Genomic DNA, 72,089 nt, shown 5'->3' with positions numbered 1-72,089 from the left:
GACTAAAATACCCCTGGCCCCTATTGGGCCAGCCCATTTAACTTGGCCCATTGAGACAGCCCACTAAGGCTTGTCCCATAACGGGTCGGTGGCGCCACTGCGGCCCACCTCACTCACTCACTCGTCTCTCTCACTCGACCTAACCCTAACCCTTCTGGCGACGCGCTGTAGCACCCTACCTTTTAGTAAAGGCAAGATACCTGTGTATAGTGCTATTCCCGGGATCACTGATAGCACACACATTACAAAATATAGTAATCATTGCAATAGTATCAATTTACTACATCGTTGATCCAGAGGGTACAATAAAACCTTACAAATTGCATAGTCACATGGACTAGCTCGGAATAAACACGGCGGAAAGTAAATCAGCAATGAGCCTTCATCATCTTCATGTGCCACGAGCAGATCATGTTGGAATGTAGACTCGAGATCCTACCACGTACTTCTCCTCAGAAAATCCTGCACGTTTGAATATGCAGCCCCACGAATGGAGGTCAGTACAACGATCTACTGGCAAATGACACTTATATGGTGGATGTTTTTAGGCATGACTATCTACATGATATTTGGCAAGTGGAGTTTAGGCAAATTTGCATAAAGCCAATTTTATCCTATATTTTATTTAAAACAAAACATTTTATAACTCTTGAAAAGATTTTTACAAAAAGGCACAAAGTCAAGATAACTCCCAGGTCACCACCACATACCATGGTTTTCACTTCCAGGTACGTAGCCCTAGGGCCACTCAACTAGGATAAACCTCAGGTCACCACCACATACCATGGTTTTCACTGCCAGGTATGTAGCCCTGGGAAAATCCCGTCCTATGTTTCTACACAAACTTTTAATCATTCAAAAAAGGTGATGAGATTATTCCGTACTTCGTTGTCTAGAGACTCAAATTGTCCATAACCGGGGACACGGCTAAGATCTTAGTTTTTAACTCTGCAGAGGTTGTGCACTTTCACCTTACGACCCATTCTACCCGGAGAGAAGAATGAGACGAGACCTTTCAGAAGAAGAGATCAACCATACCAGCAAGACCCGTTCCCACCTATAATTCTGCTACCAGCCAATGTCTTGCAACAAGTTGAACCCTCACATCTTACTAAATCAAGACAGAGCCCATAATATCATAAGGCTGCACTGGAAGTACACTAAACACGGAAGACATAACAATCTCTTTATTTCTGGGTGGCAAACCACAAGTGCACTCACCCCCCAGGTCACCACCACATACCATGGTTTTCACTGCCAGGTATGTAGCCCCAGGTAGCCACTCAACATAATCCAAAGCCACACCAATTCCACCCAGGTGTTTCATTAAGGTTGTTAACTTTCTATTTTTTTCAAACAACACTTCAACCAACAAGTGAAACAAAGATTTTCATCATTTTTAAATCACTTCCGATAATCCTAGCAAGTTGGGTTTAAGAGGTGGCTACACGCTACTAGGATCTAAGCATAGCATAATACTTTTCTTTTGAAAACAAAATCCTACCATGCATACTAGTTTCAAAACACTAATGCATAGTTAAAATAAGTAGGATTTGAATGTCACTTGCCTTTTTGGTAGTCGAAGCGCGTTCACTTCTCTTAATCAAAATACGTGCCTCTCCGTACAACTATAACATAGAATATAGCACAACATAAACACACCATTCAACAACAACATCATAATCAAACAAGACAACAAAAATAAACAAACATTCGATATGAACAATCATAGACATGTGTGCATGCAACAATTTAACTTCACAAGAGGGGTGGTGTGAAAGTGTTGCATTATGTGTTCTCTGATATGTGCAATGTTAATAAGGTATTTTGGGCATTTAATTTGATTTAGAAAAACCATTAATCGAGTATCTACTTTACATATACAACCTTATTAATTAGCTACAGCAAGCATTATGTGTTGTAAAAATATGAATTTGACCTCCCTGAATAGGCTACAGTAACACAAGAATAGGGCAATTGGAACTATTCGAAAACGATTTATAGAATTTGAATTATCCTCGAATTACAGATTTGAATAGATTTTACTAAAGCAAGTTTGTGCACGTATCAAAGTTGTACAATTTTTATTCCATGTTGTAGTACATATTCTGAGGATTCCAGAAAGTACAAAATCATAAGATTTGGGCCAGTAGATTATTTTATACAAATTTTATAGTATAAAAGACTTAATTTAACTATTTGAATTATGACGCAAAATCTAACACAAAACCTATACAGTATTATTGCACAATTGTGTACTATAGATTGTAAGCTTTCCGAAAATATAAAATTTGTAAAATTTGGCCCAGTGGTTGATTTTATATTGAATTTACAAGTTGTGCAACAAATCTGGCATTTAAATTCAAATTTAAAACGAGTTTGACCGAGTTTGACTGAGACGCTGACTGTACTGCTGACTGTACCGCTGACTGTATTTTGATTTTGACCAGCCCGAGTTGACTATGCTGATGTCATGATGACGTCATAAAGGTTGACAGAAAAATTTACTCCGATGGAAAAACTTTGTACATCAAAGTTGTATAAAATTAATAGATCTATCTAACGCACAATTTACTTTTTACAATGAAATAATGAGTTTGACAAGATCTAGGTTATACCTTATAAGATCTGAATCTTGTATTACGTTTTTCTCCTTGCTCGGTAAACGAAACAAGATGAGACTTGCGGCAATTGAAAGATCTTGACGAGAGGAACAACTTCCGTATTGAAGTCATGACGATTCGAGATCGTTTTGAAACTCGATTTGGCTCCGGTTGACTCGAAATAGATCTATAGATGAGCGACAAATTGGTACTTCAAATCGAAAAACTTCCAACATGAAAGTTGTAGAGGATGATCAGATCTACATACTCACCAAAGGAATTTGGATTTCGTGGAACGAGCACAAACTACTAATTGAGAATTCCCTTTGTCAGACCTGACGCCTTGCGATGCGAAATTATCCGTGTATGGTGGACTTAGATGAGATTGGTCGGGATTGAAAGATCTTGACGAGATCTAAAACTTTCGTGTAGAGCCCGAAGCGATTTGAAGTGATTTTGGTGGTCAAAACAACGAGTTAAGATTTCGTTGATGTAGGGTTTCGAGAGGAGGAAAGGGAAAACGAAACTGCGAGGTGGTGGTGGCTTTATATAGTGCATAGGTCGGTGGAAAAGGTGGGCCTCGAAGTTAGGAAAGCGTAGAAACAAACGGATCTGAATTCGGAGTGTGTAGCTCAAGAAAAACATGTTTAAGTGGAGATAGATTTCCTAAATACGGGATTTCCTTCCTTGACCGAACCGATCGAACCGATCGAGGGTGGCTGGTCGGTCGGCCGGCTGGGCTTGGCCTGGCCGCCTGCTGGGCCGGTCGGTCTGGCTGGCCGGCCCGTTTGCTTTTTTTTTTTTCTGTTTCCTTTTCCTTTTATCTGTTACTTGTTTCTTTGATAAAATGAGTTTCGTAACTATGATTTAAGTGAATCAAATTTCTATAAATTTGTAAAATTATTTTGCTAACTATAGGATAACACAAACACTTAAATTTTATAAATTATTATTTTTTATTACAATTATGCCACTATGGTATGGGTGAATGGTTTTAAAATATGCATACCAAACAAGTTCATAAAAATTTATAAAAACTAAAATAGTGTTTTAGGAAAACAAGAAACCTGTTTAAAATCCATTTGTGAAAATAAAATAATAATTATATACACTTGGCCTATATGGCTATTTGGGTAATATTTTGTAAGAAAAGTTTTCCAGGGTTTTATTTTCTTAAAAAGAATTCCATTAAGGATTTGAAAACTTTGAAAGCAAGGATATGTTTTATTTTGAAAATACTTTAAAATCAAAAGTCTTTAAACATACTATTTTGGAATTAACTTGTAAATAATTTTTAAAAAGTTTTAATTCTTTGTGAATTTTCAATCAAGTTCAAACAATCAACATTAAACTTATTTTTATTTGACATTCCAAAATTTAAAAAAATTTCGGGATGTGACACGCGCGTGGCGATGGCGTCGCCGCCATGGCCGCCGCCGTGCTCCGGCCGCCTCCGTGCTCCCCTGACCTCGCCACCTACCTGATCTGAAACGCCACGCGACGATCTATCGATCTGTCCGCGTGGTTCCTTCGATTGCTTCCTCCTCTGGCGGATCGCCTCCTCTCTGGATCTCGTGGTGAATCGCCTCTGGCGATTGACTAGCTCCGGCGAGCTCGCGTCCTCGCCGTCGACGTGTGCGCGTCTCCGAGGACCGACTCGGCGCGGGTGCTGCGCTCGCAGCGCCTGTGCCGTCGTCTCCGGTGCCGTGCTGCTGGTCGTGTTCGGCGGCGTAACGCCGGCGTCTTCCCTGGCTTTGCAGCTGCTATGGCCGCGCGAGCACTGCCTCGCCATGCCATAGCCTCTGCCACCAGGCGCGGGTAAGGTCCTCTGCTCCTCCTCCTTCTCATCTCCATGCCTGTGCGCCTCCCATGCTTTTGTGCTTCTTCTACCTCTTGATCTACGGCCTCCTGATGATCTTATGATCATGCAGAGCCTTGCTGCTGCTGCCTATGCTTTCTATGCTTCTCTTCTCTGCAAGCTCTGGCCAATTCACCAAGTCTTGGTTACTGGCCAGTGTGTTTTGCTTGCTGTGCATGCCATGTGTTGCTTGCTTACTGCTCCTATCATGCTATGATCTTGCTATGCCATGCTGTTCATGCTTATGAGCCTGCTCGTGCTTACTGGCATCTTATGCTTGCTTTGTCTAGGTGTACTGCTATGCATCTGTGACACTTGTGAATGCCAGTGAAGCCTGTGAGGTGCTTCTGTGCCTCCTGTGTAATCCAATGATCCATTGGATCAATTATTTCTGTTGGTTAGCCTATCTGTGTGGCTTGACTTGATTCAATTGATCCATTTGATCAATTACATGTCAGTGGCTGGGTTGCTGATGAATTCTGTGGCTAAGTGAATTATTTGCTTACTAATGCTGCTGCTCAAGCATGCTATTGCTTCTGTGTATGTATGCTGTTGCACTCCCTAGCTTTCTGGACTTGATCCAGGAGCTAGGATGTAGTGACATGTGCTTGTGTTGCCTCACAGTGTGCTACTGTCAATAAATAGCATGAATTTGTTATGTATTCATGCTTGGATGAATTAATTAATGATGAACTGCTTATGCAGTGATGATTAATTGCCTTGCTGTGTATGAATTTGCTTTTCATGATTATTTGACAAGCAAATGAAGTCTGAATCCCTTTCTGGATAATGATGCTTTGTTATTTGGTTTGCTTTGGATGGTTCTATGTGTGATGTGATCTCAGTAGCCTTGCTACTGGCTGGTTGCTCACATGGTTGGCTTGATCTTGTTGGCTACTCATCTTTGCTTGCATATTTGGGGATCATAATCAATATGAATGCCAATATGCTTGCCTGTGAAGAATTCTAGGGTTTCCTGATGGTTGCATGCTTAGGATTTTCTGTGTAGTCTTTGTTAGCTGCTAATCCTTGCAATACATCTACTGGTGCTGTCTGTGCATGAGATCTTGCTAGTGTGTGCATCTGTGCATGATCTCAAGCTTCTGTGCACATGATTTGTATCTAGATGGTTTCTGTTTTAGTGGCTTCTAAACTTACAGTAATCCTTGGTGAAAACCAAATGATGATTTACCCATTGAGCATCTGCTCAATCCCATGACATATGTCATGCATGATTTATGGATTAGATCCATTGGATCTTCTCCAGGAACTAGGTATACCTTGTTCCAGCTCCTAGAGTGAAATATCGTGTTGATGCGGACTTGTGGTTTGTGTGTCACAGCCCTTCACCTCCAGGTCTTGGTTGATCTTCTCAGGTCACCATGATTTCTGGTGGTTGATTGGTTGTGTGTTGGTTGGTGCTGTTCTTGAGCAAGAACTGGATGAACTATGCCTGCTCTATTGATGGCGTGCAAGACACACGTCCGTTGGGAACCCCAAGAGGAAGGTGTGATGCGTACAGCAGCAAGTTTTCCCTCAGTAAGAAACCAAGGTTATCGAACCAGTAGGAGTCAAGGAACACGTGAAGGTTGATGGTTGATACGTCTCCGACGTATCGATAATTTCTTATGTTCTATGCCATATTATTGATGATACCTACATGTTTTATGCACACTTTATGTCATATTCGTGCATTTTCTGGAACTAACCTATTAACAAGATGCCGAAGTGCCGGTTCATGTTTTCTCGCTGTTTTTGGTTTCGAAATCCTAGTAACGAAATATTCTCGGAATTGGACGAAACGAAGACCCGGGGGCCTATTTTTCCACGGAGCTTCCGGAAGACCGAAGAGCATACGAATTGGGGCCACGAGGTGGCGACACCACAAGGCGGCGCGGCCAAGGAGGGGCCCGCGCCGCCTATGGTGTGGGCCCCTCGTCGGCCCCCGACTCTGCCCTTCCGCCTACTTAAAGCCTCCGTCGCGAAACCCCCGAGGCAAAAAACCACGATACGGAAAACCTTGCGAGGCGCCGCCGCCGCCGATCCCATCTCGGGGGATTCGGAGATCTCCTCCGGCACCCTGCCGGAGAGGGGATTCATCTCCCGGAGGACTCTACACCGCCATGGTCGCCTCCGGAGTGATGAGTGAGTAGTTCACCCCTGGACTATGGGTCCATAGCAGTAGCTAGATGGTTGTCTTCTCCTCATTGTGCTTCATTGTTGGATCTTGTGAGCTGCCTAACATGATCAAGATCATCTATCTGTAATTCTATATGTTGTGTTTGTCGGGATCCGATGGATAGAGAATATCATGTTATGTTAATTATCAAGTTATTACATATGTGTTGTTTATGATCTTGCATGCTCTCCGTTACTAGTAGAGGCTCTGGCCAAGTTTTTGCTTTTAACTCCAAGAGGGAGTATTTATGCTCGATAGTGGGTTCATGCTGCATTGACACACGGGACGGTGACGAGAAAGTTCTAAGGTTGTGTTGTGCTTTGTTGCCACTAGGGATAAAACATTGGCGCTATGTCCGAGGATGTAGTTGTTGATTACATTACGCACCATACTTAATGCAATTGTACGTTGCTTTGCAACTTAATACTTGAAGGGGTTCGGACGATAACCTGAAGGTGGACTTTTTAGGCATAGATGCGAGTTGGATGGCGGTCTATGTACTTTGTCGTAATGCCCAATTAAATCTCACTATACTTATCATGTCATGTATGTGCATTGTTATGCCCTCTCTATTTGTCAATTGCCCGACTGTAATTTGTTCACCCAACATGCTTTTATCTTATGGGAGAGACACCTCTAGTGAACTGTGGACCCCGGTCCATTCTTTAATACTTGAAATACAAATCTGCTTGCAATACTTGTTTTTACTGTTTTCTCTGCAAACAATCATCTTCCACACAATACGGTTAATCCTTTGTTACTGGCAAGCCGGTGAGATTGACAACCTCACTTGTTTCGTTGGGGCAAAGTACTTTGGTTGTGTTGTGCGGGTTCCACGTTGGCGCGGAATCCCTGGTGTTGCGCCGCACTACATCCCGCCGCCATCAACCTTCAACGTGCTTCTTGGCTCCTCCTGGTTCGATAAACCTTGGTTTCTTTCTGAGGGAAAACTTGCTGCTGTGCGCATCATACCTTCCTCTTTGGGTTGCCCAACGAACGTGTGAAATACACGCCATCAAGCTCTTTTCACGGCGCCGTTGCCGGTGGAGATCAAGACACGTCTGCAAGGGGAGTCTCCACTTCTCAATCTCTTTACTTTGTTTTTGTCTTGCTTTATTTTATTTACTACTTTGTTTGCTGCATTATATCAAAACACAAAAAAATTAGTTGCTAGTTTTACTTTATTTACTATCTTGTTTGCTATATCGAAAACACAAAAAAATTAGTTTACTTGCATTTACTTTATTTAGTTTGCTTTATTTATTGTCTTGCACTCTATATTAAAAATACAAAAAAAAATATATATTACTTTTGTTACCATGTCTAGCTCTGAACATGTTACTTCTTCGCCTGAAGAATTAGTCTTCACTTTTAAACAAGGGGATGAGGAGAGTTTTAAGGATGCTTGGTCTAGAATTTTTACTTCTTATCGTAAAACTGAACCTCAAATGACTCTAAGTTTGCTCCTTAGTAATTTTTATTTTGGTGTTATGGTTCGCTATAGATATGCTTTGGATACTTTAGTGGGAGGAGATTTCCTTCATTGCAATGGGGATCAAGCTTTTAATGCCATAAAGAAGTTGGTTGCATCACATGATTCAGCTAATAACTTTGATTCAGCCCTCACTAGCATATATAGTAGATTAAACAATCTCGAGATAAGTACATCTCGCTTGGATGATAACTATTGCCACGTTCGTAATCGTCTTGAACAAGTTTTAGTGAACTCTAAACTTTCATTGTGGGATCCTACTTGTTAAAATTGTTATCGGTGATCGAACTCTTCATGCCTACTTGTGATATTATGTATGAATTTTGCCTTATGCACGAAAGCATTTATAAATCTTTGAAACTTTGGGGAGTCGATGAAGGAGGAGAAGAAATAACTCTCATTGATAACTCTATTATAATTCCTAAGGGAATAGCCGCAGGTGTGCATACAACCATTCTTGGAAGAACAATATCCATTGATTATCTTGTTATTGAAACAGGAAAAATCATACTCGGGAGATCCCTGTTGAAACTATTGGGAGCGGTCATTGATGTGGGAGAAGGCACTCTGAAATTCACCTCTATACCAGGGGGAAATCATATATTTCCTAAACCAAAGGGAAAGAAAAACAATAAGAAAGGTAAGGGTAAAGCCCAAGGTAAGGTTGACACACCGTCTCTTGATGTTACTTGAGATATACTTTCTGCGCCTAGCTGAAAGGCGTTAAAGAAAAGCGCTTATGGGAGACAACCCATGTTTTTACTCCAGTATTTTTGTTTTATATTTGTGTCTTGGAAGTTGTTTACTACTGTAGCAACCTCTCCTTATCTTAGTTTTATGTTTTGTTGTGCCAAGTAAAGTCTTTGATAGAAAAGTAAGTACTAGATTTGGATTACTGCGCAGTTCCAGATTTCTTTGCTGTCACGAATCTGGGTCTACCTCCCTGTAGGTAGCTCAGAAAATTAAGCCAATTTACGAGCATGATCCTCAGATATGTACGCAACTTTCATTCAATTTGAGCATTTTCGTTTGAGCAAGTCTGGTGGCCTAATAAAATCCATCTTTACGGACTGTTCTGTTTTGACAGATTCTGCCTTTTATTTTGCATTGCCTCTTTTGCTATGTTGGATGAATTTCTTTGATCCATTAATGTCCAGTAGCTTTATGCAATGTCCAGAAGTGTTAAGAATGATTGTGTCACCTCTGAACATGTGAATTTTTATTATGCACTAACCCTCTAATGAGTTGTTTCGAGTTTGGTGTGGAGGAAGTTTTCAAGGATCAAGAGAGGAGTATGATGCAATATGATCAAGGAGAGTGAAAGCTCTAAGCTTGGGGATGCCCCGGTGGTTCACCCCTGCATATTCTAAGAAGACTCAAGCGTCTAAGCTTGGGGATGCCCAAGGCATCCCCTTCTTCATCGACAACATTATCGAGGTTCCTCCCCTGAAACTATATTTTTATTCCGTCACATCTTATGCACTTTGCTTGGAGCGTCGGTTTGTTTTTGTTTTTTGTTTTGTTTGAATAAAATGGATCCTAGCATTCACTTTATGGGAGAGAGACACGCTCCGCTGTAGCATATGGACAAATATGTCCTTAGGCTCTACTCATAGTATTCATGGCAAAGTTTCTTCGTTAAATTGTTATATGGTTGGAATTGGAAAATGCTACATGTAGTAACTCTAAAATGTCTTGGATAATTTGATACTTGGCAATTGTTGTGCTCATGTTTAAGCTCTTGCATCATATACTTTGCACCCATTAATGAAGAAATACTTAGAGCTTGCTAATTTGGTTTGCATATTTGGTTTCTCTAGAGTCTAGATAACATCTAGTATTGAGTTTTGAACAACAAGGAAGACGGTATGGAGTCTTATAATGTTTACCATATGTCTTTTATGTGAGTTTTGCTGTACCGTTCATCCTTGTGTTTGTTTCAAATAACCTTGCTAGCCTAAACCTTGTATCGAGAGGGAATACTTCTCATGCATCCCAAATACTTGAGCCAACCACTATGCCATTTGTGTCCACCATACCTACCTACTACATGGTATTTATCCGCCATTCCAAAGTAAATTGCTTGAGTGCTACCTTTAAAATTCCATCATTCACCTTTGCAATATATAGCTCATGGGACAAATAGCTTAAAAACTATTGTGGTATTGAATATGTACTTATGCACTTTATCTCTTATTAAGTTGCTTGTTGTGCGATAACCATGCTTCGGGGACGCCATCAACTATACTTTGTTGAATATCATGTGAGTTGCTATGCATGTCCGTCTTGTCCGAAGTAAGAGAGATCTACCACCTTCATGGTTGGAGCATGCATATTGTTAGAGAAGAACATTGGGCCGCTAACTAAAGCCATGATTCATGGTGGAAGTTTCGGTTTGGACACATATCCTCAATCTCATATGAGAATAATAATTGTTGCCACATGCTTATGCATTAAAGAGGAGTCCATTATCATGTTGTCTATGTTGTCCCGGTATGGATGTCTAAGTTGAGAATAATCAAAAGCGAGAAATCCAAAATGCGAGCTTTCTCCTTAGACCTTTGTACGAGGCGGCATGGAGGTACCCCATTGTGACACTTGGTTAAAACATGTGCATTGCAAAGATCTGGTAGTCCAAGCTAATTAGGACAAGGTGCGGGCACTATTAGTATACTATGCATGAGACTTGCAACTTGTAAGATATAATGTACATAACTCATATGCTTTATTACTACCGTTGACAAAATTGTTTCATGTTTTCAAAATAAAAGCTCTAGCACAAATATAGCAATCGATGCTTTCCTCTTTGAAGGACCATTCTTTTACTTTTATGTTGAGTCAGTTCACCTATCTCTCTCCACCTCAAGAAGCAAACACTTGTGTGAAGCTGTGCATTGATTCCTACATACTTGCATATTGAACTTGTTATATTACTCTATGTTGACAATTATCCATGAGATATACATGTTACAAGTTGAAAGCAACCGCTGAAACTTAATCTTCCTTTGTGTTGCTTCAATACCTTTACTTTGATTTGTTGCTTTATGAGTTAACTCTTATGCAAGACTTATTAATAATTGTCTTGAAGTACTATTCATGAAAAGTCTTTGCTTTATGATTCACTTGTTTACTCATATCATTACCATTGTTTTTGATCGCTGCATCCACTACATATGTTTACAAATAGTATGATCAAGGTTATGATGGCATATCACTTCAGAAATTATCTTTGTTATCGTTTTACCTGCTCGGGACGAGCAGAACTAAGCTTGGGGATGCTTGATACGTCTCCGACGTATCGATAATTTCTTATGTTCTATGCCATATTATTGATGATACCTGCATGTTTTATGCACACTTTATGTCATATTCGTGCATTTTACGGAACTAACCTATTAACAAGATGCCGAAGTGCCGGTTCTCGTTTTCCGCTGTTTTTGGTTTCAGAAATCCTAGTAACGAAATATTCTCGGAATTGTACGAAACGAAGACCCAGGGGCCTATTTTTCCACGGAGCTTCCAGAAGACCGAAGAGCATACGAATTGGGGCCACGAGGTGGCGACACCACAAGGCGGCGCGGCCAAGGAGGGGCCCGCGCCGCCCTATGGTGTGGGCCCCTCGTCGGCCCCCGACTCTGCCCTTCCGCCTACTTAAAGCCTCCGTCGCGAAACCCCGAGGCAAAAAACCACGATACGGAAAACCTTGCGAGACGCCGCCGCCGCCGATCCCATCTCGGGGGATTCCGGAGATCTCCTCCGGCACCCTGCCGGAGAGGGGATTCATCTCCCGGAGGACTCTACACCGCCATGGTCGCCTCCGGAGTGATGAGTGAGTAGTTCACCCCTGGACTATGGGTCCATAGCGGTAGCTAGATGGTTGTCTTCTCCTCATTGTGCTTCATTGTTGGATCTTGTGAGCTGCCTAACATGATCAAGATCATCTATCTGTAATTCTATATGTTGTGTTTGTCGGGATCCGATGGATAGAGAATACCATGTTATGTTAATTATCAAGTTATTACATATGTGTTGTTTATGATCTTGCATGCTCTCCGTTACTAGTAGAGGCTCTGGCCAAGTTTTTGCTTTTAACTCCAAGAGGGAGTATTTATGCTCGATAGTGGGTTCATGCCTGCATTGACACACGGGACGATGACGAGAAAGTTCTAAGGTTGTGTTGTGATGTTGCCACTAGGGATAAAACATTGGCGCTATGTCCGAGGATGTAGTTGTTGATTACATTATGCACCATACTTAATGCAATTGTCTGTTGCTTTACAACTTAATACTGGAAGGGGTTCGGACGATAACCTGAAGGTGGACTTTTTAGGCATAGATGCAGTTGGATGGCGGTCTATGTACTTTGTCGTAATGCCCAATTAAATCTCACTATACTTATCATGTCATGTATGTGCATTGTTATGCCCTCTCTATTTGTCAATTGCCCGACTGTAATTTGTTCACCCAACATGCTTTTATCTTATGGGAGAGACACCTCTAGTGAACTGTGGACCCCGGTCCATTCTTTAATCTCGAAATACAAATCTGTCTGCAATACTTGTTTTTACTTGTTTTCTCGCAAACAATCATCTTCCACACAATACGGTTAATCCTTTGTTACAGCAAGCCGGTGAGATTGACAACCTCACTGTTTCGTTGGGGCAAAGTACTTTGGTTGTGTTGTGCGGGTTCCACGTTGGCGCCGGAATCCTCGGTGTTGCGCCGCACTACATCCCGCCGCCATCAATCTTCAACGTGCTTCTTGGCTCCTCCTGGTTCGATAAACCTTGGTTTCTTTCTGAGGGAAAACTTGCTGCTGTGCGCATCATACCTTCCTCTTGGGGTTGCCCAACGAACGTGTGAAATACACGCCATCAATGGTGGCGGAGTGTAGTGCGGCGCAACACCAGGGATTCCGGCGCCAACGTGGAACCTGCACAACACAATCAAAGTACTTTGCCCCAACGTAACAGTGAGGTTGTCAATCTCACCGGCTTGCTGAAAACAAAGGATTAGATGTATAGTGTGGATGATGATGTTTGTTTGCGAAGAACGATGAAGAACGAGTTTGCGGTAGATTGTATTTCAGATGTAAAGAATGGACCGGGATCCACGATTCACTAGTGGTGTCTCTCCCATAAGATAAATAGCACGTTGGGTGAACAAATTACAGTTGGGCAATTGACAAATAGAGAAGGCATAACAATGCACATACATATATCATGATGAGTACTATGAGATTTAATCAGGGCATTACGACAAAGTACATAGACCGCTATCCAGCATGCATCTATGCCTAAAAAGTCCACCTTCAGGTTATCATCCGAACCCCTTGATACGTCTCCGACGTATCGATAATTTCTTATGTTCCATGCCACATTATTGATGGTATCTACATGTTTTATACACATTATATGTCGTATTCATGCATTTTCCGGCACTAACCTATTAACGAGATGCCGAAGAGCCGATTCTTGTTTTCTGCTGTTTTTGGTTTCGGAAATCCTACAAAGGAAATATTCTCGGAATTGGACGAAATCAACGCCGAGGGTCCTATTTTTGCACGAAGCTTCCAGAAGACCGAGGGGAAAGGAAGTGGGGCCACGAGGCGCCGCCACAACAGGGCGGCGCGGCCCAGGTCTTGGCCGCGCGGCCCCGGTGTGTGGGGCCCTCGTGTGGCCCCCGCGTTGCCCTTCCGCCTACTTAAAGCCTTCATCGCGAAACCCCCGGTACCGAGAGCCACGATACGGAAAACCTTGCGAGACGCGCCGCCGCCAATCCCATCTCGGGGGATTCGGAGATCACCTCCGGCACCCTGCCGGAGAGGGGATTCATCTCCCGGAGGACTCTTCACCGCCATGGTCGCCTCCGGAGTTATGAGTGAGTAGTTCACCCCTGGACTATGGGTCCATAGCAGTAGCTAGATGGTTGTCTTCTCCTCATGTGCTTCATTGTCGGATCTTGTGAGCTGCCTAACATGATCAAGATCATCTATCTGTAATTCTATATGTTGTGTTTGTCGGGATCCGATGGATAGAGAATACTATGTTATGTTGATTATCAATCTATTACCTATGTGTTGTTTATGATCTTGCATGCTCTCCGTTATTAGTAGAGGCTCGGCCAAGTTTTTGCTCTTAACTCCAAGAGGGGGTATTTATGCTCGATAGTGGGTTCATGTCTCCGTGAATGCGGGAGTGACGGAAACCTCTAAGGTTATGGATGTACTGTTGCCACTAGGGATAAAACATTGATGCTATGTCCGAGGATGTAGTTATTGATTACATTACGCACCATACTTAATGCAATTGTCTCGTTGTTTTGCAACTTAATACTGGAAGGGGTTCGGATGATAACTCGAAGGTGGACTTTTTAGGCATAGATGCATGCTGGATAGCGGTCTATGTACTTTGTCGTAATGCCCAATTAAATCTCACAATATTCATCATATCATGTATGTGCATTGTTATGCCCTCTCTATTTGTCAATTGCCCGACTGTAATTTGTTCACCCAACATGCTATCTTATGGGAGAGACACCTCTAGTGAACTGTGGATCCCGGTCCATTCTTTTACATTAAATACAATCTACTGCAATACTTGTTCTACTGTTTTCTGCAAACAATCATCATCCACACTATACATCTAATCCTTTGTTACAGCAAGCCGGTGAGATTGACAACCTCGCTCTTTCGTTGGGGCAAAGTACTTTGGTTGTGTTCTGAAGGTTCCACGTTGGCGCCGGAATCTCTGGTGTTGCGCCGCACTACATCCCGCCGCCATCAACCTTCAACGTGCTTCTTGGCTCCTCCTGGTTCGATAAACCTTGGTTTCTTTCTGAGGGAAAACTTGCTGCTATGCGCATCATACCTTCCTCTTGGGGTTCCCAACGAACGTGTGAGTTACACGCCATCAAGCTCTTTTTCTGGCGCCGTTGCCGGGGAACGAAGAAAAGTTACACCACAAAGATTTTCAACTCCCACGTCAACACCCCTTCCAGTATTAAGTTGCAAACAACATACAATTGCATTAAGTATGGTGCGTAATGTAATCAACACAAATATCCTTAGACAAAGCATCGATGTTTTATCCCTAGTGGCAACAACACATCGACAACCTTAGAACTTTCATCGCACTGTCCTGCATTCAATGGAGGCATGAACCCACTATCGAGCATAAATACTCCCTCTTGGAGTCACAAGTATCAACTTGGCCAGAGCCTCTACTAGCAACGGAGAGCATGCAAGAACATAAACAACATATATGATAGATTGATACTCAACTTGACATAGTATTCAATATTCATCGGATCCCAACAAACACAACATGTAACATTACAGATAGATGATCTTGATCATGATAGGCAGCTCACAAGATCTAACATGATAGCACAATGAGGAGAAGACAACCATCTAGCTACTGCTATGGACCCATAGTCCAGGGGTGAACTACTCACACATCGATCCGGAGGCGATCATGGTGATGAAGAGACCTCCGGGAGATGATTCCCCTCTCCGGCAGGGTGCCGGAGGCGATCTCCTGAATCCCCCGAGATGGGATTGGTGGCGGCGGAGTCTCTGGAAGGTCTTCCGTATCGTGGTTCTCGGTAGTGGGGTTTTCGCGATGAAGGCTTTAAGTAGGCGGAAGGGCGGAGTCAGAGGGCTGACAGGGGGGCCACACACTAGGGCGGCGCGGGCCCAGCCCTGGCCGCGCCGCCTTAGTGTGTCGACGCCCCGTGGCCCCACTTCGTTTCTCCCTCGGTCTTCTGGAAGCTTCGTGGAAAAATAAGACCCTGGGCGTTGATTTCATCCAATTCCGAGAATATTTCCTTTGTAGGATTTCTGAAACCAAAAACAACGAAAAACAAGCAACTGGCTCTTCGGCATCTCGTCAATAGGTTAGTGCTGGAAAATGCATAATAATGACATATAATGTGTATAAAACATGTGAGTATCATCATAAAAGTAGCATGGAACATAAGAAATTATAGATACGTTTGAGACGTATCAAGCATCCCCAAGCTTAGTTCCTACTCGCCCTCGAGTAGGTAAACGATAACAAAGATAATTTCTGAAGTGACATGCTATCATAATCTTGATCAATACTATTGTAAAGCATATGAGATGAATGCAGCGATTCGAAGCAATGGTGAAGACAATGAGTAAACAAATGAATCATATAGCAAAGACTTTTCATGAATAATACTTTCAAGACAAGCATCAATAAGACTTGCATAAGAGTTACTCATAAAGCAATAGATTCTTAGTAAAAAGCTTTGAAACAACACAAAGGAAGATATAAGTTTCTGCGGTTGCTTTCAACTTCAACATATATATTTCATGGATAATTGTCAACACAAAGTAATATAACAAGTGCAATAGGTAAACATGTAAGAATCAATGCACACAGTTCATACAAGTGTTTGCTTCTGAGATAGAAAGAATAGGTAAACTGACTCAACAATAAAGTAGAAGATAGGCCCTTCGCAGAGGGAAGCATGGATTACTATATTTGTGCTAGAGCTTTTCATTTTGAAAACAAGAAACAATTTTGTCAACGGTAGTAATAAATCATATGTGTTATGTATAAGACATCTTATAAGTTGCAAGCCTCATGCATAGTATACCAATAGTGCTCGCACCTTGTCCTAATTAGCTTGGATTAACATGGATTATCATTGCATAGCATATGTTTCAACCAAGTGTCACAAAGGGGTACCTCTATGCCGCTCGTACAAAGGTCTAAGGAGAAAGCTCGCATTAGATTTCTCGCTTTTGATTATTCTCAACTTAGACATCCATACCGGGACAACATAGACAACATGTAATGGACTCCTCTTTAATGCATAACTATTCAACAACAGATAATATTCTCATAAGAGATTGAGGATTGATGTCCAAACTGAAACTTCCACCATGAATCATGGCTTTAGTTAGCGGCCCAATGTTCTTCTCTAATAATATGCATACTCAAACCATTTGATCATGAAAATCGCCCTTACTTCAGACAAGACGAACATGCATAGCAACTCACATGATATTCAACAAAGGTAAAAGTTGATGGCGTCCCCAGAAACATGGTTACCGCTCAACAAGCAACTTATTAAGAAATAAGACACATAAGTACATATTCTTCACCACAATAGTTTTTAAGGCTATTTTCCCATGAGCTATATATTGCATAGAAAAAGGATAGAATTTTAAAGGTAGCACTCAAGTAATGTACTTTGGAATGGCAGAGAAATACCATGTAGTAGGTAGGTATGGTGGACACAAATGGCATAGTTTTTGGCTCAAGGATTTGGATGCACGAGAAGAATTCCTCTTAATACAAGGCTAGGCTAGCAAGGTTGTTTGAAGCAAACTCAAGTATAAAACGGTACAGCAAAACTCACATATGAACATATTGTAAGCATTATAAGACTTTACATCGTCTCCTTGTTGTTCAAACACCTTAACCAGAAAAATATCTAGACTCTAGAGACCAATCATGCAAACCAAATTTTAACAAGCTCTATGTAGTTCTTCATTAATGGGTGCAAAGTACATGATGCAAGAGCTTAAAGATGATCTATATGAGCACAACAATTTCCAAGTATCAAATTATTCAAGACATTATACCATTTACCACATGCAGCATTTTCTGTTTCCAACCATATAACAATGAACGGAGCAGTTCAACCTTCGCCATGAACATTAAGGATAAAGCTAAGAACATATGTGTTCATATGAAACAGCGGAGCGTGTCTCTCTCCCAAACAAGGAATGCTAGGATCCGAATTTATTCAAACAAAAACAAAAATAAAAACAAACAGACGCTCCAAGTAAAGCACATAAGATGTGACGGAATAAAAATATAGTTTCACTAGAGGTGACCCGATAAGTTGTCGATGAAGAAGGGATGCCTTGGGCATCCCCAAGCTTAGATGTTTGAGTCTTCTTAAAATATGCGGGATGAACCACGGGGCATCCCCAAGCTTAGACTTTTCACTCTTCTTGATCATATTGTATCATCCTCCTCTCTTGACCCTTGAAAACTTTCTCCACACCAAACTCAAAACAATCTCATTAGAGGGTTAGTGCATAATTGAAAATTCATATATTCAGAGGTGACATAATCATTCTTAACACTTCTGGACATTGCACAAAGCTACTGAAAGTTAATGGAACAAAGAAATCCATCAAACATAGCAAAACAGGCAATGCGAAATAAAAGGCAGAATCTGTCAAAACAGAAAAGTCCGTAAAGATGAATTTCTTAGAGGCACTGGACTTGCTCATATGAAAATGCCCAAATTGAATGAAAGTTGCGTACATATCTGAGGATCACGCACGTAAATTGGCAGATTTTTCTAAATTTTCTACAGCAGGGGCGGCTCAATTTCGTGACAACAAGAAATCTGTTCCTGCGCAGTAATCCAAATCTAGTATTCACTTTACTATCAAAGACTTTACTTGGCACAACAATGCAATAAAATAAATATAAGGAGAGGTTGCTACAGTAGTAACAACTTCCAAGACTCAAATATAAAACAAAGTGCAGAAGTAAAATAATGGGTTGTCTCCCATAAGCGCTTTTCTTTAACGCCTTTCAGCTAGGCGCAGAAAGTGTGAATCAAGTATTATCAAGAGATGAAGCATCAACATCATTAGGTATCTTAGATGATCCATCATCCGTAATGGTGCTAAGGGCTTTGTCAATTTTAGGCCTATAATAGTTTTTTTGCTTAGGCACTTTAGAGACATACATGAACTTTTGCTTCTTACCCACATAGGCTTTCTCCTTAAACTTAAGAGAAGAAAAAGTTGAACCCAAGATTCCCATAGCTTCTTCAAGTTCACTAATCCTATGGGTTCGATTATCATGAGTAGCACAAGTTTCTAAAATAGCAATTCTCTCATTGATTCCACTTAGAGTTTTATCAAGTTTATCAGTGCTATTAAGTAATATTCCCAGTTTAGTCTCAACACTTGGAAGATTTTTCTCTATGACCTCCAACTTTTTCATGACATCTTCAAGAGAGATTTCAATTTTAGCTTCATTAACAGGTGGTATTCCAACTAGACTCTCAATGATGCAACTAGCTTCTAAAGCAGGAGTGCCTAGGAAATTACCTCCCGCAAGAGTATCAAGAACATACCTATTCCAACTAGAGATACCAACATAAAAGTTCCTAAGTAGTATAATAGTGGAGTGTTTCTTAATGCACCTATGATGAGCATCACTAATTCTATACCAAGCATCTTTAAAATTTTCTCCCCCTTGTTTCTTAAACGAACGAACTTCAACTTCCGGATTACTCATTTTTAGTAATAGTAAATAAAGCAAACTAAATAAAGTGAATGCAAGTAACTAATTTTTTTGTGTGTTTTTAATATAGAGAACAAGACAGTAAATAAACTAAAGCTAGCAACTAATTTTTTTGTGTTTTTGATATAAGAGCAAACAAAGCAGTAAATAAAGTAAAGTAAAGCAAGACAAAAACAAAGTAAAGAGATTGGATGTGGGAGACTCCCCTTGCAGCGTGTCTTGATCTCCCCGGCAATGGCGCCAGAAAATATGCTTGATGGCGTGCAAGACACACGTCCGTTGGGAACCCCAAGAGGAAGGTGTGATGCGTACAGCAACAAGTTTTCCCTCAGTAAGAAACCAAGGTTATCGAACCAGTAGGAGCCTGTGATGACCCAGCGTACCACTGCATGATGTAGTACACAAGTCGTTGACATAACACAAGTGAAACACTGTTCCACTCATATCACATCCCTCAGAGTGGTACAACAGAAACATATGCGAGTCCAAGGCATGTCTATAGAAGGATACACAAGCTGTTTACAGAAGATCAACACAGCCTCCTACTTTATAGTGAGGTAAAACTTCAAATAAAGCTCCAGAAGAACGACTCGTAGTCTAACTTATTGCTAACTCAAGCTTAAGAGCTACTTGGCTTGCTATAGAAATCTAGCTACTTAGGTGCTAGGATTAGGGAAAGGCTCCCTTCTATTACTAGTCTAAGTTTCCACTATAGTTGTCATGCAGCATTTGACTTTATTGACTTCTTTGCTTGGATTCTTCTCTTGTTGCAGTTGACTCCTTTGTCTTCGAGTTCCACGGTAGATTCTCCTTCGGTGCCTCCATAGCTAAGCAGGGGATTTAAGAGTGGGATGAGTACGAGCGTACTCAAGCAAGTTCATATTAGGGAAATAGGTGTATCATGCACTAGCTACGACCTACGGACCGAGAAAGTCATAGGCGAATGCAAGTTTTCATAAACATTTCTTCAAAAGGTTTATTTTATTCTGAAAACTATGCCCGTCGGTCTTCACGAGTTGACTAGAACTTCATGGAGTTCCTTTCCTGCCGCGTTCGCAGCTCCCTTCCCGAACGAGGAGTGACGAGTCACAATTCGATATCCTCTGCAGAGGTGCGTTACTTTTCCCATAAGAGAACTTATCCTTGATACCTTTCCGAGATGCATGCTCGTCCACACTTCCTTGGTGTGGGGCCAGGTGTAAGATCCAAGCCAATCACTGCCTTCTCCGCGACCTCGCAGACCCACCCTTTTGTAAGTCCTGTCCTCCCCTTTATCATATGGGTAGACCAACGCGAGCACTTGTTCTCTCCTATACCGATAAGGTAGACCGATCCGAACAATTTTATGTGCCCCGTCCTATACACCATAGATAGACCGATCCGGACAACCCTTACAATCCTTCATAGACCAATGACAAGTCCGCCCTCCCCTTTATCTAATGGTAGACCGTGCAAGACCACATGTCCCCACCTTTACCAAAGATAGACCGATACAGGCAACCCTTATCACTAGTCCGTTGGCATGCGAGAGGGAAAAGATACAGCTGACTTCCCCAGAGCCATTATAGATCTTATGGTTAACGCGATATGTACGGCGCTAGAATCATTGGACGGCATTGGTACTTAATCCTAGATGAATAGTACCCGTGCAATGGAACCTCCACCAATCAACACATACCATGGTTCCATTGCCCACCACATAGTCATATTCATAATTGTAAAATAATACTTTGCTTTTCAATGCATGAGTGATAAGTATAGTACTTGGCATATAGTTTGATAAAAATAATCAAATGACATGAGCAAGCGATGAACTTGCCTTTCTTGATCGCAAGATTATGCGAGGCAAAAGCTTCGATACGTGATAACTCCAAATGCTTGAAATACCATCATCGTCCGGTAAGGACAATGTTTAAAGAACTGGCAAATATGCTATAATGCATAATATGAGATGCAATCGTCCCGGGCGTAACCTAACCTCGATGATTTAGGATGTATGAGTTGTAAAGATTTCTTTAGGGTTTGTTGCACCTTTAGAATGGTTCTCAAACAAGGTTCTTATTAGGGTTTGGTTATATTAGCATCATAATCAAGTGATATAATGCATCATAACAATCATACATATAAAGAATAGTGGTGGTATAATAAGTAAAGAACAGCTTGTCAATTTTAAGTTCTACGTAACATGGTTGATGATTACTTATACTATACTTCAAAAGAATAACTTTTGAAGAACATGTTGTTTAAGAAATAATGAGTATTTCAAAGAAGGATTAGGCTTCTAAGGTTTGATTGACATTTGTACTTCAAAAGAATAACTTTTGAAGAACAGGTTAAATAAGAACATGAACTACTATATATAGGAGCTATGGCTTTCTAGGGTTTACTATTGGACTCACCTAGTTCACTAATAGTAACTAGTTGGGTTCTTAAATAGAATTGGTCTATATGTAACAAGTATTAGCAGGTTTATTACTATGGTGGTTTATGGTTATCATATCAAAGAATGATGGTCAAGGTGTTGCTATGAGTTAGGTTTACTATGATTTCACAATTGCTTTACTAGGTAATCTCTAATGGTTTCTAAATTGAGTGAATCATCATTCCTAAGTAGGGTTTAGTTGAATAGGAGCATGTGATGTGAATTGCTACACAAGATTGATACTAGGGTTTATCTTATGGTTCTACTAGGGTTTGATGGTTAAGGTTTATCCTAATGGTGTGGTATAATGGAGTGGTAATCAATGGTACTAATCCAATTAACAAGCTAGGGTTTATACCTAGGTGATACTTAGGGAATCATATGGGTTTGAATAGAGACATGAAATGATAATCTCATGTGACTTGGTTTTATGCTAGTGGATCATGACTTGTATTTGTTGGTTACTTATCAAGGTTCTACAAGTATAGATGAATCTCACATGATCATATGTGATAAGCAACTAGGGTTTTAGGTTTTAACATTTTGACATGATCACAAAAATAATGGGATCAATGTCTTACTTAAATTAAAACTAGGGTTTCTGAATTATGGTACAACTCCTAAAATGATGATTAAAAATAGAGTTGTGGTTACTAATTACTTTGAATCAAAATTAGAAATGGTTTGGCATTTTATTAATTTTCACAAGATTTAATAATTAGAGCAACTTCTATTTAGGTTTCATTAAGAATCAGGGTTTAATAATTGTTGTTAGGTTTTAAAATAATTAACTTGTTAACTAAATATGTTTAAGTAAATAAGTTTTGGATTTACCAAAATAATATTGGCTTATAATATTTTCTTGAGTTATTACTTATTTAAAGAAAATAGAAACTAGTAATTTGCAATTAGGGTTTATGAATTACTACTAATAATTAAGTGTATGCAAATATGGTAAATAAAATTAATCCTAACATTTTACTTAGTTACTTGAATAGTTAAAATTTAATTTTGGAAACTTCAATAATTGTTGAATTCAAATTGTATTTTAAATAAATGAAATGGCATAATTAATAAGGTTTAAAAATAAGTGGATTTTTATTTTGACACACATTTTTGTTTTATATTTTATTTGAGTAGAGTTTATTTTTGTGAGCATTTTGATATATTGTTCATAATTTTCTGAGTTGATATGAATTTTCTAGAATTTTGCAAAGTTTCAGTAATATTCTGGATTTTGAATTTAAACAAAAATACTAAGTGTACCGGTTCGTTACCTAGCTCTAGAGACAGACATGTGGGGTCCAGGCCAGGTCGGATGCCACCTGGACGAAGACTAGTCAAAGAGCTCGCGGGGGACCTACAGGCCACGTCGGTCTCGCCGGCGGCTTGACGCCGGCGGGCAGTCAAAGACGGCGCCGCCGATTTAGGGTTCCCCGGGACGCTCCGAGAGGTTTTTCTGGACTTCCTCGACATCCTAAACTCGATGGTGGTGATGCTTTTCCGAAATGACCACCGGAGCTAGCTCCGGCGAGGACTACCGCGGCGGTGATCTCCGGTGAGATATCTAACTCGGGCTACCGCTAACCAAATGAGGTAAATAAGAGGTCTATCGATGCGTCTGCTCACCCTGGTGCTGATGGTGTGGTCGACTCCGGCGATTGTCGATGTAAACGGCGAGGAATTCGCCATTACCGGCGATTTGCTGCGGAAGGGATCGAGGAAATTAGCTGGCTTGAGGAAGATCCAGCACGATTCCCTCCTCCCGCGATGCTCTACGGTGTCCGGCGCTCGATTGAGCTACTGCACGGACCCTGGGGTGCCCTCCATCGACGGTGTCATGGAGTTCGCCGGCGACAGTGAGTGGAAGAACACGCGAAATAGAGGATGACTGAGAAGCAATGGATGGGCGGCGAGGTTCTAGGGTTTCACAGCGGAGCTACTGGTGGTTTTATAGCGTGAGGGAAACTCTACAGCGGCGATGCGGTGGCGGAGACGGCCGGGATGCGTCGGTGAGGGGGTGAATGATTTGGGCACGAATCGGGACGCACAGGAGATAAGACGGACGCGAAGATGCTTGTACGGGGTTCAGAGACCGTCTGCGACGTCCGGAGCGTGCTCATCCTCCACGAGGACGTGGCCGAGCTCGCCGTCGCCGTGTCGTCTCGCGGGGAAGAAGAAGAAACTTCTTTTCTTCCTCGCCGAAACGAGTACGGTGGACCGGGTGGCTTTGCCGCTGGGCCGGGCCGTCTGCTGGGCTGCCGTGTGGGTCAGCTGCGGTCCGGTAGGGTAAGTCCTCTCCCTCTCCTTTTTCTCTTTTCATTTTCTCGTTTTAAACTTGTTATTTAAATTCCAATTTGATTTCGTTTATTTTTGCAGGTTCAAAAATATTAAATACCAATATCACTTCATAAAAATACTTACTCGCTTAGTTCTATTGTGTAAACAACTATTTGATGGGTGATTAATTGGTGTTCTTGTGAAGTGCATTTTAAATTTAAAATAGATATGGTTTATGTGTCTATCTCAATTGCCTTTTAATTTAGGAACCAGATATATTTAAATGGTTTGAAATTTGATAATATGTGACTCGGTGAAAATATTATTAGGTTTGATTAGTGTGCTTAACAATAGTGAGGTTCACATATATTTTATTATAGAGAGAGTTTCAATTAAATGGTGTTGAGAATAGAAGGGTTCATGATTTTATGTGAAGGATTGCTTCTAAGAGTTTAAGAAGATGATTGGATTCAACTCTATATTCTCTACTCTTGCTTAGCAACTACTACTTGAATTATTTAAAGTAGATCCTAGGCTTATTATGGTTAACTAAATTACTTATCTCGAATACTATTTCATTTGGTTCACTAAACCAGATATTTGGATAGCAAAGTAAAATAGGGTATTGGTTTCATTCTACTCACCAAAGGCATTTAGTCCTAAGTATAGATGGTTTGGTTTATACTTGTGATCCATGATACACAAGTTAGGGCATAATATCTTATGTATATTGGTTCCATATGACAAGGTTTAGGGTTTTGGGAATACTTCACTAATTGAAGTATTAAATAGGCATGAGGCATGGCATTGATTCTATTCTAGTGGCTAGAGTTATCCTCCTCACTTAGGTAGAATTATTGTATCAAGGCAATGCTAGGTTGGTCTCAAATGTTTGGATAGGCAAGGTTTAGATACCATATCAATACTACTCTATATAAGGCATGAGTATTGGTTTGGTTAACTACTAATGAGTTACTTATTATTTCATGTGAAGAATGAGATCTATTGATCATATGTATAGGTTTAACTTATCAACTCAATTTATAAAGTAAGATCATGCATTAGACATGATCCACTTATTCATCACTAGTCTCTCTTCTTTAATACTTCTCTCAACACACTCACTTAGATTTCTTAAGGTTTATGATCATCACCCAATTTGTAATGATCAAAGTATTGGCCTCATAATAATTCATTAGTAAATCATGGTTCTCTCTCCAAGATCAAGTATAAGTCCATATACTTGAGTATACCTCTTTAGGTTGAGCTCTTCTGAATAGGTAGGGTTCTCTAGAGTTTATGATCATCACCAAGGTGTAATGATCACAACACTTGCCTCTCTATAATTACTAGAAGAATAGGTTCTTGCTTACCATCAAGTGTGATCTAAGTCAAGTAGGGTTTAATACTTGACTTGTACTCCTTATAGCATTGATTAGTATTAATGGTCTACCTCACATAGATAGATTGAATATCAAATTAGGTTCTACCCAATGGATAGTATAAGCATATGAATGATTCTTACCTTTCTCTAAGGTTTAATGGAATGAGTTGGGAAATAAGATTGGAATGGTCAAGGTTAATGAAGAATGAATATAAATGTCCTTGACATGATTCAAGTATTGTAGTGGAAAAGATATACCATGTGACTCATGGTAAGAACATTTATTTAGTAGAAGACATGGGTAATATAAGTAAAGAATAGTTTCTTAATTAATTGTGTTCTTTGATTTATGATTGAATAATTATTCATGTGTTGTTGTAAGGAATGGCATGTTGAGATCCTTTATAAGATCTTGTAGTTGATCCTTACTTAAGGTGTTGTTTGTTGTGAATCTACTTCTATTTGATCTAGCCCATAGATCAAATCATCTCTACCCAAAACAAGGTTTTAACAATGATCACATTGAAGTTTATAGCGCTTGACTTGCCGATCTACTTCGGTTCCAGCAAGTCAAGTGAAACTTCGGTCATCGTGGTAAGTTTTATTTGAAAGCGCGAAAATCCCCTGGATTTTCTATGCATGAATGCAATGCACACTTTGGTGTTCTCTCATTTTATTGCCTCTAAACCTGGGATATTACAGCCTCTCCCCCTTAAACTGAACTTCGTCCCGAAGTTCGAACGCTCTCATGTTTCGGAACGTTGAACTGACTTGAACGGATCACAATCCTTTCAAACTCCCTAGTGATCTCATTAGATATAATTGAATATATCCCTTGTCCAGATCCTTCCGGAAGTCTTCTGATGTCTGGCACTGATACTTTCCTTTAATTCTATGATTTCTTCCAACACTCTAAGCTTATAGGCTTACTCTCCAAAGATTCTTGGATTAGGACATCTTCTTATGCTAATGGACTTTACTAATGGTTGTGGTGACATCTTCCTATTTGGGTATTCAAAGCTTGGTTCTACCAGCTGTGGTAATCCAGCTGCAGTGCCCGAACCTTAAGTCTAAAAGATTTATTTAAGGTAGGGTATTGTTTTCCCTTACTACCATAACGAAAGTAATGGTACTTAGTAAGGTATTTACTATAGGCATGGTCCTGGTTGTTTAGTCCTATGAATGGATTAGACTCATTTAGTCCATCCAATCATGGCTTCTAGTTTATACTAGTTATCTTCCCTTTGGTTTCTTTAGGTTCCATGAAAGGAATCTTTCTACTAGGCTTATGTTTTAGTAAGGTCAAACTTCTTTGTATAGTATCTTCTTAAGCTTGGATTGTCCTCCAACATCTTCTTCATCCAACTTCATTAACTTAAGCTTACTTGAGCTCTCTTGGTTTCGAGTAATTACAATTACTCAAGTTAAGGTCTAACCCTTACTTTCTCGAGATATGAACCTCGGCTTCTGGTATGACAACCTCCTGAGAGTACCATTATACGGATAGTGCCCAACAACCTTATGAAAATAAGATCGGACTTCCTTTCAGTTCAGACCGTTTTCTTCATCTATCACACTACAAATAATATCTTAATACTTCTCCTTCAGCCTTCCTCTCCCCCTTGGAGTTTACTAAAAATCTTCAAACTTCCTTTCTTCTAATCATTAAACTCCAAGGTTAGGTAGTTGGTTTATATGTTGTACCTTACTAAAGTCTCACGAAGAATTCTTTGCGGTGTATCCACACAGTTGTGGGTATCCATTATGAATCCTCCGACTAAATATTTACCAACTACGAGATACCAGCTGTGAAATACTAGCTGCGGAATCCCCCTTTCTTTTTAGGGTAAAGAAATGTTCAGGTGGTGGGCTATCTGGTACCAGCTGTGGCTATGTTATGGTTCTAGTCAATATCTACTTACCAGCTGTGGCTACTTACATAGCTTTAGTTAAGATATACCTCACTTTACATTCTTTCTCTTTATGGTTATCCTATATCAGATGCGGTCTTATTATACTAGCTACGACTTCACTTGTCTATTTTCCTTCTTCCAGGGTTGTTTTTGCAAGAAAACCACTTGTTGACACTATGAAAATAGTATTTGAAGTGACTTCACTTGCATTCCCTTCTTCCAAAATGAATACAGCTCTACTTCTACTGCTCCATATTCACTATTTTTCTCACTTCCATGGTACTTCCATGTTGAAGTACTCCTCAATTGAGGATAAAAATGAGTTTTGATTGGTCCTTCCTTCAAATTATTGTGGTGGCTTCCCACAACTTACTTCCTTCTTCCGGTGAACCTTCACCTTGTCCTCAAAATCTTCAGAATTCGTCACTTCCTCACACGAATACCTTTACCCTCTAGACCTATGACATCAAGTAAGATCTTGATATTGCAACATGCATTTGCATATCAAATTCAAACTTCATGTATGGATCTAGTCAAACAATGAAAATCCAATGAAAATCCAAGAAAATCCAGCTTTGTGTTTATAATACACATCTTTATATGCCCGAATATAATAGTTGGGTAAGACATCCCTAGACATCAGGCTTAGAGGTGTAGTATATAACACCACATAAGAAAGGTTTTGATTGTGATACTTAGCACAAATACGTGAATTTCTACTATTTGTCTCAACATTTATCTTAATTGCACATTTGCAATGAGACAAACTTGAAACATAATGGCTTGGGATAGTTGAAGTTAACCTAGTTTCTTTGGAAGTACTAACAAAATAGGATACCATATATATGTGCTATTGAGGACTACTTCCTGTAATACAATTAATTCTAATATGTCTACTCTAAACACATGATTGTTTAGGATATACCACCTATAACTCTAGGATTTCTCTATGTGATATGCTCTAAATAAGCCTTCTTTAAATTAGGAACTATGGTTCTAACATTCTTGACACAGTTTCCAGGATTTTAAGGCCTAAGCTTTCGAACTATTCCCTAAATCCTTACTCCTTATCATTCTTTTGTTATCGTACTTATGATGTTCTACTCCATCATACCATGATTCTCAAGTGAATCATATATGATTACCAACTTTACCATGAAAAGTAGAGTTGTATAACTCTTATCACTCTTCCTTACCTCCTATGATTGACTCATCATAGACATATACTACCTTATATAACTTATCTCCCTTACTTAACATCAGTCATTTGACATTTTTAATGACTCTTACTTAACTATAACTTGCGTTGGTATACTTCTTCCAATAGGATATCTTCCTTATGGTTGTATCCTCTCTTTGGACTACCATGTGTTGTATACCAACTGTGGTCTACTACCACAAATTATCTTAAGCTCCAATGGTGTTCTAATTATTTAGAATGAAGCCAGATAACTAACTAACTTTACTTAAGAAATATAGATTAGAAAGATTGACTCAAGTGTGTCAGGATTATTCTCAAGTGAATACCCATCTCAAGTCAAAAGAATAGTTGGTTTAGCATAGTTGGCTTAGCTAAATCACTTCCTATAGACACTACCAAACCTATAGGTCTCCTTTAAAGGGTTTTAATCCTAGGGTCAAAGCATTTGCTCTGATACCAGCTGTGATGACCCAGCGTACCACTGCATGATGTAGTACACAAGTCGTTGACATAACACAAGTGAAACACTGTTCCACTCATATCACATCCCTCAGAGTGGTACAACAGAAACATATGCGAGTCCAAGGCATGTCTATAGAAGGATACACAAGCTGTTTACAGAAGATCAACACAGCCTCCTACTTTATAGTGAGGTAAAACTTCAAATAAAGCTCCAGAAGAACGACTCGTAGTCTAACTTATTGCTAACTCAAGCTTAAGAGCTACTTGGCTTGCTATAGAAATCTAGCTACTTAGGTGCTAGGATTAGGGAAAGGCTCCCTTCTATTACTAGTCTAAGTTTCCACTATAGTTGCTGCAGCATTTGACTTTATTGACTTCTTTGCTTGGATTCTTCTCTTGTTGCAGTTGACTCCTTTGTCTTCGAGTTCCACGGTAGATTCTCCTTCGGTGCCTCCATAGCTAAGCAGGGGATTTAAGAGTGGGATGAGTACGAGCGTACTCAGCAAGTTCATATTAGGGAAATAGGTGTATCATGCACTAGCTACGACCACGGACCCGGAAAGTCGTAGGCGAATGCAAGTTTTCATAAACATTTCTTCAAAAGGTTTATTTTATTCGAAAACTATGCCCGTCGGTCTTCACAGAGTTGACTAGAACTTCATGGAGTTCCTTTCCTGCCGCGTTCGCGGCTTCCCTTCCCGGAACAGGGAGTGACAGTCACAATTCGGTATCCTCCGCGAGGTGCGTTACTTTTCCCATAAGAGAACTTATCCTTGATACCTTTCCGAGATGCATGCTCGTCCACACTTCCTTGGTGTGGGGCCAGGTGTAAGATCCAAGCCAATCACTGCCTTCTCCGCGACCTCGCGGACCCACCCTTTTGTAAGTCTCGTCCTCCCCTTTATCATATGGGTAGACCAACGCGAGCACTTGTTCTCTCCTATACCGATAAGGTAGACCGATCCGAACAATTTTATGTGCCCCGTCCTATACACCATAGATAGACCGATCCGGACAACCCTTACAATCCTTCATAGACCAATGACAAGTCTGCCCTCCCCTTTATCTAATGGTAGACCGTGCAAGACCACATGTCCCCACCTTTACCAAAGATAGACCGATACAGGCAACCCTTATCACTAGTCCGTTGGCATGCGAGAGGGAAAAGATACAGCTTGACTTCCCCGAGCCATTATAGATCTTATGGTTAACGCGATATGTACGGCGCTAGAATCACCTGGACGGCATTGGTACTTAATCCTAGATGAATAGTACCCGTGCAATGGAACCTCCACCAATCAACACATACCATGGTTCCATTGCCCACCACATAGTCATATTCATAATTGTAAAATAATACTTTGCTTTTCAATGCATGAGTGATAAGTATAGTACTTTGCATATAGTTTGATAAAAATAATCAAATGACATGAGCAAGCGATGAACTTGCCTTTCTTGATCTGCAAGATTATGCAGGCAAAAGCTTCGATACGTGATAACTCCAAATGCTGAAATACCATCATCGTCCGGTAAGGACAATGTTTAAAGAACTGGCAAATATGCTATAATGCATAATATGAGATGCAATCGTCCCGGGCGTAACCTAACCTCGATGATTTAGGATGTATGAGTTGTAAAGATTTCTTTAGGGTTTGTTGCACCTTTAGAATGGTTCTCAAACAAGGTTCTTATTAGGGTTTGGTTATATTAGCATCATAATCAAGTGATATAATGCATCATAACAATCATACATATAAAGAATAGTGGTGGTATAATAAGTAAAGAACAGTTGTCAATTTTAAGTTCTACAGAACATGGTTGATGATTACTTATACTATACTTCAAAAGAATAACTTTTGAAGAACATGTTGTTTAAGAAATAATGAGTATTTCAAAGAAGGATTAGGCTTCTAAGGTTTGATTGACATTTGTACTTCAAAAGAATAACTTTTGAAGAACAGAGTTAAATAAGAACATGAACTACTATATATAGGAGCTATGGCTTTCTAGGGTTTACTATTGGACTCACCTAGTTCACTAATAGTAACTAGTTGGGTTCTTAAATAGAATTGGTCTATATGTAACAAGTATTAGCAGGTTTATTACTATGGTGGTTTATGGTTATCATATCAAAGAATGATGGTCAAGGTGTTGCTATGAGTTAGGGTTTACTATGATTTCACAATTGCTTTACTAGGTAATCTCTAATGGTTTCTAAATTGAGTGAATCATCATTCCTAAGTAGGGTTTAGTTGAATAGGAGCATGTGATGTGAATTGCTACACAAGATTGATACTAGGGTTTATCTTATGGTTCTACTAGGGTTTGATGGTTAAGGTTTATCCTAATGGTGTGGTATAATGGAGTGGTAATCAATGGTACTAATCCAATTAACAAGCTAGGGTTTATACCTAGGTGATACTTAGGGAATCATATGGGTTTGAATAGAGACATGAAATGATAATCTCATGTGACTTGGTTTTATGCTAGTGGATCATGACTTGTATTTGTTGGTTACTTATCAAGGTTCTACAAGTATAGATGAATCTCACATGATCATATGTGATAAGCAACTAGGGTTTTAGGTTTTAACATTTTGACATGATCACAAAAATAATGGGATCAATGTCTTACTTAAATTAAAACTAGGGTTTCTGAATTATGGTACAACTCCTAAAATGATGATTAAAAATAGAGTTGTGGTTACTAATTACTTTGAATCAAAATTAGAAATGGTTTGGCATTTTATTAATTTTCACAAGATTTAATAATTAGAGCAACTTCTATTTAGGTTTCATTAAGAATCGTGGTTTAATAATTGTTGTTAGGTTTTAAAATAATTAACTTGTTAACTAAATATGTTTAAGTAAATAAGTTTTGGATTTACCAAAATAATATTGGCTTATAATATTTTCTTGAGTTATTACTTATTTAAAGAAAATAGAAACTAGTAATTTGCAATTAGGGTTTATGAATTACTACTAATAATTAAGTGTATGCAAATATGGTAAATAAAATTAATCCTAACATTTTACTTAGTTACTGAATAGTTAAAATTTAATTTTGGAAACTTCAATAATTGTTGAATTCAAATTGTATTTTAAATAAATGAAATGGCATAATTAATAAGGTTTAAAAATAAGTGGATTTTTATTTTGACACACATTTTTGTTTTATATTTTATTTGAGTAGAGTTTATTTTTGTGAGCATTTTGATATATTGTTCATAATTTTCTGAGTTGATATGAATTTTCTAGAATTTTGCAAAGTTTCAGTAATATTCTGGATTTTGAATTTAAACAAAAATACTAAGTGTACCGGTTCGTTACCTAGCTCTAGAGACAGACATGTGGGGTCAAGGCTAGGTCGGATGCCACCTGGACGAAGACTAGTCAAAGAGCTCGCGGGGGACCTACAGGCCACGTCGGTCTCGCCGGCGGCTTGACGCCGGCGGGCAGTCAAAGACGGCGCCGCCGATTTAGGGTTCCCCGGGACGCTCCAGTAGGTTTTTCTGGACTTCCTCGACATCCTAAACTCGATGGTGGTGATGCTTTTCCGAAATGACCACCGGAGCTAGCTCCGGCGAGGACTACCGCGGCGGTGATCTCCGGTGAGATATCTAACTCGGGCTACCGCTAACCAAATGAGGTAAATAAGAGGTCTATCGATGCGTCTGCTCACCCTGGTGCTGATGGTGTGGTCGACTCCGGCGATTGTCGATGTAAACGGCGAGGAATTCGCCATTACCGGCGATTTGCTGCGGAAGGGATCGAGGAAATTAGCTGGCTTGAGGAAGATCCAGCACGATTCCCTCCTCCCAGATGCTCTACGGTGTCCGGCGCTTCGATTGAGCTACTGCACGGACCCTGGGGTGCCCTCCATCGACGGTGTCATGGAGTTCGCCGGCGACAGTGAGTGGAAGAACACGCGAAATAGAGGATGACTGAGAAGCAATGGATGGGCGGCGAGGTTCTAGGGTTTCACAGCGGAGCTACTGGTGGTTTTATAGCGTGAGGGAAACTCTACAGCGGCGATGCGGTGGCGGAGACGGCCGGGATGCGTCGGTGAGGGGGTGAATGATTTGGGCACGAATCGGGACGCACGAGGAGATAAGACGGACGCGAAGATGCTTGTACGGGGTTCGGAGACCGTCTGCGACGTCCGGAGCGTGCTCATCCTCCACGAGGACGTGGCCGAGCTCGCCGTCGCCGTGTCGTTCTGCGGGAAGAAGAAGAAACTTCTTTTCTTCCTCGCCGAAACGGTACGGTGGATCGGGTGGCTTTGCTGCTGGGCCGGGCCAGTGCTGGGCTGCTGTGTGGGCTGCTGCGGTCTGGTAGGGTAAGTCCTCTCCCCTCTCCTTTTTCTCTTTTCATTTTCTGTTTTAAACTTGTTATTTAAATTCCAATTTGATTTCTGTTTATTTTTGCAGGTTCAAAAATATTAAATACCAATATCACTTCATAAAAATACTTACTGCTTAGTTCTATTGTGTAAACAACTATTTGATGGGTGATTAATTGGTGTTCTTGTGAAGTGCATTTTAAATTTAAAATAGATATGGTTTATGTGTCTATCTCAATTGCCTTTTAATTTAGGAACCAGATATATTTAAATGGTTTGAAATTTGATAATATGTGACTGGTGAAAATATTATTAGGTTTGATTAGTGTGCTTAACAATAGTGAGGTTCACATATATTTTATTATAGAGAGAGTTTCAATTAAATGGTGTTGAGAATAGAAGGGTTCATGATTTTATGTGAAGGATTGCTTCTAAGAGTTTAAGAAGATGATTGGATTCAACTCTATATTCTCTACTCTTGCTTAGCAACTACTACTTGAATTATTTAAAGTAGATCCTAGGCTTATTATGGTTAACTAAATTACTTATCTGAATACTATTTCATTTGGTTCACTAAACCAGATATTTGGATAGCAAAGTAAAATAGGGTATTGGTTTCATTCTACTCACCAAAGGCATTTAGTCCTAAGTATAGATGGTTTGGTTTATACTTGTGATCCATGATACACAAGTTAGGGCATAATATCTTATGTATATTGGTTCCATATGACAAGGTTTAGGGTTTTGGGAATACTTCACTAATTGAAGTATTAAATAGGCATGAGGCATGGCATTGATTCTATTCTAGTGGCTAGAGTTATCCTCCTCACTTAGGTAGAATTATTGTATCAAGGCAATGCTAGGTTGGTCTCAAATGTTTGGATAGGCAAGGTTTAGATACCATATCAATACTACTCTATATAAGGCATGAGTATTGGTTTGGTTAACTACTAATGAGTTACTTATTATTTCATGTGAAGAATGAGATCTATTGATCATATGTATAGGTTTAACTTATCAACTCAATTTATAAAGTAAGATCATGCATTAGACATGATCCACTTATTCATCACTAGTCTCTCTTCTTTAATACTTCTCTCAACACACTCACTTAGATTTCTTAAGGTTTATGATCATCACCCAATTTGTAATGATCAAAGTATTGGCCTCATAATAATTCATTAGTAAATCATGGTTCTCTCTCCAAGATCAAGTATAAGTCCATATACTTGAGTATACCTCTTTAGGTTGAGCTCTTCTGAATAGGTAGGGTTCTCTAGAGTTTATGATCATCACCAAGGTGTAATGATCACAACACTTGCCTCTCTATAATTACTAGAAGAATAGGTTCTTGCTTACCATCAAGTGTGATCTAAGTCAAGTAGGGTTTAATACTTGACTTGTACTCCTTATAGCATTGATTAGTATTAATGGTCTACCTCACATAGATAGATTGAATATCAAATTAGGTTCTACCCAATGGATAGTATAAGCATATGAATGATTCTTACCTTTCTCTAAGGTTTAATGGAATGAGTTGGGAAATAAGATTGGAATGGTCAAGGTTAATGAAGAATGAATATAAATGTCCTTGACATGATTCAAGTATTGTAGTGGAAAAGATATACCATGTGACTCATGGTAAGAACATTTATTTAGTAGAAGACATGGGTAATATAAGTAAAGAATAGTTTCTTAATTAATTGTGTTCTTTGATTTATGATTGAATAATTATTCATGTGTTGTTGTAAGGAATGGCATGTTGAGATCCTTTATAAGATCTTGTAGTTGATCCTTACTTAAGGTGTTGTTTGTTGTGAATCTACTTCTATTTGATCTAGCCCATAGATCAAATCATCTCTACCCAAAACAAGGTTTTAACAATGATCACATTGAAGTTTATAGCGCTTGACTTGCTGATCTACTTCAGTTCCAGCAAGTCAAGTGAAACTTCAGTTACTGTGGTAAGTTTTATTTGAAAGCGCGAAAATCCCCCGGATTTTCTATGCATGAATGCAATGCACACTTTGGTGTTCTCTCATTTTATTGCCTCTAAACCTGGGATATTACAGAGCCAAGGAACACGTGAAGGTTGATGATGGCGGAGTGTAGTGCGACGCAACACCAGGGATTCCGGCGCAAACGTGGAACCTGCACAACACAATCAAAGTACTTTGCCCCAACGTAACAGTGAGGTTGTCAATCTCACCGGCTTGCTGAAAACAAAGGATTAGATGTATAGTGTGGATGATGATGTTTGTTTGCGAAGAATAGTAAAGAACAGAGTTTGCAGTAGATTGTATTTCAGATGTCAAGAATGGACCGGGATCCACAGTTCATTAGTGGTGTCTCTCCCATAAGATAAATAGCATGCTGGGTGAACAAATTACAGTTGGGAAATTGACAAATAGAGAAGGCATAACAATGCACATACATATATCATGATGAGTACTATGAGATTTAATCAGGGCATTACGACAAAGTACATAGACCGCTATCCAGCATGCATCTATGCCTAAAAATTCCACCTTCAGGTTATCATCCGAACCCCTTCCAGTATTAAGTTGCAAACAACAGACAATTGCATTAAGTATGGTGCGTAATGTAATCAACACAAATATCCTTAGACAAAGCATCGATGTTTTATCCCTAGTGGCAACAGCACATCCACAACCTTAGAACTTTCCGTCACTCGTCCCGGATTCAATGGAGGCATGAACCCACTATCGAGCATAAATACTCCCTCTTGGAGTCACAAGTATCAACTTGGCCGAGCCTCTACTAGCAACGGAGAGCATGCAAAAACATAAACAACATATATGATAGATTGATAATCAACTTGACATAGTATTCAATATTCATCGGATCCCAACAAACACAACATGTAGCATTACAAATAGATGATCTTGATCATGATAGGCAGCTCACAAGATCTAACATGATAGCACAATGAGGAGAAGACAACCATCTAGCTACTGCTATGGACCCATAGTCCAGGGTGAACTACTCACACATCGATCCGGAGGCGATCATGGTGATGAAGAGACCTCCGGGAGATGATTCCCCTCTCCGGCAGGGTGCCGGAGGCGATCTCCCGAATCCCCGAGATGGGATTGGCGGCGGTGGCGTCTCTGGAAGGTTTTCCGTATCGTGGTTCTCGGTACTGGGGTTTTCGCGACGAAGGCTTTAAGTAGGCGAAAGGGCGGAGTCGGAGGGCTGACAGGGGGGTCACACACTAGGGCGGCGCGGGCCCAGCCCTGGCCGCGCCGCCTTAGTGTGTCGACGCCCCGTGGCCCCACTTCGTTTCTCCCTCGGTCTTCTGGAAGCTTCGTGGAAAAATAAGACCCTGGGCGTTGATTTCGTCCAATTCCGAGAATATTTCCTTTGTAGGATTTTTGAAACCAAAAACAACAGAAAACAACAACTGGCTCTTCGGCATCTCGTCAATAGGTTAGTGCCGGAAAATGCATAATAATGACATATAATGTGTATAAAACATGTGAGTATCATCATAAAAGTAGCATGGAACATAAGAAATTATAGATACGTTTGAGACGTATCATCTATCTTCACCTTACCTTGTGAATCCTTATCTGGTCGACTGTGCACTGGTTCTATGGTTTGTGCCCTTTTATATCATCTCTGCTTTGGTTCTTGCAATGCCATACAGGCCTGGCTTGCTTTGGTGACTAGGCCTGTGCATGGCCTTGCTGTGGCTTGCTCAGCACACATGAGCTGGGTGCTCTCATATGCTGAACTTGAGCCCCTGGTGGTGCTCAGGTTTGGTCTGCTGTTGCCCTTATCTTGTGCTGTCCAGGGTTTTGGACATGCACAAGTGTGCAGGACACTTGTTTCTGTCCAAACTGAATTCTGTCTAACACTTAACCCTCTGGCTAGTACTTGATGTGTTGTTTTGCAGGTTTTCAAGATGAATATGACCATGAAGATGTACTTCAAGTCATTTAGTCTAGGTTTTAGTTTAGGATCAATGTTGTAATCTTCATTTTCATTTCTGTTTATTGTTCTTTAATTCTTGTATCCAGAATATTGTAAAGACAATGTAATCTGTGTTGTGATATCAATAAAGCTCAAATTTTACTTATGAGCTTTTGATTTGTGTAATGTTTATATTCTTGAATAAATGTTGTATTTATTATTTACTTTGAAATTCAAAGTCATTTAAATTCATAAGTTGTATTTAAATTGTGAATTCAATTTCTATATTCATTAGTGTTTATTATTTGATGTTATTCTTGTATAATAACTTGTCAAATGAATTCAACTCCCAAATCAACAAGATACAAAAGAGATCATGCCGAAATTTTACTAACTCACCTTGCCTAACCCTAATTGCAAAATGAGAGAGAACCTCGATCCCTCTTAGGTTTAGTTGCAATAAGGCGCAAAAATTTCCCTCGTTTTGCGATGAAATGCACATCCCATTTCTAAATCTACGCTTCGTTGTTCCTATGTTCTGGGTTATTACAGCTTCACGGCTAAGGAAGCCAAAAAAATTCAAGAAGGTATTGGGTCGGGATCATCGAATACCATTGTTCTGTGATCTTAGTCTCACGGACGAAGCCGTGGTTGACGGTGGAAAGGGTATAGTTCTTGGAGCTAGGGCAATCTCCCACCATGATATGGATGACAAGAATAATGGGATTTCTCCCGGGTTGAACTTTGAAATCTTGTTGGAATTTAAGGTATGGATCAAGGAGTTCTTCGTTAAGCATCATTGCGTGTACACCGTGGTTCACTTAGACGTCAAAGAAGCGCTACACGGTTAAATGTATGTGCTAGACCTTTGAAGAGAGGCCCTGCTTGTTACATAACTAGTTATATATCAACCCACATGTGTCGAGGCAAGAAATTTGATGGAAAGGATGTGAAGTAAGACCACCAACAACTCAACTCCGACTTCATCTCTTACAAGCTTTTGAACGAGATCTCGTCACTTCCAACGATGTACATTAAATCCTTCTAGGATCTTGTGAAATCCCGCTTTCACTATAAAGTGAAGTACAGGAAGACATGGAAGGGTAAACAAGCCGCATTTACGATATTGTATTGTGATTGAGAGGAAGCATACTACCTACTACCGACTCCTTAAGTTATTGGGAGCGATGGTTGCTACAAACCCAAACATGGTTCATGTGGCAGAGTCTTTTCATAAAAAAACAACATTGAACAACGATGCAAGAACTTGAATATTAATTTGACCGTACATTTTGGACGTACATCTCGCCCCCGAGCGGTCTCATGACTATTTGCACATGCACGCGCCTGCCGCATGCATCGATCGGTCTCCATGAGTAGCATGCTTAGTTGCAAGTGCCAAGATATGCATATGTACATGTAGGTCGGTCTGCCTGTATGTTTAAGGGTTAGGCATGCATCTCCAGTGGGCTGAACCCAAACAAATACAGGGAGGGGACTTGGTCCAGCCGTCTGGATCAATTCGCGAAGCGATGTCCTATTTCCAGCTTAAATTTATGTTAGAAATTGTGAAACGTGGTTGCAAACTTTTGCCAATATACCCTTTGGTGGTACCTCCGTCATCTGAACATGATAAGCAAATGCAGGAAATAAGTAGGTGTAAGAATGGATAGTCTGGCAAAAGAAAAATACAGTACCTAGAGGTTTGAGAGAGCTGAAAACTACTTCAAAATAATACTAGTCTGCTTCAAAGTGATAAATAGTTACTGGAAGCAACATTTTATATATATACAAAAAGAATGGAATTGATCGTGATCATCGTCGACATTCCCGGTCCTACCGCCCGTGCCACCCCAACGTCGGCGTCACGAGGATGCCGATGGGCCAGGCGCCGCCGGGCACTAAATGCCACGCCCACGCGCGCTGGGCCACGGACGGGCCCCGGCCGTGCATGCCATCCTCACACCGCCGACGCCGACGCGGAGGGTCCGGCGCCGCCGCCCCTGATCGCGGAGCGCCAGACGGGGTCGACCTCGCCGTCGGCGGCGGCGGCGAGCCAGGCGTCGAGGTCGTCGAAGAGCGCGCGCTGCTGGTGCTTGCCGGGCGAGACGAGGCGGTCGCCGGGCACGCCGATGGCCGCGGCGCCGCCGTCGACGAGGGAGCGGAAGAAGACGTCGCGCAGCTCCCAGCCGCCGCCGGCGACGCCGAGCCCGCCGCGGCACTTCTGCCACGGGAACTGGAACACGCCCGGCGGGCGCCGCCACGCCTCCCCGGGGTCGGCCGCCGCCGCCGCCTCGTCGAACGGGAAGTCCGCTGGCGGCGCCGGCGCCGGCTCCTCCCTCGCGCGCTTCCTCCCCCTGCCGCCCTCCGCCGGGCGCCGATCCATGATACGCGCAGGGCACTGCATTAGAAAAGAAAGCATGCACGGATCATCGACATTGCTCGATCCAGCATGCATGCATCTCGATTGAATGAACGTTCAAATCTGCATCAAATCCTTCGGACGACGGCAAATGGATCGATGATGGATATGCATGGCGATGGCATGGGCGCACCTGAGCCGAGAGGACGGCGTCGATCGCAATGGCGTCGTGTTCTTGGGAAGGCCGGGATGGGTGCATATAACAGTATGGAGATGCAGAGACTAGGTTTCACGACGATGGAGCTTTTGCTATTTATGCTCACGCGGAACGTACCGAGGGAATTCGCAAAAAAAAAAAAAAAAAAGAACGTACCGAGGGAGACGTGCACGTTAAGCGGCCATGCTGGTAACTCGCTGTGCCAGTGAAGAAGGATCCTAGCTAGCTATCGGCGCGCGCATGCCTTCCATGTGTTGATGTAATTTGCGTCGATCGATGGGTCCGTTGGCGAGATGGATGGGAGGGTTTCGGTTCCCTGTCGAGGTGTCGATGGACCGAGGATTCGGGGAGTCACGGCAGCCGCAGGAAGACTGGCTAGAGATGGCATGGGTGCCACAACGGATGGTCCACGACCGAGGGAGGCGCGCACGGATAGAGATGGCCGCGCGCGCGCGCGCCCGGGACCGCACCGTCACTCCGGCAGGCATCTACACGCGAATCTCCTCTCCTCCTACCGCGCTTGGTAGCCTGGGCTAATTTTAAGGCTCACTAGGAATAGTGGCATCTCCAACGGAACGACCCAAACGGACACGTTGGATCTGTTTTGAATCGTGGTCGCGCGGATACGTGGATAGCGACCCGCGTTCGCGTGTCTATTTGGGTCGCATGCTGCGCCCAATGCGCAGACACATCACATATGTTAAAAGCAACAAAAAAAAACAAAAAACGTAAACAATTAAACATAACCATATTTCATTAAACATATGCTCTATTTTGGACAAATTTATATATATGCCCTATTTTGGGTAAATTTAAACTACCAAAAGAAAGCCATCTATATGGGCTTTAAACTTAAAAACAAAAAAAACCCTATCCTAGGGTTTGAGGAGGACGAGGTGGCCACCGGTGCGCCGCCTAGTCCCTGTGGACCTCATCGCCGTCGGCGTCGACGACGTACGCGGGCGGCGAGGGACTGTTGTGGCTCGACCGCGCCGGGGACTCCGGCCACGACGACCAGAGGGCCTCTTCCCAGGCCGAGTGGGGGTCCGGAGCCACCCGCTGCTCCGCCGCAGCAGCCCAGAGCTCCGCCTCCCCCTGAGGCGGAGCAGCCTCTCCTGCCACGCGAGGCGCCTGGCCTTCTGGCGTCTCTCCTGCTCCGCCACGCGCCTGGCCTCCTGGCGCATCTCCTCCTCGCGGTGGAGCCTAGCCTCCTCGCGGTGGAGCCTAGCCTCCTCGCGCCGCCGCGTCGCTTCTTCCTCCCGGCGGACCTCGTCGAGCAACGCCCAGGCCTCGGTGTCCTCGACCGCCTGTCGGGCCTGTTCCTCCATCACAAAGGTGCGGATGACCTCCGCGAGATGCGGCCAATTGGCCTCGTCCTCCGCCTTGGACAACGCCATCGCGGCGCGCATCTCTAGGTCGTCTTCCTCCTCCGGCTTCAGCAGCAGCGGCGCAGGTTGCGCCAATGCCGCGCCGACGCGGGCGGCCTCTCCGATGTAGAGACCGCCTCGGTGTCCCCCGGTCCTCAGCGCCGGCGGAGGACGGCGGCTGCTGCTGGCCTCGCCGTCGTTGGCGCCGGGAGCGAAAGCCCTCTTCGGGGCCATGGCGGCGGTTGCGCGTGCGTGGAGAACTGTCGAGTGGAGTGGGGAGTGGACTGGATAGGGACAGATCCCTCTCAGTCCACATTTAATATGACGCGCGCCCCCACCGACAGCTGAGCCCAAGGGAGGCGAGCAGGCGGACGCGACCGGACGCCGCGTGCCATCCGCGGCCACGCAAACCTGGCCCAGATTTGGGCCGGGTTTAGATCGTCCCGGACACCGCGGCCATCCGCATTTGCGATGTGTGGCCGCGTTGGGCCGCGGTTTTGTCCGGTTCGACCCATCCGGACGCGCGGGCGCGGGATGGGTCGCCGTTGGAGATGCTCTAAGATCTTGAATTTCAAAGTTATGTTTGGTGCCCGTGATGTATTGATTGGACCAAAAACACTCACTGCGTTTGGTTGCTTGTATCCAAACCCAAATCGCGATGAAGATGGGACGTCTCATGTGTGATACCATTCACATAAAGATCGTAGTGACCTCTTCTCTTAAATGGTGATCTTACCATACTATTATCACCATCACACACACACCAGTTCATTAGACTGAACAGTACCACATTTCATAAATATAACCCCTAGCTACTACGAATGACAGTTCATAAGCATAGTGCATATTACAATACGACAATAATTAAAGAGGTAGTTTATCAGAGGGGATTGAAAAGAGAGCTCATGAAAGGGGGATCAAGTGTAGTTTGTTCTTCATGTTCATCTTATTCTTCTCATAGCGTGGTCTGACCTCTGGCCTCCCACATTATGTTTGCCCACTCAAGCCTCTTGTTGTTACAGGCTTCATTGTCGCATGCCTCCACGGCACGGCCGGTCTCAACTTTATCAGGCACACCATGTACTTCGAAGTACTCATACTCGGCCCAACCTAAGATATAGTTCTGAATAATGCAACAAGCAAGAATCGTCTTCACTTGAATGTCGTAAGTGTGGAAGGATTTCTGGTTAAGGAGTTTAAACCTATAATTCAAAGAAACAAAATCCATCTCAATGGTGACTAAGACTTGAGTGTCTAAGATTGAACAAATCTTTTGCATTCCGTACCCTCATTCTTGCACTAAACTCGTTGAGGTGGTACCTTGTTTTCCTAAAGGGCGGTAGAACTCTAGGTTGACATGCATATCCAACATCTTCTAGGCGGAACTTACCATCGGAATTTTTTGACCCATCAGGCCACAAGCTATTAGGCAGGATGCTTGCATCATGGCCTAAACTCTCTGAACCAACAAGCACATATGTGAACCTCAGATCAAAATCTGCAGCGGCAAGGACATTCTGACAGGCGTAGTGTTTTCTTCCCAGGAATGCTGCTGTGCTTCTAGCACCCTTGTTGTCACATGAGTACCATCGATAGACCCAGTACAGTCCTGTGAAGCAATGAATTGAAAGTCATGTTTGTTACACCATATGACGCGTATGATGAATTGAACGAACATGAATTGTGTTGTCCTTGATCTTGGGTGGTGTGTTCTTTGATGGTGGCTTGATCATTTCGCCTGTGAGCTCCCCAACTGCAAAAACACATGCTGGAAGTAGCAAGAAATAGTTTCCATAGATCGCCTGAATATGCTATGGATCACTTTGAACCTCTCGTTATGACCCACAACATGAATAAACATGGTGATTTGCTCTTCCATAGAGCCATGGATGCTATCTTCTAGCAGTCCTCTCTCCCTAAACATTTTGATATGTACATAGAAAGGGGCTCTTCTCATCCGCAACATTTGGATTGCCACTACATCATTGCAATTGTAGATGTAGTTTAGATTCACCATCCTCTCTCCATCTTGTGGTAACATTGGATAGTATGTGGAAGGGGGAAAGGCAGCACGCTTGACTGCTCTCTTGTGCAGTAGAAGGATGCAAACATGAATGATAACAATAAGTGTTGTTGCGTGATGCAGATGCCCGATGTGGTCGTCCTGCTCAAATCAATCTACAATTAGGACCTACAAATCGATGCTATGAAGCTCTAGGTAAATGGATCTACCACTCGGCTAGAGAGTAGAGAAGAAGATTGCCGCTTACCCCTGCTATGTCGTGTGGGGCCCCGGAAACTAGCTTTCCAAAACACCCGTTATGCATACCAATTCACGATCTCATTTTCAGCTTCACACCACTGAGCGTAACCATCTTGGTTCTACAGACACCACTTCATTACCGCATCTTTGCCAGTAAATTTTTTTTTTTTGGCAAAGGGGTAGACCCCAGATTTCGATTGGAACCAGCATGGTAGCAGCTACAGAGTTCAAAGCAGTAAAAGGAAAAAAAAAAGGAGAAAAAAGGAAAGTGCAGAATAGCTAGCATAAGAACTAGCTCTGCAGACTTGCAGGCAAAAAACCTGGTACAGGAGATACAATACGAACTAACACCATCGGACGTTCTCAGCCTAGTTAGAAGAAGAAACTACAGGAGAAACCTCCACGAATGTCTTTGCTTTCATTTTCCATCCATCTACAGTCTCCATACCTTGGAACATTTCCTCGGGCATCAACCCAGTCATCCAGGCAGTCGCCTTGTTGTCGGCCTCCACCCATTCCCCGCACGATACATTTCGCTTAATGAACAATTTGGATCCCCAGTCGAGAGCTTCTCGTCTTCTCGTTTTTCCCTGCAATTCAGACCAACTCAGCATAAAAAAAACTGAATTATGTTAGTCACCATCACTGGGCTGTCAATCCTAATATTTCAGAAACAAGCATCATTATGTGTGTTCCAAATATACCAAGGAATTGCAGCAACCCCAATAGTGTGACCACATGCCTGAAGCTGCCCGAAAATCTGGGTAAATCAGGAGACACAAGTTTGTATACAAAATTAAAAGCACAGTTCGAAACAAATCTTCTATGTTAAAATGCTTTTCTATGTTACTAACAAAAGAGCTTATCTTCTTTTTTCCATCCCCCTTAGTCAAAATGCTTTTCTATGTTACTAACAAAAGAAAAACACATATTTTTGCAGGAAACACAGTGTCGCGTGCGTCTGAAGCGAGAACACATACTCAACTGTCGTTGTGACAGTTAAGCAAATTGCATATAACTGTTTAAATTTGACAGCAAAAGATGAGTTCAAAAAGCTATCCATCCTCCCCAATCCTAGTTTTCTTCCCGTTTCCCACGATTCTTGAACAGCAAGAATAAAAAAGATCCCTCACACTCATTAGCCCCTGCCAAAAACATGAGTTCTCAGGTCTCAACCTCACACCTGACAGCACCTTCGTATGCAAATACTTGTTTTGCAACAAATCATTCCACAGACTTTCTTTGGGTTTCCATCTTCCAGAGCAATTTCTCCAACAAAGCAATACTCCACAGTTCAGATTCAGCACCCCCAAACCACCACATTCCTTAGGAGTACAAACTAGCTGCCAATCATCTTTGACAGTACAATCCTGCGTACTACATAAAGAGATACTGGATATTTCTTAGATAGCGATAGAAAGAGATTGAAGAAAAGGTAAAACCTCCCGGGTATCACCTGCATGATTATATCCCATGACCAACACAACAAGAACACCCACACTAGTGTGAACTGTATTTCTGTACAAGGCTGAGAGTCAAGGCTGGACTCTGAAGTTAACTGCATTCTTTTGGTGGACAGTCAGCCGAGTAAAATAACCATGCATATTCTCATAGGCTTATGACAATTCCAAAAGGGGTAATACCTTCTATTTGTGGAGTAGTGTAGGAGGACTCTTGAAAGCACGGGTCCAAAGCACCGACTAGAAAGTGACCAGAAGCTGTCATTGGTAAGCTCTGATCTGAACCTGATATATCCTGAAATGTACGAGGTGACATAGTGCATAAGTAGCAAAATGACCCAGCCTTATACTTCTAGAATTACGCCTATCACTAAGTATTTTTCTATCTGGAATTCATTCGATGTTGCAATTAGTTCTGGAAGTCAGTAAACTATGTTTATTTGCACATATGAGCAAGATAGGTTGATGGGATTTTTTACCTGAAATCAAGCCATCCAAAGTGTGCTTCCAGTCAGAGATTGCAGCTCCAAATGCTGGTCTATTTTTCTCACAAACCCATAAGGGACACAGAGACAATAATGTTGTTTTTGCAACCTGAAATATTTCAGTGATTGTGCTTCAAAAGTAAAAGCAAATATCTTTTGGAGCAATGAATGGAAAATGATCTTGAGGGCTACAGCATGCTTTTTTTCTCTGTCCACAGAGAGAATCAAGCAGACATGGTTCGACCTGTGCATAAACATGGTCTTTTTGGTTGTTACTGAATCAACCCATGGGCTCGTATATTCATAAGCACCATAAATCTTAGCAGAATCACCAGTAATCTCCACAGGAACAAGAACCATTGCTGAAATGGTGAAATCTATTAGTGTCCCTAACAACAATCTCCCTTTTATAAACTTTGGAGATATATTTGAATGCAGAGTGGCAATCCCCACATATCCTAATATTCTTCATGATCCGAATGGTTGCCCCTTCAGGCATTTGGATCAGTGCAAACGCGAGTGCGATCTTCTCACTGTGGTACTGCAAGTTTGCCTCTCTCTCTTGATCATCTAAGTGCAGAAGCACATAGTCCATATCAGGAACATACCCTTCTTTCCTAATCTTCATGCTTATCTCATCCCACATCTTATATATCTCTTGGGCTAGTGGATGGGCATCATCACCTGCCACAAACATGTGCACGGAATTCTCTATCTCAACCCAACTACATGCAGGCTCCTTCTTCACACCAGTTGCCTTCATCATCTTCCTCGCTCTAGCAGCAGCATCCCATTGGCCAGTGGAGGCATATATGTTATACAACAACACAGCTGGACCACTATCATCTGGGTTTAGTTCAAAGACATGGTCTGCTGCAAACTGCCCTACTTTGGCGTTCTTATGCGTTCTGCAAGCCGCGAGCAGCGCTCCCCAAACAGCGGCAGTTGGTTCCACGGGCATTTTAAATATAAAGACCAGAGCATAATTTAGTAGACCAGCTCGGCCGAGAAGATCAACAACTGTAACATAATGGTCAATGTCAGGCTCTAAATTATACTCCTTCATCATGTCAAAGTAGCGCTTGCCCTCCTTCACGAGTCCTCCATGGCTACAGGCAGTCAAAATGCAAAGGAAAGAAATCTGGTTCAGGTAAATGCCTGATTTCCTCATCTCCTCGAAATGGGCGACTGCTTCCTTTCGGAGTCCATACTGCGCCAGCGCTGTGAGCATTGAATTCCAGGTGACTAGATCTTTACTATCCACACGGTCAAACACCTTTCTCGCGTCGATCATGCTCCCTGATTTTGCATACATGTCGAGAATCGTGTTTCCTAGAAACGCGGTCAGTTTCTGCCCAGACTTGATCATGTGCGCATGCACCCACTTGCCCTGCTCGAGAGCGCCTAGACCAGCGATAGCATTGAACAGGCTGGAGTATGTAAAATGTGTTGCTTCGAACCCGTTTCTCTGCATCTCTGCAAACACCTTTAAAGCAGTTTCACCGTCGCCCTTCCTCGAAAACCCGGAAATCAACGCGTTCCAGGAAACCCCGTTCCTCGAGTCAAGCTTGTCGAACACCGCGGTGGCCATGTCCATCCTCCCGCACCGTGCGTACATGTCCAGAAGCGCGCTCCCGACGTAGACGTCCTCATGCCAGTCACACTTCACGGCGAGAGCATGGATCTGTCCACCGATGCAACCGTCTGCATAAGCACCAGCGGCCTTGAGGAGGCTGGCGAAGGTGAACCCGTTTGGCCTGAAGTGTCCCTCGAGCATGCCAGGTAGCAGCCCGATGGCCTCCGCCGGCATGTCGTTCTGCGCGTACCCGGCGATGAGCGAGGTCCAGGAAACCATGTCTCTCCTCCGCATTCCGTCGAACACCTTGTGCGCTTCCAGCACGCTGCCGCACTTGCAGTACATGTGGATGAGCGAGTTGTCGAGGAAGGCGTCGCCCGCGAACCGTGTGCGGGACAGGTGCGCGTGGACTCTTCTGGCATCTTCGAGGTTCTTGGACTGCGCGCAGGCGGTGATGAACCCGTGGTAGACGCGCGGGGTCGGGGCGAGCTCGCCGGCATCCAGGAGATCGAGGTCACGGAGGACGGCAGAGGCGTCCGTGACGGGGTTGGCCGCGGTGGAGGTGGTGCGACTGATGGGTCTGGTGTTTCGGTAGCGGAGAAGCCAGTGGCGCAGAAGCTTGTGGTGTTTTGTCATGGAGGTAGCGAAGGAGGCGGCTGGAGCTGAATACGTTTGGGCTGCACTTTCCTGTTTTCACCGACGGGCTGAATCATAACTTCGGTTTGGGCACGGATAACATCGAAAAAAATAAACAGACCGAGAGGCCGTGACCGCTACAACTACAACCACGACCACAATGTCGCGCCGTCTCCGTCGCCGATCGATTGACTCGCACGCACAATCTGCCATGGAGACGGAGCATGCCGCCGCCGGCTCCGCCGCGAAGCTGGACAGGTTCAGCGACCTGCCGGACTGCCTGCTCCACCTCATCCTCTCCCTCTCCTCCATGGGCGCCAGGCGGCTCGTGCAGACCAGCACCCTGTCGAGGCGGTGGCGCAATCTCTGGCGCACCGCACCGTGCCTCGACGTCAGCCCCAACGAGTTCCAGGCAGCCGGCGGCGACGACCACGAGAACTGGGCCAGGTTCAACAACTTCGCGGACAGCCTCGTCCAGCAGCACGGCACTCTCGGCCTCGACCTCCTCCGGATGCGTGTCATCGAGCCTCCCAAGAACCGGGACGGACGCCCGACCGAACCCGACGGCAACAGCTGGGTCCGCCGCTACCTCGCGCGCTACAGCCCCGCCGCGCTCGACATCCACAACAGCTCGCCGGGCGCCCACGTGCCGCTGCGCCACACGAGCGACGACACCACCGTCCTCCGCCGCCTCACCACGCTGCGGCTCACCGGTGTCATGCTCTGCGACGGCTTCGAGCGGCTCCTCGGCGCCGCCGGATGCCCTCTGCTGGTGCACCTCGAGCTCAGGGACTGCCTCATCGGCTTCGACGAGGTGGTCACGTCTCCCACGCTCAAGACCCTCGTCGTCGACTCTTCCAACATGAGCATGAAGCAAAGCCCTTTCCGCCTGGCGCGCATTGTGGCTCCTGGCCTCGCCTCTCTCCACCTCGTGCTCCTGCGCTGGCAAGTTGACCTGTGGAATTTCGAGATGCCTTCTCTCGTCGAGGCCACGGTTCAAATGAAGAGAGACTGCTACTACAATGAATTCCATCTTCTCTGCAGCCTTCATAATGTGACAAGATTAGAGATATCCAGCTTCCCGCCGCTAGACCTGGTCCGTGTGTGTGTGTGTCTCACTCTCTACATGGGGATTCCTTCTTTACATACCACAAGATCAGACCAGACCTGCACATAAACCACGAGATCGCACGGTAAACTTTTTTTTACATCTTGATCTATGTTTTTTAGGTGATGGAAGACTATGATGACAGGGACATGCCAGAGTTTCATAACCTGACGACACTAATTCTGGATGAGTGCGATTTCGCCTATGACGAGCCCACGCTCTTGGAGTATTTTCTCCAACACGCTCCCAACTTGGAGAAGCTTACTCTCAAGAACTGCGAGGTACACATCTAGCAATCTAAGTAGGGTATATCTAAACCTGCATGCATGTGACTTTTAATTTCCTCCCACTCTTTATCGTCTTCTATGCTACAATTTAAACTAATCATAACAACGCTCATTATTCTTGTCAAATTAAAGCTTCCGCCGAGCTCTGAAAACATGGCGGAAAGGGCCATGCCAATGGAAATGTCCAACATACATTTGAACCTCAAGTTTGTGGAGATCAAACACACTGAAAACGACGACGATGTTTGCCAGATCATCGACTATTTGATGCGTGTTTCAGTGAACCTCCAAAAAACTGACATTGTGGTGTTGGAAGGTCTAGAGAAGCCATGGTATTATGCTGCATTGGCAGCTCAGGGTTGCTACAGATAGTTCCAACGCCTTGTACTCTAGCATATGTTTTCTTGGGTCTTGGCGCAGCCCGTGCATGCACTCCTTTATTTTTTCCTCTTTATTTTTTTCTCCTGAAGTTTCCTGTTATATGAAGAATCTGTTATCCATTAGATTTGGTGGCTATGTGAATCTTCTCTTTCTTAATAGATGGCCCCATTTTCCTGGTCTTAGAGTGAGCCACGTAGCTTTATTAGCAATCTGCTCGCTAAGGCGATCGCCGTTCCTGGCCAGACTACGTACGGGACGATTCTTCTCCCGAGACGCAGAAGCGTACCGACCGCCCTACGTGGCCAGACCCACGCGCCTCCACCAGAAGGGCCGACCCGTGCCACCGGCCCATAACCCCGTTCGACCTATTCTCCAAAAGAAAAGAAAAAAAATGCAAAACTACTGTTCGTCTTCCTCAGCGGCCGCGGACCCTCCCACGAAACTTTGCAGCCGCGACCTATGCCCTCCTTCCTCACAAATGCTCATGAAAACGTCTCATAAATCCCAGCAATAACGACGGCGTTCGATAGAATTGATCCGCTGCCGCCTCCAGCTTAAAAAGCAGGCCGTGCTACCATCCGCTTCAAGTTCGATAGACGTTTGGGCTGCACTTTCGACCCACGGGCTGAATCATAACTGGACTGGTTCCAACTTCGGTTTGGACACGAGCTCCCTCGATTAATAACATCGAAGAAACTCTAAAAAAAAAGCAAAATAAACAGAAGTCGATCGATCGCGACCCCCACAAATCCACAATGCAGCGCCGTCGCCGATCGATCGACTCGCACCCACAATCTGCCATGGTGATGGACCATGCCGCCGCCGCCGGCTCGCCGCGACACCGGACGAGCTCGGCGACCTGCTCGGACTGCTCGCTCCACCTCATCCTCTCCCTCTCCTCCATGGGCGCAAGGCGGCTCGTGCGAACCAGCACCCTGTCACGGCGGTGGCGCCATCTCCGGCGCACCGCACCGTGCCTCGACGTCAGCCCCAACGAGTTCCGAGCAGCCGGCGGCGACGACCACGAGAACTGGGCCAGGTTCAACAACTTCGCGGACAGCCTCGTCCAGCAGCACGGCACTCTCGGCCTCGACCTCCTCCGGATGCGTGTCATCGAGCCTCCCAAGAACCGGGACAGACGCCCGACCGAACCCGACGGCAACCGCTGGGTCGACCGCTACCTCGCGCGCTACAGCCCCGCCGCGCTCGACATCCACAACCGCTCGCCGGGCGCCCACGTGCCGCTGCGCCACAGGAGCGACGACACCACCGTCCTCCGCCACCTCACCACGCTGCGGCTCACCGGGGTCATGCTGTGCGACGGCTTCGAGCGCCTCCTCGGCGCCGCCGGGTGCCCTCTGCTGGTGCACCTCGAGCTCAGGGACTGCCTCATCGGCTTCGACGAGGTGGTCATGTCTCCCACGCTCAAGACCCTCGTCGTCGACTCTTCCAACATGAGCATGAAGCAAAGCCCTTTCCGCCTGGCGCGCATTGTGGCTCCTGGCCTCGCCTCTCTCCACCTCGTGCTCCTGCGCTGGCAAGTTGACCTGTGGAATTTCGAGATGCCTTCTCTCGTCGAGGCCACGGTTCAAATGAAGAGAGACTGCTACTACAATGAATTCGAGCTTCTTTGCAGCCTTCATAATGTGACAAGATTACAGAAAGCTTCCGCCGAGCTCTGAAAACATGGCGGAAAGGGCCATGCCAATGGAAATGTCCAACAAACATTTGAACCTCAAGTTTGTGGAGATCAAACACACTGAAAACGACGACGATGTTTGCCAGCTCATCGAGTATTTGATGCGTGTTTCTGTGAACCTCCAAAAAACTGACATTGTGGTGTTGGAAGGTCTAGATAAGCCATGGTATTATGCTGCATTGGCAGCTCAGGGTTGCCACGGATAGTTCGAACGCCTTGTACTCTGGCATATGCATGCACTCCTTTATTTTTCCTCTTTATTTTTTCCTCCTGAAGTTTCCTGTTATATGAAGAATCTGTTATCCATTAGATTTGGTGGCTATGTGAACAAACTATGAAGGCATCTCCAGCGGGCCGACGCATTTCGGACGTCCAAAATATTCATCTGCGTCGCCTAGTGGACGCGAAAATAACCGTTTATGTCCGCGTGTCCGTTTGCATCTGGGGTGCCTCCAGGGGGCCGGCACATTTTTTTCTACATCTTTTTTTTTTCTCTTTTTTCCATTTAAACATAGTTCCAAACATTACATAAACTAACACATAATTTGTCACATGGTTTTACAGAAACTAACATATATTTAGGCATATGGTTTTACACAAACTAATACATAGTTTGGAACATGGTTTACACAAACTAATACATAGTTTGAACCATGGTTGACACAAAGAGTGTGGGCGCGTACCACACCTTCCTCGGAACCCCAACCTGTTCGCCGGCGCTCGGAAACACTCGGAGCCGCGAAGGCAACCGATCCTCGCTGTCCCTCCGGGTCGCCTCACGCGTGACCCAGTGGCAAGATTGAGCTCAAAACGTATTGACGCCTCCACGTTCCGCTGTTCACAACCCCCGCCCGCGTCCATGGATCCATCCTCATCAAAGTTTGGTTGGCGTCTCGCTCCATGGGTCGATCCGAGGATGCCGTTTACAGCACCGCGTGCGTGTGCCGTGTGCAAGTCCATTTTGCTCCGGACTCCGTACTATCTTATCGAAACTGCTAGCTGCTCGCTCCATCGATCATATATATCGGGGGATGCAGGCATGTAAGTACACTGTACGTACGTACGCGGCAAAGGCGCGCGGTCGGTCTGTGTCTCTCCCCTAATTCTTTCATCTTTTCTTTAATCTCTTGCTTGCTTGCTTGCTTGCTCAATCCATCGCGCCTGGCACTTGATTAGTAGCTGTTTTCGTCAATCCATCTCTAAATAATACTCATGCTGAACAAGTAATTTATCTGCTGCAGTACGGAGAGGAGCCGTGCGAACAAGTAATAATCCGGAGAGGAGCCGTGCGAACAAGTAATTTACCTGCTGCAGTACGGAGATCATCAGCTCGCATCCGGCAGGCCATGCAGCCATCCTATCGAAGACGACGAGGACGGAAACGAACAGCCCACACCACACCTCGCCCGCCGGTGCTGCCCTCGCCTCGGACGTGATCCGGAGCGCCATGGCCTCTCCGCCCCTCTCCTCTCGTGGATGATGAACAGCCCACGCCACACCTCGCCCGCCGGTGCTGCCCTCACCTCGGACGTGATCCGGAGCGTCATGGCCTCTCCTCTCAATAAGAAATCCAAATGAAGACACCCAAGACGCATCCAGAGGAAAGGAGTAATTTACCTGCTGCAGTACGAAGATCATCAGCTCGCATCCGGTAGGTCAGCCATCATATCGAAGATGACAAGGACGGAAATGAACAGCCCACGCCACACCTCGCCCGCCGGTACTGCTCTCGCCTCGGACGTGATCCGGAGCGCCATGGCCTCTCCGCCCCTCTCCTCTCGTGGATGATGAACGGCCCATGCCACACCTCGCCGGTGCTGGCCTCGAATGAGAACCGGAGCGTCATGGCCTCTCCTCTCCTCTCCTCGCCAAAGTCCAAAGTCATAAGTCACGGCACGCGCTGCCGCCCGCGGCTTTCGCCATGGCTTTTATTTATAGAGTAGCTTTGGAGAGAAGAGAGCTTCAAAATTAAGAGAACTATGTGTGTGTCTGGATCTAATGGTTATCCTCATTTTGATGGTTGCTGCTTTGGATGGTTGAGATATGTTATCCCACGGATTGGTGACATGGCGTCAAATCAAGTCCTCCCTTAGTTACAGCGGTGATGAGATCAACAGCAGCTCAATTAATTAGGGAGACGACGAGGACGGAAACGAACAGCCCACACCACACCTCGCCCGCCGGTGCTGCCCTCGCCTCGGACGTGATCCGGAGCGCCATGGCCTCACCGCCCCTCTCTTCTCGTGGATGATGAACGGCCCATGCCACACCTCGCCGGTGCTGGCCTCGAATGAGAACCGGAGCGTCATGGCCTCTCCTCTCCTCTCCTCGCCAAAGTCCAAAGTCATAAGTCACGGCACGCGCTGCCGCCCGCGGCTTTCGCCATGGCTTTTATTTATAGAGTAGCTTTGGAGGGAAGAGAGCTTCAAAATTGAGAGAACTATGTGTGTGTCTGGATCCATCGGTTGTCCTCATCTTGCCGGTTGCTGCTTTGGACGGATGAGATAAGTTAACCCACGGATTTGTGACATGGCATCACTTAATTACGGGGCAGAATCCTCGTAGTCAATCAAAACAATAATCAGGGGGCGTCTCCTCGATTTTCCTTATTTCGTAGGTTACCAAAGCTGGACCGCATGGGACTAGCTTGACTATGCGTTGGCTTACCTAAATCTGCATGCTTTCTAAAATCAAATCGTAGGTTACCAAAGCTGGACCGCATGGGACTAGCTTGACTATGCGTTGGCTTACCTAAATCTGCATGCTTCCTAAAATCAAATCGGCTTGTCATATGGACGGGAACAACACCTCGAATTCAGGCTCATCAATCTGGAACAACATGAGATTCTACATGTTCGTTGATTTTGTATGCGTCTGTCATATGGCTGCAAACTCTACAGGTTTTTTGCTTACAACAATTCTATCTAGCTAATACTCCCTACATTCCCTAAATTAAGGGGTAAATATTCTTTTTCCATTTTTTCCTTACTCCCGAGAGTACCCATCCCTTCCGTTCGCAGCTTCCTAAAAAATGGGTAACAGTTAACTCAGGGACGGCGCGTGCATGCATGCACAATTGAAGATCTCTGAATTAGTTTCCTCTAAATCTGGTGTTGATTGATTTGACACAGCGCATGCATGAGAGAGGCCAGGACGTGTGTTGGCATGCTGCGGTTAACGAGAAGGCTCTTGCATATACCACAAGGAAGGAGAGAGATGGCGATTTATGAGGGGAATGTTTGAAAACTAATCTCAGTTTTGATGATCGACCACGTGAACCAAAGGAGTAGTGTTTTAGTTGATGGATAGCTTCAGTTTTGATGACCGGATTTACATCTTTCATATGGTTCTCCTTCTGCTTTAATAAGTTGTACTAAATTTAAATCGATTAAAAGGTATCGGAGAGAGTACCATAATTTGCACAAACGTAGTTACACTCGAGAAAATCTAAGCAATTAACAAATCAGATCCAGTAAACAAACCCGTTGCATTCATATTCGAGCACATAAAAAACATCCATTTCATATTAGTTAAAAGGGCTTGCTATGAAAACAAAACTATATCGTTTTTTAGCTCCCAATTTGCAATCGATTACCCAATTTTTGAGCCCTCTTAATTAAGTTGCATGCACTCCTTGGTATACCCCTGAATAGTCGATGCCTATTTGATCTACATGCATTGGCGTGGGAATGGCTCAACCAGTACATGCCAAACTAATCCGGCCCTAATTGGACAGTTAGATATACATGAAAAACGTGGAGCGATTTACGTTGTGGGCCTCGGTTGTTCCTTCGCATCCCGTAACTATTCTTAGTATTATTATATGGAATTTCACGGGAGGATTAACAACGCTGATTGGCTAAATTTTTGGAAAGAGAAACCCTATCGCTCAATGTACTCGCACCTTGGTCTCCCTTCAAGATAGCAAGTCTAGTAAACCAACGTGGAGGGAGTATATTAACGAAAATGCTTCACACACGACAGTTCCTATCCGATCCGTGTACGACGCTCCTTTCATCTGGTCCCAAGTGCAACTCCAGCTCAGACCCAAGCCTGTAGTACTGCCAGCCTCGGCTCCGAAATATATACTAGTCGAGGCCTTTCCTAACTCAATCCTTTTGATTTAGCTTGTTTAGTTTCTGCAAATGTCTTCACCGTTATGACATCTCAAGAGGTTAGACCCATTTTACATATCAAATGTCTCCTTTTAATATGTTTGGGTCGGATCGCACACAAAAAATTGGCCCAGAGCGGCTCCTTATCCATTTGGGTCGGGGAGTTAGACCTTTTTTCTCTACCGTTATTAAAGCCAATGCGACATGTCTCGTGAATAACTTCCCGTCGACTTCATGCACGGCCGCCTTGTTCCCGCTTGTGGCCGCTCGATTCCCCGAGCGTGCCCTTTTCCCGCGGCCAGGTGGACGGGGGGCCCATGAGTGCAGCATGCCGCTACAGTGATGGTGCTGGCGGAGGAGGCAGTGGAGAGGGACTAGACTCGCTAAGAGAGCACGCTGGGACGTCGCCATGGCGGAGGGCCAGCAGCGCCAGAGGTGGGAGGAGGGGCGCCATTATCGCGACATCGGCTACTGGAGGACGCTACTGGAGGGCGCTGCAGCAGCGGCTACTGGTCCACGCTTCCGCCGCGAGGAGGCGGATGCCGTCCGTCAGGTAGGTGCGCGCGTACGAGGCGGCGCAGAGGGAGGCTGCCGTCCGCCGCGTGAAGAAGGAGGTCGTCGACCTGACTCCGAATAGGTATCGACGGCGTCGTTCGCCGCCCCATCATCCGCCACGCGTAGAGGCCCCGGTAGGGCTGAAAATTAGTCTTAATTTAGATCGCGCGGCGGAGGAACATCTATATGTAATGTCTATTTTGCGATCGCAATATCGATCATGCAACTATGAAGTTTCAATTTCAGTTTAGAACTTGTTTACGATGAGCAATTCTCCCGCTATATTTGATTTTCTTTTTTTCAGTTCCGAATACGGGTGTTGTTCTGCGCCACATCTGAATGCCCTTGAAAAATGTTTTTCGGGAGACTTAACTTGCGTTTTTCAGTTTGTCCGTATACATCTCTGTTAAAGATGCTCTAAGTGTTCACGGGCCAACACAAACGGATACATCCGGTCACTTTGGGCATCCGATTTAGATCGCCCCATTGGAAATGCAAGACACAACCAATGGAATGAACTCTGGAATGGGATGAGCTAGAGAAGGAACAAAGGCTGCGGCCATTTGAAATTTATTTACACACGGTCTTTTCTTCCCGATCCCAAGTTACAGTTTCAGCCCAAAGCCAAACCGTTTGCTACCCTCGCGTGTGGTAAGTTCTATCGTACAGAAATCATACCAAATTTATCGTATGTAGCAGCACTCGTATATTAATGCACCTCCAAAACATCCCGTTCAAGACACTTGTAGCTGAAAGTGTTATAAAAATATAGTGCTGACCAATTTGTTACAACATAATAATCTGGTGCTATAGCTAGGAATTATCTTTGAGCTTCAGGTTGCAACCAAAAAAGTTAATGGACTGTCACAACCCAACTCAAGCCAATGACCAATGGATTGATGGTCACGACACTACTACATCAGCTAGCTAGCTACACAAAAATTAACAGAGTTGAGTGCATGCACATTAGCTTGCTAGTTACTGGAGAAACAACATACCCAGCATTGGCACGCATGTATATATATAGGTACCATCAGCTTCAGGCACATCACCGCAAGTGCTACGCACTACACTTGCTAACCACATATCTTAACATCCAAGATAACAGCCAGGTTTCTCCCTTCATAACTAAATTACACTCGGAAAAATACCAAAAAATCAATCAGCAAAGAACAATCATTTGTGACATAACAGCCAAATTTCTCCCTTCATAACAACCATTTCTATGTGCATGATTTGTCCATCAACTACAACTTGGGTACACCAAAATAAAGGAGATCAACATTCCGTCAAGATGCATGTTGATTACAACAAATGCTACTGCCCATTAGAAGGAACTACAATATTACAAGAACCGCAAAAATTTAACGGTAGTGAGAAACAAAGCGTTGCAAGATGCAAAGGAAGGCAGGGAGAAAAGGAAGGAAGTGTAGCTTATTTCCCAGGTCAACACTTTCCGCACCGATCTTGATCATGACATGGGAGTCCTTGACTTGACCCCTTGCAGCCATGAGATATACAATATAATTAACTCATGTATATACTCACCTAGGTAGGTCATGCAAAGAAATGAAGGATGTCAGTTGTATAGCAAGTAAAATATGATCACAAGGTTGACACTGAATATGATTATTTATGATGAATTAGCATCGCACCAAAGACAAGACTTTGTTTAAAACGGAGCACTTCTAGTTTATTTTAACATATCACTATATCAGGGGCAACATAAACAACCATGAATTCAAAGGGGAACAAGGCTTGAACAAGGACAGCTACAGTAATCATATTCATGTAGCCCTTGAAGATGGGGCCAAACGTATCTGAATGGTAATACTGAGCCTACTTAAGGAGAGTTATAGTCGTGCAACCAGTAATAGCAGATCGAACAAGGATGCACCAGATCATTTTAATGTGCCTACAGTTGGCATGGCTAAGCAACTTGATGCTTCTACAAATCAAAGATTCAGAGCTCCATGATTGGGTTGCCCAATACAGGAAGCATAATAAGTAGTAACAAATGTAAAACATTCATCATGAGCTACTCCCTCCGTTCAGATTAAACTGACACGTGTGGTGTAGAGGGATTAGCTTGTGTAAGTGCGAGTGGTGCGTCGATTAAACATGTACAGACAAGGTGGCATCGTATAGTTTTACACCTTCTGCACAAAGGGTCTTGAACTCTGAGATAGAGACATCTAATATGTCAATGCCCCAATGAAGAAAAGTTTGGGAATGGGTTGCACATGAAAGGTAAGAAAAATCAGAACACTAGTGTTAGTATAATGGCAAAAGTACAGCATGGGGAATAATAAAATCCCGATAGTGCTTCTGCAATCACAAAAAGTGGATTATTATCAGGGTCCAACAATGTGATGACCCTTCAATCACCTGTGAAGGCTGCAACTGTCATAGGTTTCTTCCAACAAAATTTTAATTGTTCTACACATCATCTACATGATTTGCCAAAAATAATAAATGAAATGACCGCTCCCTAAATCATTATTACATAGGTCAACAGTAAATACAATCATAACCATTTAATATAAACAGATGTTATTGCTTAGAGGAAATCATAGTCAACTCACTTTTATGAGCCAACTGATTGGCATCTCCATCCAGATTGACTTCCCATCGCTTGATTCTAAAGACGAACTTTGGATCCACACCTATAGGTCAAAATATACTCAGGGAAAGGAGAGAATGAAATAGGGCATCATCCACAAAGCTAATAAGAAATGCACACCTTGAAGTTCCGCCAAAAGGAGCTCACAGCCATGTTTTCTCCTGGGCAAAAAGCACCAGCAGAAATCCCAGCATCACTGTATGGAAGATCAAATATACAAGTGACAGAACATAGTAACGCTATATATCTATCACTGCCTGAAATAATCATGTGCGAACCTGTGAGGCTCATAAATGGCATTGGAAAATGAAACTGTCCAGCACGAGACCCATGGTTCCAAAACTTTGGCGTAGTAAGGCCACCTCATTCAATCCTGCCTTTGGACAAGCTCCTTGGCTGTCTCCATGCTTTAGATGACACCCTCTCCTTGCTATGGATTGCGGTACACGCTGACATTGATGAGCTACCGCCCTGCACATGGCAATCAAGTCAACAGAGCAAAGAACTTACTGAACTGCAACAATTACAAAACCAAAATAACCAAGACCAGTGTCTACTGCAAAAGACATATCAAGGCATGCCGATAAAGAGTAACCAAGGAATATAGCATCGCTTTTCTCTGGAAATCATTATAGCAAAACAGTACAGCAAGGACTACATATTCACGCGTTCATCATCACCACAGATCAACACCTTTACATTGCCGCAAGGTAGTAAAAAAACCATTCCTATGCAAACGAACATTGTGTTATCAAGGAAATTAGAGAAACTGAGGGAGAGAGAAAGAGAGACCTTCTGATGGGTGACTGTAGGAGAGGTCCCAGTCAAACAAGGCAGGGGCAGCAAGCCGCAGTGAGCACCAGCAGGAGCTCCTGTGGACAGTGCCGCCACAACAGCACCCCCCAAGGGCATGAACACAGGAAAAGGAAAATGACCTGATCAAAATCAAATCAAAGCATGAGTAACAAGTTACATTTACAGGAATACATACTAGAATATTAAAAAAAACATGGCAAGCGCATCATGGTAATTATTGAGTGTTATAGCGATAAGAATATCCCCTAAGAAATCTGCATGATAGATGATACTGCTTCCATCCACTTGCTTCCCACATCCAAGTGTGTATCCAAAAATATCAGAATATAAGCAAGTGAGAAATCGAGAAACACACAGTTAATCAATTAATCTAGCTACAAAATCAGACTCAAAGTAGGTAGTAAAAAAACCATTTGTATGCAAATGAACATTGTGTTGTCAAGGAAATTAGAGAAAGTGAGGGAGAGAGAAAGTGAGGGAGAGAGAAAGAGAGACCTTCTGATGGGTGACACGGTGCTGTAGGAGAGGTCGCAGTCAAACAAGGCAGGGGCAGCAAGCCGCAGTGAGCACCAGCAGGAGCTCCCGTGGACAGTGCCGCCACCACAGCACCCCCAGAGGGCATGAACACAGGAAAATGATAGTGACCTGATCAAAATCAAATAAAAGCATGAGTAACAAGTTACTTTTACAGGAATACATACTTGAATATTTAAAAAACACAAGCGCATCATGGTAATTATCGAGTGTTATAGCGATAAGAATATCCCCTAAGAATTCTGCATGATAGATGATACTTCTTCCATCCACTTGCTTCCCACATCCAAGTGTGTATCCAAAAATATCAGAATATAAGCAAGTGAGAAATCGAGGAGCACACAGTTAATTAATTAATCTAGCTACAGAATCAGACTCAAAGTAGTAGCAGTAGAACAAGTATTTAATACGAGCTAAGCTCTTGGCACAAGTGTGTTCGTGCTTCATCTCCTAAGAGCATCTCAGACGTTGTATTTTTGGGCGCTGCTTTTTGGTTTTAAGGCATCACTTTTTCTGTTTTGGGAATGAAACGAAGAGCAGCTATTCCAGATGCCTAAAAACAACGGCAACGATTTTGATACCTTATTTTGGGCACCAGAAACAAATTCAGAAACACATTGACACGTGTTCATAAAAGTTGAAAAACGCATCAACATTAGCAGCAACCCAGATCCAGAATTGGTGAAGCTTGACCTTATTGCCGGAGATTGCTGCTGCGGCAACGCTCACCACCGGCATCGCAACCGGATTCAGGGTACGGTGGTCCGTCCCTCGTACCGGATTCGATGAACCGAATACGGATTCAGAAACGCCCCGCGATTCAGTCAAAATCGCAGCGGATTCACGTTTCCTATGCCCGGGATCATCCCAGTTTCGACGACTGGAGAAAAACAGTGAGACAGAAGTTCCCCTTCCCCAAATCGTATTAACTCCCGAGCCAGAGTCCCAACCCGCTGTATCTTTTCCTCTCCCATTCGACTCCTCGTTTCCTTTCACCATCTTCAATTCTTCATCAATGGAGGCAGCAGGAATCACATGATTCCTTCGTTTTCTTCTCCCATCCTTTATAAGTACTCCCATCCCATGGATTTCTTGGAGGACAGCCACGGAGAGATAGAAAGATTTGATGGGAATTGGGATTTCGAGTCTGTTTTCTTCCATGAATTTGATGATTTGATCTTAATCTTTCAAAACTTCTATCATATATAAGCTACAGACTTTATCTGAATATCGTTTTTGGGTTAGTTGTATCAACTAGGATAGGTTCATATTTCCCGTACCACATTACCGTACCGGGTTCACCGTACCGAAACAACTCGGTTCGCGTCCCCGACGTATAAGATTCGATCTAGAGATGTTTCCTTTTTTTTCATCCGATTCACGTCCCCCATTTTCGTCCCCTGTACCCTCCGTACCGGAACATGGCAGCTATGGCTCCAACCATCGGAGCTCGACAATTAGGGAGAGCCACCCCATACTGTACCAGATGTTGTCAACGGAGATTGATGCCCTACTCGAAATTATGTCATAAAGCCAACACCTAAACCTATTCACACTACGGTGGCCGGAGCCTCGCCTCAGCCACTCTCTGGCGGCATCGCCACCATAGATGACCTTGGTCCAGCCCGGATCTGGGGAGAACTCGCCCAACTACTGTAGCAGCACAGAGAGGAAATGAGAGCCAATCCCTTCCTTCGTATATCTGCCTTTAGCTTTGTAGCTGCCTCAAAAATCTCTTCAACTAGTACTCAGCCTAGTTGAATTTACTTGAATAGTCATTTTTGGTTCAGTTTGATGGAGACCAAAGCCGGACATAAACAGGAAACCGTGGCGAGCCACAAGCCCAGATAGTCAGTGGTGGGTGCCCCATGAGCCCAGACAGTAAGAGACAAATAAAAAGATAAGTCGATCCCTATGCAAAAGCGCCTATGCTTAGCACATAATTAGCGGATACTGTTGTACTAATGTGGCGCACAATGCTAACCATCTGTCGTGCGTGGAGCGACTTCTTGTATCTCTAGATTGCACGGACGACGGCAATATGGGTGTGCACTGAGCAGGTGCTCGAGCACACTTTTCAACGAAAAGTGGAGGAATCGAGATAGAGACCTTCCGATTGGGCGACATGGAGGCCGGCAGGAGCTCCGTTGGACGGTGGCTGCGCCAGGAGGAGTTCTGCTGGACAGCAGCAGCACCAGAACGCCAACACCACCAGAACAGTAACATAACCTGCGGACAACCGAATCAATCCAGACGTAACATAAAAGGGTTTGACACAGTTACTTAGTTAATCTAGTTACGAAATCAGATGCAAAGCCTGTCATATGGAAAATGCAAAATTTTAGGATTCCTACTATATCTATCATCTGTGTGCGCTCGTATTACCTTGGATGATTAATAAATAAGAAACATGTATGCCTCCTCGTACTCAAACCAATGTGAATTGGTACAAAGTAGCAGTTGCAGTACATGTACAAGAGCTCGTATGAACCTACGAACTGCTGGTTGTTCCCAGGATTAAAAATTGTAGTGCAACAAATGAAAAATCGTTATTTTTTACACTCGCCTGTCAAGATCGACTCGATTCTACTTGACTCGTTCTAAGTGATGGGGAAAGGGACTGAGTACGTCACCTCCGAGCGCGGCCTTGCTGCTGCTTCGCGGGCCTGCTGGCGTTGTGGAGAGAAGGCGGGGAAGGGGATCTCAGCCGCGCGTGGGCGCGACGCGGTGATGCGAGCTTGACGTGGACTCTGTGGGCTTCCGTCGCCGGGATGCCGGAAAATCCGGCCTGCGACGGCACGCGGCAGCTGGCGACCGCCGGCGGCAGGAAGAAGGACGCCGTGCGGATGGCTCGCCGCCGCGTCCTGGCGTCCCCGGCCGCGCGCGCGACGCAGCCAGGCGAGCTCGACGGAGCGCCGCGGGAGGATGCGCGCGCGCCCCGGCGAGCAAGCCCGCCGCGACGCCGGCGGCGTGTGGTCGTGGCCGCCTCTATCTCTCGTTCTGGGCTGGGGTGCTAGGGTTTGGTAGGGTGGGGGAGAAATGGTTTAGCTGCTGCGTGTGTTGGATAGCTTAAAAACGGCGCAGATTATTTCTTCCCCATCCCCACAATAAAAAGGTGAGAACAGAAAATACATCAATCGACAATTGATTCGATCGATGCCTTAATTATTTCTTCGCTTGTTAGCGAGGCGTCACGTACTAGCTAGCTGTTGATTGATCGATGCCTTGATGCATTCACCCAATCAACTACCCCCAATGAAGGTATCAAGATAAGTTAAACACTCTGCGTTGATTAAATTGGAACCTAGGGAGTAGAAGAAAGAAGCTCAAGAGCTAGCCAAGATAACCAAAGAAAATCAACTAGCACTAGCTACCTCTGCATTTCTTCAATGAGCTGAACAAACTTCTTTTTAATTATTGTGTGATGGACACCAATGTCGAACTAGCCAGGGATAGATGGAAATTTGGTTTCTATTTTGGGTAACATATTATTTGTTGTTCCCCGTGGGGAGTCCCCTTGGAGAATGGGTCACATTTTTACACCATCCGCAGTTGTGCTACCAAGGTTGTTTGTCGCTAGTCGGCGGGTGGGATGTTGTCGAGGCAGCGTCCAAGGGTTGTTTTTCATGTCGACGGAGGACGTGGATTGCGGCGTGGCTACAACCCAATGAGGTGGGTTTGTGGCTCGACATGTTGTTGATTGTGATCCAACACGCCATGGGTGGTGCTTGCAACCATTACTAGAAAAATCCCTATAGGCCCCGAGTGACATAGGCATCCCAAATGGGCCTGCCTCATATAGTACCCGGGGTTTATTGAAGGCCCACTACCCGAAGAATAAGAAGACTCGAGAGCCCAAGATGTATTTAAGGAAAAGATAGAGTTGTAATAGGAAGTGTTATTTGTAATCCGGCGGGATGAGTTAGAAACCGTCCCGGACTATGTAATCCTTGTATAGCACGAATCCCTCGGCTCCACCTATATAAAGGGGGTCGGGGGACGAGAAGATCATCGAATCATTGTCCGCAAACCCTAGTTTTCATATTCGTCGAGTACTTTTCGGCTGAAACCTTCGAGATCTACTTGCCCTCTACTTCCAACTAAACCCTAGCCTATAATCCATAGGCATTGACAAGTTAATCCCTTGTCAAGTGGCGCCGTCTGTGGGAATTAGAGGCGTAAGGATCTGATCTCGATGGCACGTTCAAGATCTTCGACATCGTCAACCGGGAGCAACACTATGGATCGAGGTAAACGGATCGCTACCGGTCCCGTTGATTTTGTTCCTCACCCACCCTCCCGTTTGGATGCATATGCGTATCTGGCGGAGCCCTTGGAGATGACGTTCGGAAGGTTCCACTTTCGCGTCAAGAAAGAAGGATCGTATCGTGTCGAAATTCCAAATTCGTCGGGATCGTCGGCGGTCGATTCCGAATTTTCAAGCTATGCATCATCAACCGAGTCGGAAGAAGAAACTTCGGCAACACGCTACGTCGGCACCGGAGCAAGAGAGAAACTCGCCAAGATCTTCGAGCAACGCATCGTCCGGGTCATCCGCGGACTCATATATAAGCGATGGCTCAAGCGATGTCGACGATTACGACTTCATCGACAAATCTCTCACGGTGGGCAAGGTCTTCATCAATCTCAACAATGATGTCACCAAACCCAACATAGATCTGAGTACAAAATATCATCAGATTTATGCTATCGAAGATCAAGAGGAAACATCGGAGGCTTTCGATCAAATGGGAAATCCTTTTGTCGATCCCTCAGATCTAAGGAGAGGTATGGGCACTAAATACGTCGGGCCCACACCACGCGTCAGAGTCCAACTTCCACAGGCAGCCTGGGATAGAGCGGCAAAAGCCATAGATGGTTCGGAACCAATGACGACAACGGCTACAGCTCAAGAACCGCAAGCTTATCAATATATGCTCGCACGAACCGCCCGAGAAATAGAAAAACGAGACAGCTGAGCTAAACGAGAGAAATGAGGCAGCTACGCATCCAGGCGGGAGAAGGGCAGATCTAAGTGGACAATCTAGAGTTTCGGGTGATAGCCACGGGGAGGCTCGGAACGAGAGGAAGATCAAGGCTACAACACATACCCGACGTAGAAAGAGAGTACTTGGTTCAAAACCTCGACATGTCCTTTATGACGATAGATACAAGAGGAAATATTATCCCTAAGACACCGGAAAGCCTGGGTATATGGCGACACAAGCTTACATCCTCGCATCCAAGCCGCCCTCGGAGATCCAAGGGAAACATTATACAACATGGCATTGGCAGGAGTTGGAGCTATGGGGACAGCGTTCGTAGCAACGCCTCCCGAAGGAGCGAGCAAGGCAAAATAGTCCACGACCTGCGGCGGCAACGGCGGCGGCTCCGGAAGAACCAAGTGGAGCAAGAGACACAGGAGCACAAGCGAGGGTCGATAGAGCAAGGCAAAGCGAAGAGATCATCGGCGGTCCCCGGAGCTTAATGACGAGGATATGTGTGGTCTACCGTGCTTCACGAGAAGAGTCCGAAAAACTCGAGTCCCCTCGGGATTCAAGTTACCCGATCACTTCAAAAGTTCGACGGCTTGCAAGACCCGGAGGACTCGGTTAATTGATTACCTCGAGACGGTGAAGCTAACCGGAGGAACTAGAGCAACAGCGATGCAAAGTATTCAGGTGCACTTAAGTGGAGCCGCTCGATCTTGGATCAAAAAACTTCCGCCGGGATCCATCGACAGTCCGGGAAAGTTTCGAGGACGTTTTCGTCAAGAACTTTAGATCCACATGCAAGAAGCCTCGCATCGTTGGAAGAGTTGAGGGCGTGTCGACAAAAGCCGGATGAGTCAATGAGAAAATACATCCAAAGGTGGAACATCATAAAAAACTCGGCGGAAAATATATCCGACGAGAGAGCAATAGATGCGTTTGTCGCAGGAATCGGGCGCGGAGATTTTGTCGAGGACTTGGGAAGGACCAATCCAAAAACGAGTATCCGCGTTGATGGAGATAGCAAATAGATGGGCGGACGGAGAAGACGCTGTCCACAATAAACGACACAGGTCGCCGGAGGAGGACCGTAGTCGAAATTATCGGACGAGGCGACGATTTCCTCGGCGGTATCCGAATTACGACGCCCCGGGGCAAATTTCGGCGGGATTTCGGTCAAATACAGGAGCAAGCAACGAGAGATGATTATCGAGAGAAGCAATGAGCAACGAGGCGATAATAGGGACGACTCCCGTAACGAGCAAAATAGTGGGCCAAGGTTTCCACGACCTTTTATGTCTCCCGAAGAAATGCTTGAACGGACCGTGCCGGATGCATTTTTTCCTCGATAGCAATGGGAAAAGACAGTCAGGACACCTGCGGAAAGATTGTCGAAATTTCCAAGCAATGTTCAGATGTGCGTAAAACGCTCACGCACGAGCAGCACGGAGAAACCCTCGGGAGCCTAGGAGCGAAATTCATCTACCGCCACCTCCCGCGATTACGAAGGCAATCAACACCGACTCAGAATAGCGGCAGCACCAGCACCACCACCCTATGTTGATCCTAACTCCAACGGAGCAGATGTCGATGATTCGGAAGGGAAGGCCATCCAATAGAGCTCAAAAAGTAATCTCGCGACGGTGTTCATGGCAGAGAAAATGCCTCCACCAACGAGTTGAGTACCTCAATTGGTCGGGACAAGACATCGGCTTCACCATAGCGGACCACCCGCAGCAAGTTCCTCGACCAGGGCAGTCAAGCACTCATTCCGCCGAGCAGTTATCGCAGGATTTGACGTTTCTCGAGTATTCATAGATGGCGGCAGCAGCTCTAAACCTCATGTATGCGGATACATTGAGGAAGATGAACATATCCTTAGCAAACCCGAAGCCAACGGACACAAGGTTCCACGGCATCACACCGGAGAAACCAAGTTACCCATTGGGGAAGATCAACCTCGACGTTCGAGTTTGGAACCCGAGAAAATTATAGAATCGAGAAGCTGGAGTTTGAAGTCGTGGATTTCCCATCGCAGATACCACGCTTTGTTGGGACGACCAGCATACGCTAGATTTATGGCAGTACCACACTATACATACCTGTTATGGAGATTGCCTGGACCCAAGGGACCAATCACGGTCAAAGGGAGTTTTGCTTTAGCCGATAAGTGCGACAAGGATTTCCATCGATTGTCGAAACCTTCGGGATGCAAGCGGAATACTTGGCGTCGAAGAGCATGATCGATTACGACGTACGCCGGACGTCGGAAGGCCAAACAAGGAATCAACTTTCAACACGAGAGAAAAATTCTAAGGAGGTGCAGATTCACCCGACGGATCCAAAAAAGACGACATCCATTGCAAACAACATGGATATCGCATAGGAAAGCGCGCTCGTCGAGTTCCTCCGTGAGAAGCCGGAAAATCTTCGCATGGTGTCCAGCTGACATGCCAGGAGTACCCAGGGAACTTGCCGAGCACCACCTAAATTTGGATCCAACAGCGAAACCAATCAGACAACCTTTGCGGCGCTTTTCAGAACCAAACCGCAAATCCATGCTATCAGAAATAAATCGACTAGAGGAAGCTGGCTTTATCAGAGAGATATCTACAGAAGCCACATGGGTAGCTAACCCAGTGATGGTGCCAAAGAAAAACACGACAGTCCTTCGCATGTGCGTCGACTTCACGTGTCTCAACAAACATTGCCCTAAGGATCACTTTCCCCTCCCAAGGATCGATCAAATTATCGACTCCACGGCAGGTTGTGAACGTCTTTCCTTTTTGGATGCATACTCTGGTTATAACCAGATCAGACTAAAAGAAGATGATGAAGCCAAGACAGCGTTTATTACACCTTACGGCGTGTTTTGCTACAAGACAATGCCCTTCGGTCTAAAAAATGCGGGAGCAACATATCAGAGGATGATGCAGAAGTGTTTAGCAACACAGATTGGGAAAAACGTGCAAGTATACATCGATGATGTCGTTATAACATCAAAAAAGGGGGCAACGCTGATCGAGGATCTCAAAGAAACTTTTGACAACCTCGACAAATTCTGCCTCAAGCTGAACCCGACGAAGTGTTCTTTTGGGGTCCCAGCAGGAGAACTTCTGGGATTTCTAGTTTCAGCAAGAGGGATTGAAGCAAATCCCGACAAAATACAAGCCATAGTAACAATGAGGAAGCCAACCAAGTTGAAAGAAATACAGCAGCTAACTGGGCGAGTCGCAGCTCTGAGCAGATTCGTCGCCAGGTTAGGAGAAAAAGCACTACCATTTTATGCGCTGATAAAGCAAGGAGATAAATTCCAGTGGAACGAAGAAGCTGATCGAGCTTTCGAAGATCTAAAGCGAAAAATATCGACACCACCAATCTTAGTGGCTCCTAAGGAAAAGGAACCTCTCTGCTTGTATATTGCAGCCACGCCCCAAGTGGTTAGCACGGTGTTAGTTGTCGAAAGAGAAGAAGAAGGGAAAATCCATGGAGTGCAGCGACCGGTATACTTCGTGAGCGAAGTCTTGTCGCCCTCGAAACAGAGGTACCCTCGGTACCAAAAGCTAGCATATGGAGTGTTCACGACAACGACGAAAATTGCGCCACTATTTTTCGGCACACCCGATCATAGTGGTCAATGAAGCTCCTTTGTCAAATATACTTGAACAACCCGAAGCTACGGGTCGTGTCTCCCTTTGGGGAATAGAACTTTCCCCTCGGGACATCACGTATGAAAAAGAAAAGCAATAAAGTCGCAAGTACTACCGGACTTCATCGCGAGTGGATGGAGTTGCAAAATACGAGACCCCCGATTTATCGAGAACCCGGACTATGAATTTCGATGGGTCCAAGAGGCTAGAAGGGGCCGGCGCAGAGTAGTACTCATATCACCCGAAGGCGACAAGTTGAAGTACATCCTTCGTATGACGTTCCCCAACGCATCTAACAATGAAGCGGAATATGAGGCTCTCATACACGGGATGAAGATGGCGAAAGCACTGCGGAGCAACTCGACTAAAAATCTTTGGCGACTCACGGTTGGTAGCTCAGCAAGTTATGAATCAATGTGACGCAGTCAATGATAGCATGATGGCATACAAGGAGGTGTACAATGAGCTCGAGAAATTGTTCGATGGATGCGAAGTAAAACATATTAGCAGATTGAGCAACGACGAAGCCGACGTTCTTGCAAACATCGGGTCGCAGTGCCTTGCAGTCCCACCAGGTGTATTTTGGGAGGAGATAACGAGAGAGATCCACCGAGACGACAAAATCAAAAAAGAAGGAGAAGAAACCCTCGGGGGCTATCAAGGAGAAGCAAGAGGAAGAAGAAGAAGAGCAAGACCTGGTCCTAGTAATACGGATACCATGGATGCAGCCATACATATCATATATCCTCGGGAAAGAAATACCGGATGATCCGAGTTGAGGCAAGGCGAGTAATCCGACGCTCCAAAGCTTTCACGGTGGTTAAAGGAGAATTATATAAGCGAAGTATTTCGAGGCGTCTTGCAAAGGTGCGTTACACCCGAAGAAGGAAGAATAATTCTAAAGGACGTACATGAAGGAATATGTGGCCACCACGCAAGTAGTCGAGCTATCGCAGCCAAGGTTTTTCGGGCAGGATTCTACCGGTTGACAAGCAATAGAGGACGCTAAGGACATAGTACGAACTTGCGACGCGTGTCAAAGGTTTGCCGCAAAACCTCACTCTCCAGCAGCAGAGCTAGCACCAATACCTTTGTCATGGCCCTTTGCACAATGGGGACTCGACATGGTTGGCAAGTTACACAAATCGTCGCCAGGAGGAAAGGAATACATGCTAGTAGCCGTCGACAAATTCACAAAGTGGATAGAAGCGAAGCCGATAAATTCACCAGACGGAGCATCTGCAGTAAAATTCATAAAAGACCTCGTCTTCGGGTTTGGAGTGCCCCACAGCATCGTCACAGACAACGGCAGCAACTTCACGTCCAATGAATTCAAAGACTATTGCGAAGAGGTGGGTATCCAGCTGAACTTTGCATCAGTTGCACATCCTCAAACCAATGGGCAAGTCGAGAAAGCCAATGGCATCATCTGCAATGGCATCAAGAAGCGCTTGCTAGGACCACTAGAAAAAGCTCGACATACCTGGCCCGAAGAACTACCAAGTGTGTTGTGGAGTATCCGAACAACTCCAAATACGACGACACAGGAAACTCCGTTTTTTCGGTACATGGAGCAGAAGCAGTACTACCAATCGAGATAGAGCACAACTCTCCACGTGTCGCGGAGTATGACGAAGAAACGTCGAGACAAGCATTAGAAGATGATGTGGACGCACTTGATGAAGCTCGAGATGAAGTATTGTCTCGAGTAACCAAATATCAACAGGACTTGAAGAATTACCACAGTCGGCGTTTGCGGCCAAGATCTTTTCACGTGGGCGACCTAGTTCTTCGGCTCACGCAAAAAAGTCATGAAAAACTCGAGTCACCGTGGCTCGGCCCTTACATCGTCACGGAAGTAATCGGAGGAGGAGCATACAGGATAAAGGACAAGAAGACAGGGGTGGAGGAGCCAAACCCCTGGAACGTGGCGCAACTCGGGCGGTTCTACGCCTAGAGTCGAAATATAGTCCTTGTAAAACTTCAATGTACTCGAAACGCCCGCGAGTTTTCGAGACGCACTCTTTTCCTTTTTCGGGGCACCGAGTGGGGCCGGAGAAGGTTTTTAATGAGGCGGGCTCGCGGTGCTGCAATATAATAAAGATAGTGGCTATATCACCTTTTTCTTTGTCAACGCGACCAAAGTCATCGCTCCGACGAATTTCAATATAGTTCATCGATAAAAGAAGAAAAAAATCTTGCCTTGGTATTCAAATATCTCGTGAGTCAATAAAAATACAAAATAGTACTCAATAAAAGCTCGGGGGCTCATACTTACCTTCAATATATAAATGCCTTGGTGAACAACCTCGCAAATATACAAATATAGAAAAAAGTCACCGAAACACTCGGGGGCTAGGCAAACATAGAAATATAATGGTTGCTTCACAATATGGTCATGGACTACAAAGAAGAAATTTCTACAAGAAGCAAATAACTAGTCTTGATTCAGTATGTCGTCAAGAGTAACTCTGTTCTCTTCGAGAGCGAGCACCAAGAAAGTCGGCATAATGGCCATCGGCAAAAAGTCGGCATCCATCCGAAGAAGGTCCTCAATCATTTCTTCGGCTATAGGTGTAACCTTCGTGTTAATCCTATCAACACCAACTCTCCGGCGTTTTACCTTTTGATGAACCCTCTCGACAACTTGGGCAAGGTCAAGCTTTGAGTGACAGATCTGGAGCATGATAAGAGCAAATCTGGCACCAGCTACCAGTTGTGCTTTGACAAAATCGTGGATACTGCGAGCATCCTTGAATCTTTCCATCAATTCAGGAAGAGTTTTTGGTGGGACATTCCGAGGCAACATGGAGTTGTAAACCATAGATAAGGTTTGGGTACAGAAGTGAAGGAAATCACGGGTTTGAGAGGTACGATCCCGAAATCTGGTAATTTGGCGGGTCCTCTCCGGAGTGGCCCAAAACAAAGAACCATGGTCCAAGGAAAGATTGACAAGGAGGTTTGTCCTAGTGTTTACCCTCTCTTCCTCGGCAGCAGCATCAATAAAGGCACCTATCAACACAACAAAGGGACAACCTTTAGGAGACAATAGCATGAAGATGAAAGATTTCACAAGACGAGACAAACATACCCGACATATCTGCACTGGCTTCATTCATTAACTCGAGCATGAAATTTTCTCGAGTGACCGCTTGTTCAGCTTCAGAAACAGCAATCTCCTTAGCAGCCATAGCCTCATGGACCTGTCGAAGGGCAACTTTTTCGGCTTCGGATGATTTACGAGACTGCTCCATCATAACAAGTGTTTGCTTTTCGCATATCGAAGTTGTTGTCGAAGATCATTCAATTCATGCGACAGGGTATCATCGACGAAGTGCGATATCGATAGCGATTCTCTCGCGCGGGAAGAAGGCGAAGCATTGGAAGGAGTAGGAATTGGAGTATAGTTATCAAATATCAACTGAAATTTAAAACAGAACAACATTAAAAAAACAGGCAAAGATAGAGTTCTTCATTAATCTCTCGAGAATAATTACAAGGGCACTACAGTGGGGCTAGGGAAATACGTGTCGCCAAAAGACTACTTTGGCGACAAGAGCAAAAGAAGCAAAAGAAAAATAAAG

At 44.1% G+C, this 72,089-nt stretch overlaps 3 protein-coding genes and 1 long non-coding RNA gene across 7 annotated transcripts; 1 reads left to right on the top strand and 3 right to left on the bottom strand.

The window, feature by feature from the left end:
- Positions 1-39,340: 39,340 nt before the first annotated feature.
- Positions 39,341-40,077, bottom strand: LOC124657134. The gene is made up of 2 exons (XM_047195736.1): positions 39,936-40,077; positions 39,341-39,781 (listed from the first exon to the last, which is right to left on the bottom strand). Exons 1-2 carry the CDS (start codon positions 39,999-40,001, stop codon positions 39,341-39,343), a joined length of 507 nt encoding a protein of 168 aa, XP_047051692.1. The 5' UTR covers positions 40,002-40,077.
- A 5,785-nt stretch (positions 40,078-45,862) lies between these two features.
- LOC124651663 (pentatricopeptide repeat-containing protein At3g24000, mitochondrial-like) lies at positions 45,863-47,746 on the bottom strand. The gene has a single exon (XM_047190709.1). It carries the CDS (start codon positions 47,744-47,746, stop codon positions 45,863-45,865), a length of 1,884 nt encoding a protein of 627 aa, XP_047046665.1.
- A 1,204-nt stretch (positions 47,747-48,950) lies between these two features.
- LOC124651932 (MEIOTIC F-BOX protein MOF-like) lies at positions 48,951-49,559 on the top strand. Its single transcript, XM_047190950.1, has 2 exons — positions 48,951-49,135; positions 49,274-49,559. Exons 1-2 carry the CDS (start codon positions 48,980-48,982, stop codon positions 49,511-49,513), a joined length of 396 nt encoding a protein of 131 aa, XP_047046906.1. The 5' UTR covers positions 48,951-48,979; the 3' UTR covers positions 49,514-49,559.
- Positions 49,560-57,337: 7,778 nt separating this feature from the next.
- On the bottom strand, positions 57,338-62,665 carry LOC124657819. Of its 4 annotated transcripts, none has more exons than XR_006988879.1 (7): positions 62,498-62,665; positions 61,974-62,093; positions 59,826-59,975; positions 59,307-59,449; positions 58,635-58,985; positions 58,477-58,557; positions 57,338-57,439 (listed from the first exon to the last, which is right to left on the bottom strand). It is a non-coding gene; the product is annotated as an uncharacterized LOC124657819 (long non-coding RNA). The 4 variants fall into 4 exon arrangements; XR_006988881.1 differs by having other exon boundaries at positions 57,339-57,391; XR_006988880.1 differs by lacking the exon at positions 57,338-57,439 and having other exon boundaries at positions 58,032-58,557; positions 58,635-58,710; positions 58,793-58,985.
- Between the last annotated feature and the right edge of the window lie 9,424 nt (positions 62,666-72,089).

This window comes from Lolium rigidum, chromosome 5 (assembly GCF_022539505.1).
Source record: "Lolium rigidum isolate FL_2022 chromosome 5, APGP_CSIRO_Lrig_0.1, whole genome shotgun sequence".
In the NCBI taxonomy this organism is placed as follows: Eukaryota; Viridiplantae; Streptophyta; class Magnoliopsida; order Poales; family Poaceae; genus Lolium; species Lolium rigidum.
The sequence above is the reverse complement of the archived record's forward strand: the minus strand, read 5'-3'. Positions and strand labels throughout refer to the sequence as shown.

What these genes read in the sequence shown, in the direction of transcription:
- LOC124657134 (XM_047195736.1), bottom strand. Translation starts at nt 40,001, where the DNA reads ATGCACCCATCCCGGCCTTCCCAAGAACACGACGCCATTGCGATCGAC. An exon ending in ACGCCGTCCTCTCGGCTCAG is followed by an intron (nt 39,782 to 39,935) that starts GTGCGCCCATGC and finishes TTTCTAATGCAG; the next exon opens with TGCCCTGCGCGTATCATGGA.
- LOC124651663 (XM_047190709.1), bottom strand. Translation starts at nt 47,746, where the DNA reads ATGACAAAACACCACAAGCTTCTGCGCCACTGGCTTCTCCGCTACCGA.
- LOC124651932 (XM_047190950.1), top strand. Translation starts at nt 48,980, where the DNA reads ATGGAAGACTATGATGACAGGGACATGCCAGAGTTTCATAACCTGACG. An exon ending in TTACTCTCAAGAACTGCGAG is followed by an intron (nt 49,136 to 49,273) that starts GTACACATCTAG and finishes GTCAAATTAAAG; the next exon opens with CTTCCGCCGAGCTCTGAAAA.